This window comes from Jaculus jaculus, chromosome 8 (assembly GCF_020740685.1).
Source record: "Jaculus jaculus isolate mJacJac1 chromosome 8, mJacJac1.mat.Y.cur, whole genome shotgun sequence".
Lineage (NCBI taxonomy): Eukaryota > Metazoa > Chordata > Mammalia > Rodentia > Dipodidae > Jaculus > Jaculus jaculus.
The window spans coordinates 59,521,996-59,594,084 of NC_059109.1; the positions used below are offsets into that span (position 1 = coordinate 59,521,996).

At 40.4% G+C, this 72,089-nt stretch overlaps 1 protein-coding gene, 1 non-coding gene and 3 pseudogenes across 2 annotated transcripts; 3 read left to right on the forward strand and 2 right to left on the reverse strand.

The window, feature by feature from the left end:
* Nucleotides 1-17,298: 17,298 nt before the first annotated feature.
* Nucleotides 17,299-37,126, reverse strand: LOC101615044 (annotated as a pseudogene).
* LOC123463162 lies at nucleotides 31,639-31,742 on the forward strand. The gene has a single exon (XR_006638766.1). It is a non-coding gene; the product is annotated as a U6 spliceosomal RNA (small nuclear RNA).
* Nucleotides 37,127-46,024: 8,898 nt separating the features above from the next.
* LOC101613606 (olfactory receptor 4F3/4F16/4F29-like) lies at nucleotides 46,025-46,963 on the reverse strand. The gene has a single exon (XM_004672539.2). The coding sequence runs from the start codon at nucleotides 46,958-46,960 to the stop codon at nucleotides 46,025-46,027; it is 936 nt and encodes a 311-aa protein (XP_004672596.2). The 5' UTR covers nucleotides 46,961-46,963.
* Nucleotides 46,964-54,131: 7,168 nt separating this feature from the next.
* LOC101612449 lies at nucleotides 54,132-56,708 on the forward strand (annotated as a pseudogene).
* Nucleotides 56,709-69,475: 12,767 nt separating this feature from the next.
* Nucleotides 69,476-72,089, forward strand: part of LOC101614755 — a 7,844-nt pseudogene continuing 5,230 nt past the window's right edge.

Here is a 72,089-nt window from a genome sequence, read left to right on the forward strand (position 1 = left end):
TGTAGGTTCCCTAACAATCCCTCAGCCCTAAATCACATCAGCCAGCTTAACTCCCCACTTTCTTCCCCTATATAACCATTGTGTAAAAAATAAAAATCTGAAGACCTTGATCAGAACATAGACTTGGTCTCCTTCTTTGTGTCTCTTGTCTCTCATCCAGGTTAATTTCCACTCGTGTCCTTGTTTGACTTCCTGCTGGCCAGAGCAGTCTGGTGTTTGGTATGAGCAATGAGAAGGTAATTGCTAACCCCTCCTACCTCAGTTTCCTTTTAAGATTAGTAAACATGTCTCTCATAGAAAATTTTAATGTTTCTCGTTTTACTGTTTATGTAAATTGTAATACAAAATCTTCTTTTCCTTATTTATAATTTCATTCTTGTATATTATTTTATAATATTCACCCCAATTTACTATCTTTATCTCCTCCTTCTCCCCTAAGCTCCTTCATCTTCCTAACTAGTTTCCCACCTACTTCCATGTTTTCTTTTGTGACCCACAGAGTTTAATTAGGATTCCTTGCATGGGCATGGCTGGGAGTTATTTAACAGAGCATGGACAACTTACCAGTGGCTACACCACTGAAGAAAATATCTCCCCTTCTTCCAGCAACTAGCAACTGCCAAGATCTCCTCAGAGAGGAATGAAGCTAAATAACAATCCATCCATCCATGATGGAATGATAATGGGCAAAATCTAGTACAGTTTCTGTGCAGGTAACCACAGCTGTTGTGTTTTCATTAGAGTGCAACAGTCACTTCATTTCACAGCACTCCTCCCAGTCACGCATTACATTATTTATATCTCCTTTTCTGGAATGCTACCTGAACTTTAGAGGGATCATATAGATGTCTCGCTTAGAGCTAAGAACTCAACAGTTGCTTTTATATCAGTGACAACCCTACAATAAGAATCTTCTCTTTCCAAGACTGAGAGGAACACTAGTCTATGGGTACAAATACCTATAAGGCAAATTGGCAACATGGCCATTTAGTGAAACAACAATGGTAGATTCCTCTATACAACCTGTGATGTGCTGAGCCAAAGACTTTTGACAAAATTTACATTATCAGGCATGAATTACTTCCTATGGAATAGGCCTCAAACCCAGTAAGAAAGCAGTTGATTAGACCCACTTGTTTTCTTGATGGTGGCCATTCTGACTGGGTGAGATAGAATCCCAAAGTAGTTTTAAATTTACATTTCCCTGATGGCTAAGATTGTGGAACACTTTTTAAAACATTTACTTGCCATTATATGTCTTTTTTGTTTGTATGTTTGTTTTCAATAGGGTCTGACTCTAGGCCAGCCTGATCTCGAATTTTGCTATGTAGTCTCAGAGTGGACTCAAACTCACAGCAATCCTCCTACCTCTGCCTCCCAAGTGCTAGGATTTAAGGCATGCACCACGATACAAAACTTATATGTTTTCTTTTCCAGTAATTTGAGAGAGAGGAAGAGAAAGATAGAGATAATGGGTGCTCCAGGGCCTCAAGCCACTGTGAACAAACTCCAGACACATGCACCACATTGTGCATCCAGCTTTATGGATGTACTGGTGAATCAGACCTGGGTCTTTTGGCTTTGCCACTGAGTACGTTAGCCACTAAGCCATCTCTCCAGCCCATATTTCTTCTTTTGAGAACTCTATACAGCAGCATGGCACAGTAGAGAGAATACGGACATTGATTCAAACTGCCAATATTAATACCATGGTTCAACCTACTTATCAGTCAGTGATACTTAAACCCCTGAACTTCAACTTACTGTTTATTTTTAAAAATTTAAAATATTGATTTTTCTATTGACTCTTAATGATAGAACAATTAAAGAATTAGTATGCATGTATTATTCCATGTGTGGATATTCCATAAGTAGAGATATTATCCTTTCTTTTATTTGCCCTTAGTAGTACTCAACACATGGGGAAAATGAATGAATGAAAGTAAGAAAGGAAAGATCATCAAAAGAATATATGAAAAATGAAAGAGAGGGATCAGTGGATGAAATGCTTGTTATGTAATTATGAAAGCCTGAACTCAGACACCCAGCTCCCACTGATATATGGCCTCTATTATTTTAAGGTAAGTCCCACCTATTCCGACTTTCCCCAGGACTTTTATCAAGGCATGCTGAACTTTGTCAAATGCCTCTTCTGATCAATTGAAATGATCAAGTCATTTTTGTAAAGGGCAAAAATGCCCTTTACAAAGTGGCAGGGGGTATCCATGTGACAAACTGAACTCTGTTAATATTTATAATATGGCCAGGACCAGCCAACAGCTGTGGTAACATGCACCCACTTTGCCCCCAGAACCCACCAATGACATTCTGCATCATGGGCACAGGCCTGTCTTTAATTTCTGATTGAACCTTTTTCAAAGGTGCAGTTTCACATGGCAGCTTGTATGCTGACCCCAAACAGCATCCAACAGGTATTGCATTAACCATGGGAGAAATTCAGATTTTTTAGTGCCAGCAACCACCTCCACATGAATCACTTTCCAAAGAAATAAAAAGGATAAGACAGTTATCCTTTAAAAAAAAAAAAAAAAAAAAGAGACTTCCAGCCAAGATGGCGACAGCCTAGCTATGCTGCAAATCCCAGGGAAAGAAAGGCAAGACATTAAGGGTTTACTGGGTCTTTTTGTCAGTGGGAGGGCACAGATGGGGGGGGAACAGGGAATCACAGATCCCCTCCCAAGCGGGTAGCCCACCCCTTCCACCAAATAGCCGCTGCGCCTGGTGCCACTGCTACCGCTGCTGCCACGCCCACCACACTTGCATCGCGTGCCCAGTGGCACCTATCATCCCTGCGTACGAAAGCTTACACTGCTCTGCACACTCGCCCACATTACTGTTCCTGCCTCTGCACGTTCAGCAAGCCCAGTCCCACAGCAACTGCCACACAAGCCGAGACTGTGTCTCTCACTTGCGCAAGCTCAGGTGCCATCCCCTACTTGTCTGCCACACTGGCCATCCACCATTGTCATGTGGAGAGGGAGCACAGACTGTTTCTGGGTTCCAGTGTTCCCAGCCAGAGTTCAGGCTGCTTCAGTGCTTGGTACCTCAGTCCCCCTAAAGCTCAAATGAAGGCAGATTTGGTGCATTACTGCTGGAGAATTCAGGCAACTTTGATGCCCCTGCCAGGCAGTAGATTGGCAGCTTTGGCAGGTGGGAGCCAAAGCCCAGTCTGCTTGGCAACTGTCCCAGGCTACCTCAGATTCCCATTGCGCTAGAGCCCAGGCTGATCCACCCACCTACATATCCATACACTATCATGGGCAGACCACAGCGCAAAATAAATAACATGAAAAATCAAATGCAAGAAAATCCAGTTAGATCACACACTCCCACAATGAATACATCTAACCAATACAGAAGGGTCATTAGGATCAGAACATCAAATTGAAGCTATAAGCAATGCAACACTGACCAACCTACTGGTAGAACTTGCAGGAAAGCAACAAAGGACCAATAATCCTGTGGATGCTGCCATCACTAAGCTAGAATAAATAGATAAGAAATTGGAAGGAGTTCAAAGACAGTTAATAGATGTGAGGGAGAGTGAAAAAAAAAAAAAGAAGACCTTAAAAATCAGCTGGCCATGCTAAATGAAGACATAAAGAAATGCAAGGATGAATTCCAAGAATCATCAAGAAAATCAGAAAATGATGTGAAAAGGGAGCTGGATAGAGAGATGGAAATTATACATAGAAAAGCAGTAGAAAATGCAAACTTAACTGAACAAGTCCAAAACTCTCTAAAGGCTCTCAAGAATAAAGTCAGCAAAGTGGAGGATAGAAACTCTGATTTGGAAGACAAGATGGAAGAAACATATCAAGAGTTCAAAAATTTCAGTAAGTTCAAAAGTTCCTGTGAAGAGAACATGAGATAATTGTGGGATACACTTAAACGTCCTAATATCAGAATCATTGGAATACCAGAAAGAGAAGAAATTCAGACCAAAGGCATGGAGAACTTATTTAACAAAATAATTGAAGAAAACTTCCCTAGTCTCTTAAAAGAAAGGTCCATCAAGATACAAGAAACCAACAGAACTCCAAACACACTGGACCAAAGAAAAAACTCTCCAAGAGAAATTATCATTAAGACTCTAAACATTGACACCAAAGAGAAACTCCTAAAAGCAGCTAGGGAAAAACAGCACACCACTTTCAATGGTAACCCCATCAGAATTACTTCAGACTTCTCAATGGAAACCCTGAAAGATAGAAGGGCCTGGAAAGAAACACTCCAAAGTCTAAGAACCTATGGCTTCCAACCCAAACTACTCTACCTGGCAAAAGTATCCCTCATAATAGATGGTGAAAAAAAAACTTTCCACAACAAAACTCAACTTTACAATTATATGAACAAAAAACCAAACCTACAGAGAATATTTCAGGAAATCCTCCACAGAGAAGAAACAAATAATTAAACTCAAATGCTTACAAGAAACAGATCACAATAACCAAACTCAGAGTAGTCACAAAAAACTTCATATCCCATGAAAATACCAACACACATCTACCTTCACAATATGGCAGGGATCAAATCAAATCTCACAGTCATGCCCCTAAATATTAATGGCCTTATTCACCCATCAAGAGACACAAGCTAACAGGATAGATAAAAAAATTAGACCCCTCAAACTGTTGCCTTCAAGAAACCCACTTCACCACTACAGAAAGACACGTCCTCAGGGTGAAAGGGTGGAAAACAATATTCCAAGCAAATGGGAATAAGAAACAAGCAGGTGTAGCTATATTAGTATTGGATAAAATAGACTTCAAACCAAAAATAATCAAAAAAGACAAAGAAGGCTACTTCCTGCTTATCAAGGGAAGGATCCATCAAGAGGATATTACAATCATAAATCTGTATGCACCAAACACAGGGGCACCACAGTTCATAAAACAAAACCTACATGACAATAAAACAGAAATAACCACCAACACCATCATAGCTGGGGACTTCAATATACCATTATCAGTAATAGACAGATCATCCAAACAGAAAATCAACAGGGAAGTAAGAGAGCTCAATAAAACCATAGATCACTTAGACCTAATGGACATCTACAGAACTTGCCATCCCAAATCCATAGACTACACATTCTTCTCAGCAGCCCATGGATCATTCTCTAAAATAGACCATATACTGGGTCACAAAGACTGCCTCCACATATTTAGGAAAATTGACATAATCCCCTGCATGATATCAGATCACAATGCTATATTGCTAGAAATCAACCACAAAAGACCCACCAAGAATCCCAACGGCACCTGGAAACTGGAGAGCACACTTTTAAACAATAAATGGATAGTGGATGAAATAAAAAAGGAAATTACAAAATTCCTGGAATTGAATGACAATGAGAACACATCATACCAAAACTTATGGACACAATGAAGGCGGTCCTCAGGGGAAAATTCATAGCATTCAATGCCTTCATTAAAAAAGTCAGAAAGGGCTGGAGAGATGGCTTAGCTGTTAAGCGCTTGCCTGTGAAGCCTAAGGACCCCGGTTCGAGGCTCGGTTCCCCAGGTCCCACGTTAGCCAGATGCACAAGGGGGCGCACGCGTCTGGAGTTCGTTTGCAGAGGCTGGAAGCCCTGGCGCGCCCATTCTCTCTCTCCCTCTATCTGTCTTTCTCTCTGTGTCTGTCACTCTCAAATAAATAAATAAATAAATAATTAAAAAAAAAAAAGAAAAAAATCAGAAAGATCCCAACTCAATAACCTAACCATCCACCTAAAGGCACTGGAAAAACAAGAAAACTCCAACCCATAGAGCTCCAGAAGGAAAAAAAAAATTAAAATTAGAGCAGAAATTAATGAATTGGAAACGAAGGAAACAATTAAGATAATTAACAAAACAAAAAGCTGGTTAATTGAAAAAATAAACAAGATTGACAAACCTCTCCAATTTGATTAAGAAAAAAAAAAGGAGAAGCTTCAAATTAACAAAATTCAAAATGAAAAAGGAGAGATCACAACAGACATCAGTGAAACTGGGAGAATCATCAGGACTTATTTCAAAAAACTCTACTCCACAAAACTGGATAATGTGGAGGAGATGAATAAATTCCTGAATGCATTGCATCTATCAAAGCTAAACTCAGAGCAGATTAATCACCTCAATGAACCCATCACACACATGGAGAATGAAAAAGTAAAAACAAAAACCTCCCCAAAAAGAAGAGTCTAAGACCAGGTGGCTAATCAGCTGAATTCTATCAAACCTTCATGGAAGAACTCAAACCAAACTTCCTAAAACTGCCACACAATTGAAGAACAGGGAAAGCTACCCAACTTCTTTTATGAAGCTAGTATCACCCTTATTCCAAAATCAGGTAGAGATGCCACAAGGGAAGAAAACTACTGCTCTATTTCCCTGATGAACTTAGATGCAAAGATCTTGAAAAAAATCCTTACAAACCAAATCTAACAACACATCAAAAGCATTATCCACCTTGACCAAGTGGGATTCATCCCAGGAACACAGGGGTGGTTCAACATATGGAAATCTGTCAATGTAATACACCACATAAACAAGGTTAAACATAAAAACCACATGATCATTTCTATAGATGCAGAAAAGGCCTTTGACAAGATACAACATCACTTAATGATCAAAACATTGGAGAGAATCGGCATGGTTGGTTCATATCTTAACATAATTAAAGCAATATACAAAGCTCCTAAGGCCAAATAAAACTTAATGGAGAGAGACTGGAGGAAATCCCATTAAGATCAGGAACAAGACAGAGTTGTCCTCTATAGCCTCTGCTTTTCAATATAGACTGGAAGTCCTCGCTCAAGCAATAATATAGGAGAAGGAAATAAAACAGATACAATTTGGAAAGGAAGAAGTTAAGTTAGCTCTATTCGCTGATGGCATGATTGTATAAGTAAGAGACCCAGGAGACTCTATCCCCAAACTTCTGAAGGTGATTAACTCCTCTAGCAAAGTAGCAGGATACAAAATCAATTCACAAAAATCAGTAGCATTTCTATATGCAAATGACAAAGATACAGAGAAAGAAATAAGGGACATAGTCCCATTTTCAATGGCAACAACAACAAAAAAAAATACTTTGGAATAACATTAAGGAAGGAAGTGAAAGATCTATACAACAAAAACATAAAAACACTCAAAAAAGAAATTGAGGAGGACTTGAAGAATTGGAAAAAGCTCCCATGCTCCTGGATATGCAGAATTAACATTGTGAAGATGACAATCCTACCAAAGGCAATATACAGATTTAATGCAATTCCAATTAAAATCCCTACAGTGTTCTTCACAGAGATAGAAAAAATGATCTCAAATTTCATATGGAAAGGCAGAAGGCCTCGCATATCCAATCATATCCTCAGCAAAAGAAATACCTCTGGTGGCATCATCATACCTGATCTAAAGCTATATTACAAAGCCATAGTAATAAAAACAGCATGAAGCCGGGCATGGTGGCACATGCCTTTAATCCCAGCACTTGGAAGGCAGAGGTAGGAGAATCGCCGTGAGTTCAAGGCCACCCTGAGACTACAGAGTTAATTCCAGGTCAGCCTGGACCAGAGTGAGACCCTACCTCGAAAAACCAAAAAAAAAAAAAAAAACAACAGCATGATACTGGCATAAAAACAAGAGTATAGACCAATGGAATAGACTTGTGAACCTAGACTTTGGGTCAAGTAACTATAGCTACTTGATATTCGACCAAGGCCCGAACAATATAGCTGGAATAAAGACAACATCTTCAACAAATGGTGCTGGACAAACTGGATAACCACATGCAGGAAACTGAAACTTGATCCACATATTTTACCATGCACTTCACTCATATCCAAATGGATGAAAGACCTCAATATAAGACCAGAAACTCAAATAGTACTGGAAGAAAATTTAGGAAGTACTTTCCATGATATAGGAATGGAAAAAGACTTCCTGATCAAAACCCCAGTAGCTCACGAACTTAAAAAGTCACTCAACCAATGGGAACACATGAAGCTGAAAAGTTTCTTTACAAACAAGCATACATTAAGCAAAGCCAATAGATTACCCACAGAATGGGAGTAAATATTTGTGGGTTATCCAACTGATAGAGGCCTAATCTCTAGGATCTACAAAGAACGCAAAAATCTAAAACATAAGTAGTCATACACCCCACTCACAAAATGGGGCAAAGAGCTGAACAGGCAGTTCACAGAGGAATAAATACAAATGGCAAACACACACTTAAGAAAATATTCATCATCTCTAATCAACAAAGAAATGCAAATTAAAACAATTATGAGATTCCATCTTACCCCAATAAGGATAGCAAACATCAAAAAAGCAAAAGAAAATAAATGTTGGCGAGATTGTGTAGAAGTAGGAACACTCATCCACTGTTGGTCGGAATGTGAGATTGTACAACCACTTTGGAAAGCAATATGGAGACTCAAATAAAAGATTACTATAGAGATACCAACAGACCCAGTTATTCCCTTACTAGGCATCTACCCTAAAACCTTCAAACCACAGGCCAGAGAGATTTGCTCAACCATGTTTGTAGTGGCTCAATTTGTAATAGCTATGAGCTGGAATCAATCCAGATGTCCATCACTAGAAGAATGGATAACTAAGATGTGGTATATCTACACAATGGAATTCTACATAGCAGTAAGGAAAAACGACACAAAGAAATTTGCAGAAAAATGGATGAACCTGGAATAGATCATTCTCAGTGAGCTTACCCAATCACAGAAAAAAAAAATTGCCACATAGTCTCCCTCATCTACAGGACCTAACCTGAATCTACCCAAGGTACCTTACATACCCAGCAAGCATCTCATGGACTAGATACTAGGATGGATGGGGAGGGAGGGGAGAGGGTCGAAGGGGTGGGAAACACTAATCTAATCCCAAATGGCAATGGTACCATAAAATTCTACTAACTAAAAGGCAGACCAAATGCCTGAACCTTCACCAGGCCCTTACAGGAAACAACTGAACCACAAGACACTGGAGAGTGTAGGATCAAGTCTAACCTAAATCTTCTACATCTTCCCTCTCTCTCACTCCCCCTCTCCCTCTCTGTCTCATCTCTCTAACTCTTGTATATTAGTTATCTTTTCCCTCATTTTCTTAGAGGGCACTAACCTTTAACTCCTAGTATCAGCATGGGGCTATCATCCACAATTAGCTTTTGATCACAGAGACCTACAAGGTTTCCTAAAAGAATGACAGTTTTCTGTCAGAGTACTTGATGACCCACCAAAGATTAGTGGTAAGTCCCTAATGCTGAAGACACCATATGCAGCTGACATGTAAAGTAGAATGGCATGGCTGGATGCTAGCAGAGAGTCAATTCCCAGACAGTCAGCGCGTCTAGTGCCAGAAGGTGCTACATGGGCGACTGGGGGAAACGACCAATATCTGTCCAAGCAACTCATGGTTTAACCTACTTAGCAACAAATAACCGGTTGTGATGCCCACACAAGTGCAATAGTGGCACACAGGCATGGTGGGGAACCAACTGCTCTTGATTTGGCTAACTTATCCCCTCTGTGGTACGGGACCCATAGCTGGAACTGGGAAACCAGTCAGAACCACATCCAAATATCAGCCCACTCTCCAATATCAAGCTTCCATCAATCATGGGCTACAAGAGGGCCTACACCTATTAAACTCTCTATTCAAAAAGTAAGAGTTATCTCATTTGGCCTGGTGCTAACTTACTCTCCGTTGGAGAATCTGCTTCTCTTTTTCAGATAGATGTAGATTCTAAAGACAGAGCCACCCCATCATACCTCAAAAGGACCCTGGCTGAAACTAAGGAAAATTGGTGAAACAAGCAAGGGTGCTGTTTTACTGATGAACCAAATACCAGCACAAGGGGGAAGGAGACCAACACAGAGAAAAATCAACTCCTAGCAAATCAGATGGCCAGAGCCTCAAAGGCCCCCAACACCTCATCACTGAAGAAGGCCAAAAATGAACCAACATGGCTCAGGGAAATTTTGCAGAAGAGGGGGAAGAAAGAATGTGAGAGCCACATGTTGGGTCTTGATATGCAGAGACATTTATTGTACCAATAACTGTGGGCTAACTCCACAATGCAGGACCCATAAACCTCAACAAGGAGGGGCTAGTGGGGAGGGGGTAAGTCACGGATGAGCCTAAGAATGGTACCAAACTGCCTGTACTTGCTGAATACAAAACTAATAAAAAAATTAAAAAATTAAAAATAAAAAGCAAAAAAAAAAAAAAATTCCCAACTGACTGCCACTTGGAAACTAAAAGTGCTGAATCTCTTCCATAAAACATCAAAGCATTACTCCCAAACCTACACCTTCTTAGGTAATTCCAACAGCCTCTTAAACATGGTATCACAAGACAGAAGGAAAAGCTAGAGCTACCTTATCAAAAAGGCAGTTAAAAATGAACCTCCGGGGCAGGAGAGATGGTATGGCAGTTAAGGCATTTGCTTCAAAGCCAAAGGACCTCAGTACCCACTACAGCGGCATGTGTATCTGGAGTTCGTTTGCAGTGGCTAGGAGGCTCTGGCATGCCCATTCTCTCTCCTGCCTCTCAAATAAATAAATAAAATAATTTTTAAATAAATGAACCTTTCCAAGTATGGTCAGACAGTGCCTCCAGAGGTGAAACTTTCTATTTTTTTTTTTTTTCTGTGCATGTAAACTATGAACCACCAAGCTAGCTGACCAAGACAAACTACCAAACCTAACACCCAGTTCACACCACAGATGTCTTTCTAGTTATGTTTATGTATTCAGGCCTGCACATTGGCCTCCCAAAGAACCACTGGGACCTACAGCCTGCAGAAACCAGGTCCTTCACTTGGGACAAAGATCAGGCCTCTATGCTAAATCACTATGTAGGGGTCCCAAGTCCAGGGTGCAGGTGTGGTGAAGTCTCATGGAAACAAATCAGCACTGAACTCTGGCTCATTAGCAAGGCTAATGAGCAGGTAACTCAATATCCATTATTTGTTATCCTTGTTGCCCAAAGCAGTTAAGTCAACCTCTAAGAGACATGGCCAAATTTAAAATACCTTGGCCAGCTCTAAAAATTAGCTGCTATTCAGCTAAGTTCTTTCTCGGTGATTTTTAAAAGGCTCCTTGTATTGTGCGGCTTTCCGCTAGGTCTTGACCCACTGCAACCCCTCAAAGTAAAGAACAGAAGATACTTATTTGTCTGCCCATCACGAGTGGCCCCCAAGGTGAACCTGCAGTAGCAGGCACCAGGTGGCCATTAAACACACAGGCTACATTCTCTGTCAAGTCATGAATGGCACTAGCTCAGCGCACCAACGTGGGGCTTCCTGAGGCTTCTGGAGGCTGGGACAATTAAGGAGAGACTGAAAGAGATAAACAGTATTTCCACAATGTTTGCACACGAGTGCAAGTCCTGGATGCCCAGGAATTAGCCACGTCAAAGGTTAAGGAACCCAGGCTCAAGGGTCCTGTAAGCACTCTGTAACGGACTTTCCCAGAGCCACTATAAGGCACTTGCGTTCTTTGCAGCACAGGTGGAGGAGGGAGAGCAGGCTGGATACAAGGGCAGAATCCTGTCTCTCCTCCAGGCTGTGGTCATTTTGATGCCAGATCCCATACCATAGGGACTCTCCAGACTGTCACCACATATGGAGGAAGTCTGAATGGATCCAGACTTATTTAGGTCCAACTCGTTTCTGTTGACGGTGAGCACAATGCATTAATCTCTCCACGTGTCCTTGGATCACCATGCTCCTTGGTCACCTCCCACTCCAGGACACTCAGCCGGCTGGTGGGACAGGAGCCTGAGACACTCCCTCCCCATCTCTGACCGCTCTGAGTCAGTCCTTGCCTCCCCCATTCTGTGGCCCAATCACAATTTCCTTGAGTCCCGTGATGTCACAACCCAGCCTCCTCCCGATTGGCCAGTGTGCTGATTCATTTGTGTCTGAGCTGGAGCCTGCAGCCATGGAGACCGGGGCATTTGCAGGACATTAGCAGAGGCCACGGGATCACACTCACCACTGCTGCCCAGCCGCCTGCCCCAGGCCTCCCTCACCTTCCAGCAGGATCCGTGACCCTGTCTCTGTGATGGAGACAACCTCAGCTTCTGCAACCTCCATGGTTCTGACTCTCACCTTTCCCCGGCAGTGTGACAGCGCTCATGGACGAGGACAAGGTGCTTGCGGGAGTTCCCAGAGGCAGGAAAATGAGCTCAGATAGGCGCCTCTCCGAATGAGTGCCCACTACTGCACAGGATCAAATGCTGGAAGACAGAGCTCTGTCAGGACCAGTAGGCTCTGCAGATGCCAGGACGCCTGTCCATTTAGATGTCGTTCCCATCGGTACTGAGATCTGTACTGATTGTGTTTTCTGAATCTCACAATCTTTCTTTCATCTACACCCCCACTCCCCTCCCTCTGCCATGGCACTTGTATTAATTCAGCCCATTGGAGTGCTCTTGCTCTCACTCTATTCTACTCTATAGTGTGTGTGTGTGTGTGTGTGTGTGTGTGTGTGTCTTTCCCTGTTTGCAACTGAAACTACACTGATTCACATTCTACCTTTCTCTTCCTCAATCCCTGTCCTCTGCTGCCGTGTTCTGCATGCTCCCCTCTTCCTGCTGACTCCCCTCTTCCTGCTGAGAAAGTCCTTCTCTGTCTTCCACTGTCCAAATAACTGTCTATTTAAAAATAAGATTCTAAGGCCAGAGAGATGGTTTAATGGTTAAGGAGACTTGCTTGCAAAGCCTGAGTTTCTAATCTGCCCATCTTTTCAGTGGCTTTTTTAAAAAATTATTTATTTATTTATTTGAGAGCGACAGACACAGAGAGAAAGACAGATAGAGGGAGAGAGAGAGAGAATGGGCGCGCCAGGGCTTCCAGCCTCTGCAAACGAACTCCAGACGCGTGCGCCCCCTTGTGCATCTGGCTAATGTGGGACCTGGGGAACAGAGCCTCGAACCGGGGTCCTTAGGCTTCACAGGCAAGCGCTTAACCGTCAAGCCATCTCTCCAGCCCTTTTCAGTGGCTTTTAAGTGTACAACTTAATCTATTTCTATTCAAAGCAATTATTAATAATAAAATCTACTCACTGCCATTTGTAACTTCTTTCCTAGACCTTTCTTCTCTCTCTCCCTCCATCCCTCTGTGTTTCTTTGCTTCCCTGCTTTTTCTTTACTGTCTCCCAATCTTCCTTTGTGATTAACCGATTTACTCTTAGTGTGTTTTAACGCTTTGCTTCTGGTTTTTGGATTATCTATTGTAGAGTTGTGCTTTGTGGTTACTGCATGGCTTGTAAAAATATTTTTTGATTTTATGAGCTATTTTGAAATCACAGCAAATTAAAATGATCCTACAGATAGGGAAATATAGAGAGGAAAAATATACCATGAACAAACTATACTTTCATTTTATTACTGCTCACATTTAAATTTTTTGTTTTTCCATTTCATATCTTTCTGTTACCCATACGTTGTTAATGTACTAATGTAGTACTTATTATCTTGGTTTTGTTTCTTCATCTTCATGCTAAAGGTATGGATGGTTGACACATCATGTTTATATTATGGCTTTCTGAATTTGTATAATAAATTTTACCAGTGAGTGATTAAGATATCACATGTGTTTATTCTTCCACTTCCTTTTATTTTATCCCTTTTAGTTTGAAAACTCCAACTGGCATTTCTTGTAGGATAAGAATGCATATATATTCTTTCAGCTTTTGTCTGGGAATGTACTTATCCACTTCTATATGAAATGTATAATGGACTACCTAGCCATCCTAGCTATGATTATTTTGATTGCAGTTTAAATTCATACTACTTTCTTTTATTCAAGAATTTTGGAATATGTTTTTATAGTAGCATCTCATATTTCATACTTGCATAATATATAGCCTTGATAAAATGAAATTGAAAGTTTCCCTTCTACTCCTTTTTCTTAGCTGTTTAGAAAAGTTTGAAAAGAATTGGTATTACTTCATTATAATGTGTTTGGTAAGCTTCACCCTATGGGCCTTCTCATCCTGGGGCTTTGTTTGGTGTTAGATTTTGTTTACTAAGAACTTTAATGTATGCACATATTGAAAATTGGTCAATTTCCCATTGGGTTATACTTTTATGTTCCCTCTGCCCTACCCATTCCATTAAGAGCCCTCCTCAGTTGGGTTATCAGCAATTACTGCTGGGTCATGAATATACCACTCAGTTTAGGGGGGATCAGTGGAACAATGTCTCAACGCCTTCCCACCCTGTGGCTATTACATTCTTTCTGCCCCCTTTCCCACAGTGTTCCCTGAGCCTTTGAGGACATGTCAGTGTTTAGCTTTTGCCAGCCTCAGATTTTCTGCTTTGATGATCCCTGAGTCTCCTCTGTGTCTACTTCCATATCCTTGGAGGAAGTTCCTAAGTTAGCAGTGAAAGAAGGAACCATCTTTAATCTGATTCTTCCTCTGTAATGTTTTCTGTGCCCTGGAAGATGTGATGGAAATATTTTATGTGAGGCAGTCGGCTGTCTTTTCTTGTCTTTCTGAAGGATCTTTCGTCTCCCTGATATTTGCTGTCATCTCTAACAAGCAAATTCTCTACCCAAGAGTGAGAGCAGCATGGATCAAAGGGGACAAATATACACAGCTGGAAGATTTATTGACTGTCATTAACTTCTTCTTTTAGGCCCCCCAAAAAGATATATATATGGCAGTGTAAGCTTCCCTCACTCTAGGGTCTATGACCTTCTAAGCAACCAGCTTCTGACTCATTTCTCAGTATCAGACATGAATTTCCTCCCGCAGAGTAAGCCTCAAATCCAATTAGAGAACAGTTGATTACCTAACAACCTATGTGCCACTTCTCTTGGGTGGGAACATCATGGCTGGCTGGTGGGTTTTGTAGCATGAAGGATCCACTGCTTGTTCATGCTGTTGACTTTTATGTCCCAGCAGCTTACACAGAGCTTTCCAGCACTATGAGATGTACCATCAGGGAGCTTATTTCCATCTCAGTTCCAGCATTATTTTTTAAAATATTTTTACTTATTTGAGAGAAAGAAGCAGGTAGAGAGAAAATGGGCATGCCAGGGCTTCTTGCCACTGCAAACTCACTCCAGATGCATGGACCACCTTGTGCATCTGTCTTATATGGGTACGGGGAAATTGAACCTGGATCCTTAGGCTTCATGGACAAGCATCTTAACAGCTAAACCATCTCTCCGGCTCTCCAGAATGATTATTTTAATGTCCTGTACCCATAGCCTGTGCTATCTTCAACAATAAGGTCTTACTGTTTGGTTATGTTGAGAAAAGTGTCTAGATTCATTAACTGCATTAATAATCTCAATTGTTTTGGGAACCTCCCCGGTCTGACACTGGGATTTATCAGCAACAGAGTATAGGTTTAGGGTAAAGTTTCTCCACTCCTGCTGGATGGTTTTGGCCAAACTATCAGTCTTCTCTCTAGCTCTCTCTTTGAAAGAGAATTACATCAGTTAACAGAAAGGAAGGCTTATATAGTACTGATACATGTTGTTATTAGTTTTGTGTATGCTCCCTTACTTTACTCCCTTAGCCTTGTTCTTCCAGACACTTCTACCCACTGTATTCTGTCCTTCTGCTTACCTGTCTACTAAACCTCCTCTGATCCCTTTTTGATTTTCCTCTCTCTAGCCTCATTCTAGCTTCCTTACCAGTACTACTGATGCTTATTACAACTTACAAATAAAACAAACTCTTTCATGTTAGAATTCAGCCCAGGTAATCTCAGTACATATAATTTTTCAAGATCCATCCACTTTCCTGGAGTCTTTAAGGTGCATGTCCAAAAGTGGTAAATGCAGATCTGTTTTTAGGTTTTGAGGAACCTTAATCCTGATTTCCGTAATGACTGAACTAGGCTGCACCCCCACCATCACTGGGTGAACATTCCTCTTTCCCACACAATTCCAAGCATTTGTTGCATTTATTTTTTATGATAGCCATTCTGACTACAATGTGATAGAATCTCAAAATAGTTTTAATTTGCATTTTGTTGGTGGCTAATGATGTTGAATATCTTTTCAGATGAATATTGGCCGTTTATGTATCTTTCTTTATGAATTCTTTGCTTAGTTCCCTGCTCCATTTTATAAGTGCAATGATATTTTTATTACTCAGTTTATTGATTTCTTTGTATATTCATGATATTTAGCCTCGATCAGATATATAGCTTGTGAAGATTTTCTCCCAGTCTCTATGTCCATTGTTTCTGTTAATGATTTACTTAGCTATACAATAGATTTTTAGCTTGAGACACATGAAGTTCCAATAGTTGAGCATTTGTCTTATCCCTGAGTTTCTGGGGTCTTACTCAGAAAGTCTTTTCCTATACCTATATCTTGAAGTATTCTACTTTTTCCTCTGGCTGCTTCACAGTTTCATGTCTTATATTAAGGTCTTTGATCCCTTTAGAGTTGATTTTTGTGTGTGGTGAGAGAAAAGTGTCTAGATTCATTCTTCCATATGTGATTATCCAGTTTCTCCAGCACCATTTCTTTAAAAAGCTGCCTTTTCTTCAAGTGTGAATTTTGGCCTCTTTGTCAGATATCAGGTAATTGTAGTGACTAGAACTTATATCTGGATCTGCTATTCTATTCCATTAGTCAATGTGTCTGTTCAAAGCCAGTACTATGTATTTTTTATTATTATGGCTTTGTAGTATACCTAAAAATTAGGTGTGGTCATACCACCAGAATTATTCCATTTGCTCATGATATTTTTGTCTATCTGAGATTTTTTTGTGTTTCCATATAAGTTTTGAAACTAATTCTTGTATTTCTGTGAAGAATGGTGTCAGTATTCTTTTTCTTTATAACTGCAAAACTTTTATTGTTTTTAGCAACAATAATGTGTGTTCACTTTAGGAATATGGGAAATACAAACAGAAGAAAAATCATTCATAATCCAGTCACCGAGATTGTACTTTCATCTTTCACAAATTTTATGTGCATATATTTAGTATACAAAAGCACTTTTGCCTTTTAAAAATATGATACTCTCATACAACTTGATAACCTTTTTCATTTTTTATACTATCTGACCCTTACATTTTTGCCAGTCAGTAAAGCTCTCTTGTTTAAGTTTTAGTCTTATAGATAGGTACAAAAAAAAACACTGCAAGTAAGAAGCAGATAAGGAAGGATGCATTTAAAACCCACTAACAATAACAGGTAAAAATATGAAAATGGCCAAAGATATATCAGGAAAATGCTAATGAAAGAAAGCTGTATAGTAGTGCTAATATCAGATAAAACAGAAATCAAAGCAAGCTACATTAAATAGGGATAAGGATGGTTTTGATTGGCCTTCCAATGCAGCACTGTAAGTTTGTTCCTCACTTTCCTTATCTCATCTACTTCATCTACTTCTCTAAATGAATCTTCATTGCTTAAATGCCTGTTGTGTATATCTTCTTTAAACTCCTGGAGAGATTGAATAGCCTTTCTCTAAAGTTTCTTCTGATGTTTCCTCCTCTTCTTGTCCTTCTTCCTCCTTTGGCTTTTCCTCAGGCTTTGGTTCAGGCTCATTTTCTGGTTGTCCTTCAATTTTGTGGCAGGGTTTCAATTTACATCTGTTTCTCTTTCTCCTTTCTGCCTGTTCCCCTGGTGCTGATCCATTCACTTTCTCTTTCCTACTTTTTTTTTTAACTTTGTACAGGACGAAGACCAGACCTGCAAAATTCAAGCAAGCTGTCTCCTCCTTCTGCTAGCCTCCCACACAATCGCCAGCACAGTTGAAGGAAGCTAATACCCAGATGGAAACAAGGACCAGACTCTGGAGTCAGTAATATGATGGGCATTGCATTGAATTTATATATTGTTTTTCTTAGGATGTCCATATTCCTGATATTATTAATTCTTCTAGTCCATGAACATGGGAAATTTTTCATTTTCCCATGACTTCCTCATTTTTTTCTTCAGTTTTTCAATTTTTATTGTGAAGGTCTTTCACGTCCTTGGTTAGAAATATTCCAAATATTTAATTTATGGCTATTATAAATGAGATTGCTTTCCTGACTTCATGTCTCCATGTTTGTCATAGACATATATGTGCAAAAGCTACTGATTTTGTATTGATTTTATATCCTGCCACATAGCTGAAAGAGTTTATCAGATTTTTTTTGGTGGAAAATTTTGAGACTCAAGTATAGAATCATTTAATTTGCAAATAATACTAGTTTGACCTCATCCTTTCCAATTTGCCTCTTTTTTGCTTCTTGTTCTTATTTCTTTTTTTATTTATTAGTTTTGTACTCTGAATACAATCAAGGTGGTACCATTGTTAGCCTCCTCCTTTTCCTCCCCCCTAAGCAGGGACCTTCCTCATTGGGGAATATGAGTCATGCATTGTGGAGTTAGCCATCAGTTATGGGTAGGAAGCAATGTCTCTGTGTATCATGACCCAATGTGTGGCTCTGGCATTCTTTCTGCCCCTCCTTTCACAAACTTCCCTGAACCATGTTGGGCTCATTTTAGGTCTGCTTCAGTTATGAGGTCTTGAGAGCCTTTGTGTCTCTGGATATCTGGTTTCATAGAAGTTGATAGTTCTCTGTGTTTATCTCCTTCCCACTTGTGCTGCTACCAGGTTCACCAAGAAAACAGCACTCTTGCTTATTACCCCAATTATTCTTAATTTCAGCTGGGGCCCTTTTGAGGTGTGACGGGGTGGTTGTCTTCTTAAGATCTGCATGTATCTGAAAAACAGAAGCAAATTCTCCAACAGAAAGTAAATGGGACAACCATATTTTTCAGAGAAAATTTAATAGGTGTAGGCCCTCTTGTAGCCCACAATTGGTGGGAGCTTGATAATGGAGAGCAGGCTCATTTTTGGATATAATTCTGACTTGTTTCCCAGTTACAGCTATGAATTCCATTCCACAGAACAGATCAGCTAGCCAAATCAAGAGCAGTTGGTTTCCTACCATGGCTGTGCGCCACTATTGCACTTACGTGAGCATCACATCAGGTTGTTTGCTGATGAGTAGCTTAGGCCATGAGTTGCTTGGACAGATATTGGTAATTTTACCCCCATGACTCATGTAGCACCTTCTGGAACTAGACGTGCTGTCTGGGGACTGGCTCTCTTCCAGCTTCCAGCCATGTCACTCCATGTTACATTCCAACAGCCTATGGTGCCTTTGGTAATAGGGTTTTACCACTAACCTTTAGTGGGTCATCAAATACTCTGACAGGAATCTGTCTTCTTTTGGGAGACATTATAGGTCTCTCTGATCGGGAGCTCATTGTGGATGATAACCACATGCTGGTACTGTGAGTTACAGGTCAGCACCCAAGAAGAGAAGGAAGAAAAAGATAAGTAATATAAAAGGGATAGAGAGAAGAGGGAGAGAGAGTATGTGTATGAGAGAGAGAATCAGAAACAGGAGATTAAGGTCAGTCTTCATTTACACTCTCCAGGGCCTTGTGACTGTGATTCGGGTGTTCCCTCTAAAGGCCTGGTGAAGGTTCAACTATTTGGTCTGTTTTTTAGGATGTAGAATTTTATGGTACCATTGCTATTTAGGTCCAGTTTTGTGTATCCCCCCATCCTTAACCTCCCACACACACCCTATTTTGCAGTCTTTGAGATGCTTGCTAAATATGTCAGCATCTCGGTTAGATTCATGTTAGGAGCTGTAGATGAGTGAAACTATGTGGTGATTATCTTTCTGTGACTGGGTGAGTTCACTGAGAATGATGTCTTCCAGGTTCAACCATTTTTCTTCAAAATTCATTGTATTGTTTTCCTTAATGCTGTATAGAATTCCATTATGTAGATATACCACACCTTAGTTATCCATTCATCCAATGATGGACATCTTTGTTGATTCCAGCTCTTAGCTATTATAAATTGAACATTTATAAACATGGTTAGGCCAATCTCCCTGAACTGGAGCATGGAGCTTTTAGGGTACATGCCCAATAAGAGAATAACTGGGTCTGTTGGTAACTCTACAGTCAATTTTTTTTTTGTAGTCAGTGAATACAGTCAAGTTGGTACCATTGTTAGCCTCCTACCTGTCCTTTCCCCTCCACACAGACCCTCCTTGTTGGGGAATATGGGTCGTGCAATTGTGGTGTTAGCCTTTACTTTTGGGTAGGAGGTAATGTCTCTGCATGACCCAATGTGTGGCTCTGACATCCTTTCTGCCCCCTCTTCCACAAATTTCCCTGTGCCATGTTGGGTTCATATTAGGTCTGCTTTGGTGTTGAGATCTTGGGCACCTCTATGTCTCTGGGTATCTGGATTGGTAGGAGTTGATTGTTCTATGTGTCACTGTCCTTCACCATTGTGCTGGTTCCCAGTTCACCAAGAAAACAGCATTCTTACATGTTTCCCCAATTATTCCTAGTTTCAGCTGGGGCCCTTTTGAGTTATGATGGGGTGGTTCTCTCCTTAGGATCTGCATCTATCTGAAAAAGAGAAGCAGATTCCCCAACAGAGAAAGTAAAGTTAGCACCAAGTAAATGTGACAATCATTGTTTTTAAGAGAGAGTTTAATGGAGAGTGGGTTCATTTTTGGATATGGTTCTGATTTGTTTCCCAGCTCCTGCTATGGGTTCCATTCCACTGAGCAGATCAGCTAGCCAAATAGGGAGCAGTTGGTTTCCCACCATGGCTATGTGCCACTATTATACTTGTATGAGCATCATGTCAGGTTGTTTGCTGCTAAGTAGGTTAGATCATGGGTTGCTTGAGCAGATATTGGTCATTATCCCCCAATTGCTCATATAGCACTTTCCAGCACTAGATGCACTAACTCTCTGGGGACTGACTCTCTTCCAGCTTCCAGCCATGATACGTGCCAACGGTGTATGGTGTCTTCAACAGTAGGGTCTTACCAATAACCTATGGTGGGTCATCAAGCACTCTGACATAAATCTGTCTTCTTTTGGGAGACCTTGTAGGTCTCTGTGATCAAAAGCTCATTGTGGATGATAACTGCCTGCTGGTACTGGGAGTTACAGGTCAGTGCCCAAGAAGTGAAGGAAGAACAGGGTAAGTAATATAAAAGAGATAGAGAGATGAGAGAGAAGGGAGGAGAGAGAGAGATAAACAGGAAGAAATAATGAACAGTTTTCATTGTACCCACTTCAGGGCCGAACCCAGTGTTCCTTCTAAGGGCCTGGTGAAGGTTCAATCATTTGGTCTGTCTTTTAGGATGTAGAGTTTTATGGTACCATTGCCTTTTGGGTCCAGTTTTGTGACCCCCCCCCCTTTCTTCCTTACATTCCCCTCCTTCCCCACCATCCCTACTGTTTGGTCCTTGAGATGCTGTGTAGGTATGATGGCAACTTCGTTAGATTCAGGTTAGGAGCTGTAGACGTGTGAAACTATGTAGCAATTGCCTTTCTGTGATTGGGTGAGTTCACTGAGAATAAGCTGTTCCAGGTTTGACTATTTTTCTTCAAATTTCATTGTGCCATTTTTCTTTATTGCTGTGCAGAATTACATTGTGTAGATATACCACACCTTAGTTATCCATTCGTCTAATGATGGACATCTGGGTTGATTCCAGCTCTTGACTATTATGAATTGAGCAGCTAAAAGGATGGTTGAGCAAATCTCTCTGAACTGAACTGAAGTGTGGAGCTATTATGGTACATGCCCAGTAAGGGAATAACTGGGTCTGTTGGTAACTCTATAGTCAGTTTTGTTAGGAGTCTCCATATTGCTTTCCAAAGTGGTTGTTCCATCTTAGCATTCCCACCAACAGTGGATAAGGGTTCCTATTTCTCCACATCCTCACCAGCATTTATTTTCATTTGCTTTTTTTTTTTTTTTTTTTTTGAGGTTTCCTGTTCTTACTAGGATAAGGTAGAATCTCTTAGTAGTTTTAATTTGCATTCCCTCATAATTAGTGATGATAAACATTTCCTTATGTGTGTATATTTCTTCTTCTGTGAACTGCCTGTCCAGTTCCTTGCCCCATTTTGTGAGTGTTTGACTTTTTATTGTTTAGGTGTTTGTGTTCTTTGTAGATTCCAGAAATTAGGACCCTGTCAGTTGAGTAGCCAGTGAATATTTTCTCCCATTGTGTGGTAATCTATTGGCTTTGCTTGTTGTATGTTTGTCTGTGAAGAAACTTTACAGCTTCATGTGATCCCACTGGTTGAGTGATTTTTTTCAAGGTTCTGTGCTATTGAGGTTTTGTTCAGGAAGTCTTTTCCCTTCCTAAATCATGGAATGTTCCTCCTAACTTTTCTTCCAGTAGCAGCTGAGTTTCTGGTGTTAGATTGAGGTCTTTGATCCATTTGGACTTCATTGTTGTGCATGGCGAGATGTGTGGATCAAGTTTCAATTTCCTGCATATGGTTATCCAGTTTGTCCAGCACCATTTGTTGAAGATGCTGTCCTTTTTCCAGCCTATATGTTAGGGCCTTTGTCAAATATCAAGTAGCTGTAGTTACTTGACCAAAAGTCTGGGTCCTCAAGTCTATGCCATTGGTTCATACTCCTGTTTTTATGCCAGTACCATGCTCTTTTTATTACTATGGTTTTCTAATATAGCTTTAGATCAGGTATAGTGATGCCTCCAGAGGTGTTTCTTTGGCTGAGGATATGCTTGGATATTCAAGGCCTTCTGCTTTTCCAGATGAATTTTGAGATAAATTTTTCTATCTCCATGAAGAATGATGTTGGAATTTTGATGAGAATTGCATTAAATGTGTAGATTGTCTTTGGTAGGATTGCCATTTTCACAATGTTAATTCTGCCTATCCAGGAGCATAGGAGGTCTTTCTATTTTCTTAAGAACTCCTCAATTTCTTTTTCTTAGTGTTTGCTTGTTTTCAACGTGTAGATCTTTCACACCTGTGGTTAATGTTATTCCAAGGTATTTTGTTATTGTTGTTGTTGCTGCTGTTGCTATTGAAAATGGGATAACGTCACTTATTTCCTTCCCTGTATCTTTGTCATTTGCATGTAGAAGGCTACTGATTTTTGTGCATTGATTTTGTATCCTGCTACTTTGCTGAAGGAGTTTATCACCTTTAAGAGTTTTGGGCCTTTTGAGATTTCCAGTTAAGATGGCAGCGTAGGTACAATGCCAAAGCAGCCTAAGGGGGGAAAAGACCAAAAAAGCTCAGCAAAATACACACTTTTACTTAAAAGTGAGGTGTATAGGAAATCGAAATGGCAGCAGAAAAGTAGGAGAGATCCAGAGCCTGCACAGGCCAGCAAAAGTAGCCCTGGCAGGTCTGCCAACCATGGTGGCATACCAGAAAGCCACCAAGCTCGGCTTGAGCCATAGAAAAATCCAGGTGAGGGGAGCTTCCACTCACACTGGAGTTCTCTGCAACTCAAGAAACGTGAAGGGAGAGCAGCAGTGAACAATGTAAGAGAAGACCACGAGGTAGAAGAACACGTGGAACAGCCAGAGAACTAGAGCAGCTGCGGCTCCTTCCCCTCCCCCACCACCTATGCCCAGCTACAGTGAACAGAGCAGCGGTCCCAGGACCTGGCCATGCCAACTTGTGCCGACAGCAGGACCCAAGCAGGAGCAGGGTCTGGCAGAAACATCAGCAGTTCCGGCACCAACAATAGCAGCCCCAGCAGCCACAGATCCAGCAGCAGCAGCTTCAGTGGCAGCAGTGGCAGATCAAGCAGCAGCAGCTTCAGAGGCAGCAGCAGCAGATCCAGCAGCAGCAGCTTCAGAGGAAACAGTGGTGGAACCAAAAATGGTAGCTACAGCAGCAGCACCTTCAGCAGCAGTGGCAACAGACCCAGCAGCAGCAGCTTTAGCAACAGCAGCGAAAGATCCAGTAGCAGCAGCTTCAGCAGCAGCAGTAGTGGTTCCAGCAGCGGGGGTGCTGACCTGCAGGGCCACAGTTGCCAGCCTTGGTTTGCCCTGCCAGAAAAGCCAGTGACAGCTCCAGAAATCAGGACAGCAGCCCAACAACCGAGCCAGCAACTTGACTGAGACCATAATCATCCAAAAAGGTAACTGTGATTGATTGCACCAGGGAAAGGTTTCACTTGGTCACAAGCTGACTTGGATCCCTCAACAGACCAGATATCTTAACCTCTTCCTTGATAGAGGAACTGGTCATTATAATAACTACTCTTGCATAAATATTCAGTGCTGATTTTGATTGAATGTGTACAGTGCTTAGTTCAATTTTAGAATCTACCTGTATTTTATTCAACTCAGCCTATTTGAATACTCCCATAGCAGGTAAACTCAACCCCTAGGAACACCTTTGTAGATACTCTGAGAGCCTTAAGAGCCACACCTTAAGCTCCTATCCTGAAGATATATATATCATCAAATCAATTGATACAGCTAAGAATACCTAGCTAGTTAGAAAATCCAAACATTAACTTAATAGAGGATGCAAAAATATATACATTATAACACAAGAAACACTAAAACTCAAGACAATATAAATCCATTAAAAACTAGTAATGTATCAGAAATGACCGCCAGTGAGAATGAGTTAGAGGAAATGCCTGAAAAAGATTTCAAAAGAATGATTGTAAAAATGTTCAAGGAGGGCTGGAGAGATGGCTTAGCTGTTAAGCGCTTGCCTGTGAAGCCTAAGGACCCCAGTTCGAGGCTCGGTTCCCCAGGTCCCACGTAAGCCAGATGCACAAAGGGGGCACACGTGTCTGGAGTTTGTTTGCAGAGGCTGGAAGCCCTGGCAGGCCCATTCTCTCTCTCTCCCTCTATCTGTCTTTCTGTGTCTGTCACTCTCAAATAAATAAATAAAAAATTTAAAAAAAAATGTTCAAGGATATCAGAGAACAAATCAAAGGAGTCAGAAAGGAATTTAAAGAGGAAATCAAAGGAATCAAAGAAGACACAGGACACCAATTTCATGAAATAAAGAAGGCAATACAAGACATAAATAAGGAAATACAAATAATAAAGAAAAACCAGTCAGAATTACTAGCAATGAAGAACACAGTTAATGAAATTAAAAACTCTGTGGAAAATCTCAACAGTGGAATGGATGAAGGAGAGGACAGAAAATCTAAGCTAGAAGACCAGGTGGCAGATCTAATACAGTCCAACAAAGAGAAAGACAAACTTATAGAAAAGTATGAGTGGGAATTTCAAGATATTCGGGACACTATGAAAAGATCAAATATAAGAATTCAGGGCATAGTAGAAGGAGAAGAATTTTACTCCAAAGGCATAGTAGGCGTCTTCAACACAATCATAGAAGAAAACTTCCCCCAAATTGGGAAAGAGGTGCCAATGCAGATACAGGAAGCCATTAGAACCCCAGCCAGACAAAACATGGAAAGAACCTCTCCTTGCCATATTATTATCAAACTACCAAACACACAAACCAAAGAAAAAATATTGAAAGCAGTTAGAGAGAAAACAAGTTACCTACAAAAGCAAGCCCATCAGGATTACAGCAGATTATTCAACACAAACTTTTCAAGCCAGAAGGGATTGGAGTAATATATTCCAATTCTGAAAGATAACAACTGTCAACCAAGGTTACTTTATCCTACAAAGCTATCCATTCCAATAGATGGAGAAATAAGGACATTCCATGACAAAAGCAGGTTAAATGAGTACTTGAACACAAAACCAGCTCTACAGAAAATATTCGATAGAATCCTCCATGCTGAAGAAAAGGGAAAGCACACATATAAGGAACCTAGAAAAAACAAGAAATATTCAAATACTAGTTAACACAAGAGAGCAAAGGTAGAACTGGAACCACAAAAAAAAAATGGCAAACATAAAACACACCTTTCAATAACATCTCTTAATATCAATGGCATTAATGCCCCAACCAAAAGACATAGGTTTGAAGACTGGGTTAAAAAGCAGGATCCTACAATTTGTTGTCTCCAAGAAACTCACCTTTCTACAAAGGATGGACACTATCTTAGGGTGAAAGGTTGGAAAAGGTGTTTCAAGAAAATGGGCCTAGCAAACAAACAGGGATTGCTATCCTAATATCTGACAAGGTAGACTTCAGTCCAACGTTAGTCAAAAAAGATAAGGAAGGTCACTTTATATTGATTAAGGGCACACTCCAACAGAAAGACATTACATACCTAAACATATATGTACCTAACATGGGGGCTCCCAAATTCATCAAACAAACACAAGTTTAACTAAGGTCACAGATAACACCAAAGACAGTAGTAGTGGGTGACTTTAACACCCCACTCTCATCAATTTACAGGTCATCCCAGGAAAAAATAAACAGAGAGGCATCTGGACTAAATGAGGTCATAGAAGGAATGGACCTAACAGATATATACAGGACATTTCATCCAAATGCTGCATAATATACATTCTTTTCAGCAGCACATGGAACATTCTCTAAAATAGACCATATATTAGGACACAAAGCAAATCTTAACAAATTCAGGAAAATTGAAATAATTCCTTGCATTCTATCTGACCACAATGGAATTAAACTACAAATCAGCAGCAAGAAAGGCTTTAGAGCATACACAAAATCATGGAAACTAAACAATACACTACTAAATGATGAATGGGTCAATGAAGAAATCAAGAAGGAAATCAAAAAATTTATAGAGTCAAATGATAATGAGAACACAACATACCAAGATCTCTGGGACATAATGAAGGCAGTTCTAATAGGTAAATTTATAGCCTTAAGTGCCTATATTAAGAAACTAGAAAGATCGCAAGAAAAAAACCCAATGCTTCATCTTAAAGCTTGGGAAAAAGAAGAACAAGGCAAACCAAAAATCAGTAGACGGGAAGAAATAATAAAGATTAGGGCAGAAATTAATGAAATAGAAACAAAAAAAATTCCAAAGAATTGGGCTGGAGAGATGGCTTAGCGGTTAAGCACTTGCCTGTGAAGCCTAAGGACCCTGGTTCAAGGCTCGATTCCCCAGGACCGACGTTAGCCAGATGCACAAGGGGTGCACGCATCTGGAATTTGTCTGCAGTGGCTGGAAGTCCTGGCACACCCATTCTCTCTCTCTCTCTCTCTCTCTCTCTCTCTCTCTCTCTCTCTCTCTCTCTGCCTCTTTCTCTGTCTGTCGCTCTCAAATAAATAAATAAAAATAAGCACCCCCAAAAAATCCAAAGAATTAATGAAACAAAGAGTTGGTTCCATGAAAGGATAAGCAAGATTGATAAAGCCTTAGTAAACCTGACCAAAAGAAAGAGAGAAGAGACAAAAATTAATAAAATCAGAGATGATAAAGATAACATCACAACAGATGCCAGAGAAATTCAAAATATCATAGGGACTTACTATAAAAGCATATACTCCACAAAGTATGAAAATCTGAAAGAAATGGATGATTTCCTTGATTTATATGACCTACCTAAATTAAATCAAGATGAGATTAATCACTTAAATAGACCCATAACAAATATGGAGATCTGAACAGTTATCAATAATCTCCCAACTCAAAAAAGTCCAGGCCCAGATGGATTCACTGCTGAAATTTACCAAACCTTCAAGGAAGAGCTAACACCATTGTTTCTTAAGCTTTTCCAGGAAATAGAAAAGGAAGGAATTCTACCAAATTCCTTCAGTGAAGCCATCATCACCCAGATACCAAAACCAGGCAAAGATAGAACAAAAAAAGAAAATTACAGACCAATCTCCCTCATGAACATAGATGCAAAAATTCTCAACAAAATATTGGCAAACAGAATACAAGAATATATCAGAAAGATCATTCACCCTGACCAAGTAGGCTTTAGCAATAAGGCAAGAGATGCACATAAAAGGGATACAAATTGGAAAGGAAGAGATCAAGTTATCATTATTTTCAGATGACATGATTCTATGTATAAAGGACCCTAAAGACTCTACTAGCAAACTGTTAGAGCTGATAAAAACCTATAGCCATGTAGCAGGATACAAAATAAATACACAGAAATCAGTAGACTTCATATATGCTAACAACAAACAAAGAGGATGAAATCAGAGAATCACTCCCATTCACAATTGCATCAAAAAAATAATAAAGTACCTTGGAATAAACCTGACCAAGGAAGTAAAGAATCTCTAAAATGAGAACTTCAAAACACCCAAGCGAGAAATTGCAGAAGACACTAGAAAGTGGAGAAACATCCCTTGTTCCTGGATTGGAAGAATCAATATTATGAAAATGGCAATCTTAACAAAAGCAATTTACACATTTAATGCAATTCCTATCAAAATTCCAAAGGCATTCTTCATGGAAATAGAAAAAACAATCCAAAAATTCATTTGGAATCACAAAACACCTCAAATATCTAGAATAATACTGAGCAACAAAAGTAAGGCTGGTGATAGCACCATACCTGATTTTAACCTGCACTACAGAGCCATAGTAACAAAAACAGCATGGTACTGGCACAAAGACAGACATATAGATCAGTGAAACAGAATAGAGGACCCAGACGTAAGTCCAGGTAGCTATAGCCACCTGATATTCAATAAAAGTGCCAAAAATACTCATTGGAGAAAAGACAGCCTCTTCAGCAAATGGTGTTGGGAAAACTGGATATATATCTGTATAAGGATGAAAATAGATTCTTCTCTCTCACCATGCACAAGAATTAAGTCCAAATGCATTAAACACCTTAACATCAAACCTGAAACTCTGAAACTGCTAGAGGAAAAAGTAGGGGAAACCCTTCAACATATTGGTCTTGGCAAAGACTTTCTGAATACAACCCCAATTGCTCAGGCAGTAAAACCACAGATTAATCACTGGGACCTCATGAAATTACAAAGATTTTGCACTGCAAGCTATATATCTGATAGAAAATTAATATCTAGGATATACAAAGAACTCAAAAAGTTAAATAATAAGGAATCAAACAAGCCAATCAAAAAATGGACTATGGAGCTGAATAGAGCATTCTCAAAGGAAGAATACGAATGGCATATAAGCATCTAAAAAGATGTTCTACGTCACTAGTCATCATGGAAGTGCAGATTAAAACTACATTGAGATTCTATCTCACTCCTGTCAGATTGGCCACCATCATGAAAACAAATGATCACAAATGCTGGTGGGGATGTGGAAAAAGAGGAACACTTCTACACTGCTGGTGGGAATGCAATCTGGTCCACCCATTGTGGAAATCAGTGTGGAGGTTCCTAAAACAGCTAAAGATTGATCTTCCATATGACCCAGCTATAGCACTCCTAGGCATATATCCTAAGGGCTCATCTCATTTCCTTAGAAGTATGTGCTCAACCATGTTTATTGCTGCTCAATTTATAATAGCTGGGAAATGGAACCAGCCTTGATGTCCCTCAACTGATAAGTGAATATTGAAGATGTGGCACATTTATACAATGGAGTTCTTCTTTGGGGGGAGGCTTTTGTTTTTTTTAATCACCTTTTCAATTTCAATGGGTGTGATAGGTTTTGTGTTAGGTTTAGTTTAATCTGCTCTGGGTTTAGCTTTGGTGGATGGTATGTATCCAGGAATTTATCCATTTCCTCCATATTATCCAGTTTTGTGGAGTAGAGGTTTTTGAAATAAGTCCTGATGATTCTCCCAATTTCACTGATGTCTTTTGTGATCTCTCCTTTTTCATTTCTAATTTTTTTTTTTATTTGAAGCACCTCTTTTTTTCACATGATCAAATTGGCCAGGGGTTTGTCAATCTTCTTTATTTTTTCAAAGAAACAACTTTTTGTTTCATCAAGTTTCTTAATTGTATTCTTAGTTTCCAATTCATTATTTTCTTCTCTGTTCTTAATTATTTCTTTCTGTCTGGAGCTTTCTGGGTTGGATTTTTCTTGCTTTTCCAGTGTGTTTAGGTGGAAGGTTAGGTTATTGATTTGGGATTTCCCTGTCTTTCTTATGAAGGCATTTAGTGGTATGAATTTTCTCCTGAGGACTGCTTTCATTGTGTCCCATAACTATTGGTACAATGTGTTCTGATTGTCATTTGTTTCTAGAAATTTCTCTATTTCATTTTTTATTTCACCCACTACCTACTGTTTAAAAGTGTGCTGTTCAGTTTCCAGGAGCCAATGGGATTTTTGGTGGGTGTTTTGTTAATTTCTAGCAATACAGCATTGTGATCTGACATCATGCAGGGGATTATGTCACTCTTCCTAAATATATGGATGCGGGCTTTGGGAACCAGCATATGATCTATTTTCACGAAGGTTCCATGTGCTGCTGAGAAGAATGTGTAGTCTGTGGATTTGGGATGTCTGTTAGGTTTAAATGTTCCATAGTTTTATTGAGTTCTCTCACTTCCCTGTTTAATTTCTGTTTGGATGATCTATCTATTACTGATAATGGTGTATTGAAATCCCCAATTATGATGGTATTGGTGGTTATTTCTGTCTTATTGTCGAGTAGGTTTTTTATGAATTATTGTGCAACTGTGTTTGGTGCATAAACACTGATGATTGTAATATCCTCTTGCTGGATTGTTCCTTTGATCAGTAGAAAGTGCCCTTCTTTGTCTGTTTTGATTATTTTTGGTTTGAAGTCTATTTTATCCAATATTAGTTTGGCTGCACCTGCTTGTTTCTTATTCCCATTTGCTTAGAATATCTTTTTCCAGCCTTTCGCCAAGAGGAGGTGTCTATCTTTAGTAGTGAGGTGGTTTTCTTGAAGGCAACAGATTGATGTGTCTAATTTTCTGATCCACTCTATTAGCTTGTGTCCCTTGATGGGTGAATTAAGGCCATTGACATTTAGGGTAATAACTGTGAGGCTTGATTTGATCCCTGCCATATTATGTTGGTTTATATGGTTTGGTGTTTTCATGGATTTTGAAGTTTTTTGTGCCTTCTCTGAGATAGATTATTGTGATATGCTTCTTGTAGGTACTTGAGGTTGATTATTTGATTCTTAGGTGTAGAGAAAGAGGTTGAGAGAGAGAATGAGAATGGGTGCACCAGGGCCTCCATCCATTGCAAACAAACTCCAGACACATGCACCACCTTGTGCATCTGGCTAACGTGGGTCCTGTGGAATTGAACCTGGTCCTTTGGCTTTACAGGCAAATGCCTTAACTGCTAAGCCATTTCCCCAGCCCTTCTTTATCTCTTTTAATTATCCTTGGTTTAAAGCCTGTTTTGTCAGATTTTACCATGCCTACACCTGTTTGTTTCTCATTTCCATTTGCTTACAATATTTTCTCATCATTCTGCCCTAAAATGGTGCCTTGTAGCTTCTCAGGTATTTTTATTCTTATCTTCAGTGCAAAATATTCCATCCAATATTCTCTATAGAGATGGTTTACTCCTCATATATTCATAAAGTCAGTTTTTAGTGTGGAGAGTTTTTCTTTCATCTTTTATTATGAGGGATAATTTAGCTGGGTACAGTTTAGGTTGTCCATCGTGGTCTTTCAAAAACTGAAATGCTTCATTCCAAGCCCTTCTGGCTTTTGAAGTTTCCATTGAAAAATCTGATGTAAGTTATGAGCTGTTTTCCCTTATAGCTTTTAATACTGTCTCTTTGTTTACTGTGCTTAGTGTTTTAACTCTAATGGGATGTAGGTAATTTCTTATCCAGTCCTGACTACTTAGTGTTCTGTGTATATCTTACAAATGGATGGGCCTTTCTTTCATAAGACTTGGGATATTTTCCCCTATGATTTTATTAAAAATATTTTATATGTCCTTACTTGTAGCTCTTTCCCTTCTGTATTACCATGATTTGAATATTTGGTCTTGTTATTTTGGAAGCACATATACTAAAATTGTAATGATATAAAGAAGAAGAGCACAGCCCCTGTGCAAGGGTGATGCACATGTTTGGTTTTTTTAAAGCATCTTGCATTTCTCTCATGTTCTGTTTGTATGTTGTTGTTTTGTTTTGTTTTGTTTTGTTTTGTTTTTGAACTTGTCATTAATTTTGGCCTCTCAATTTATTTCCGCTATCTTGTCCCCATCCCTGCTAGTATGTCCTCCACATGATCTATTCTGTTGATGAGGCTTTTTGAGAGTCTTTTAATTGAGTTATTTTGTTTTCTGTTTCCATTATGTTGTTATTCAGTGCTTTGTGTTTTTATTGAATTTTATTTTCAATTTTTGATCTGACTTTCTCCTTGTCTCTAGAAATTTATTACTACATTTGATCATGTTCTCTTCGAGTTCATTCCACTCTCTGTTCTTTTGTTTAAATTTTATTTATTTGAGAGAGAAAGAGAGAGAGGAAAAGAGTCAGACAAAGAGAGAAAGGGGAGTGAATGGGCATGCCGGGGCTTTCAGCCACTGTACACAAACTCCAGATACATGTGCCATCTTGTGTATCTGGCTTATGTGGAACCTGGGGAATCAAACCTGGGTCCTTTGGCTTTATAAATGCCTGAACTGCTAAGCCATCACTCTAGCCCCTACTGTCTGTTCTTTTTGATTCTCTACTATTTTATTCAGCTATCTATTGATTTATTTTTGTTGATTCTCTTCCATTTCATGCAGCCATTTCTTCATGGCCTCAGTAAGTTTGTTGAATATGCTTATTATCATTGCATTCTAGAAATGTTTATCTTGGGTTTCTTCTAAGTAGTTTTCATTGGAGGCTTCCAGTATGAGACTAGACATTCTTGGTGAGTGTATTGTCTGTTAGTTTTGCATTGATGTTTGCCCATCTGGAGATAATCCTACTGTCTTGTCAAGAGTGCGACAGCAGCCCCACTGGTGCCTGGGTGGACTGCCCTGGTCTACCTTTCTCAGGGAGGGCATGGGCAAGTGGACTCTCTCCTGGTCTGAGGAGAGCATCAAAGTAAGCCTATGGCATACCACTTGCTTCAGACGGGAGGGAAAACCTGGCTTGCTCAGAGCCAGTATGGTCAGACAGTCCTAGTCACACAGGGGTGCAGAATTCTGGAAAATGCTTAGTTGGTTACATTTATTAGCATTTATTTTCATTATCTAAGACTTTGCTGACTTGTTGTGCGTGGCATAATTGATCCTTCCTCATTTCTTCAGCCACTACAAAACATCTTAAGGGGCAAGTGCCACCTTGTGCATCTGGTTTACATGGCTCCTGGGAAATCAAGCCTGGGTCCTTCATAGGCAAGCACCTTAACTACTAAGCCATCTCTCCAGCCCTTGATGAGATTTAGAATCACTATGGAAACACATTTATTGGTAAGTCTGTTGGGGATTTTATAGATAAGATTAATTGACGTGGGAAGACCCAACCTAACTATGGCCAGTGCCATTCTACAGGCTGGGAATCTTAAAACAGTATAAAGAGAAGAAAGCTAGCTGAGCTGTAGCATTCACCTCCCTCTACTTCCTCCATGCTATGATGAGGTGATACCAGTTTCCTGTTGCTGCATGATTGGACTTCTGCTTGAAACCACAATCCAAAAATAAACTCTGTTCTTTTTTCTCTTTCTCTGATGTGGGATTTTGTCCAAGCAACCGGAAAGTAAATTGTACAGAAAAATGGTACTGTGAACAGGGGTTGTTATTGCAGCAGATATAACAATGTGCTTCTCAATCTTTTGGAACTGCTTTGCTGCAGGATATGGGATGATTTGGAATTCTGGAGTAGAGAAGCCTTCAATTCTATAATCAATTCTTTTGACAGTTTGAGAGACCAGGAAAAAAAAAAAACCTCAGACAGGATTGACTTATGAGGTTTTAGAGAAGCATATAGACTACCAGGAAGTGGGCCTAAGGCCAGTAATGTGATATTATGGCAATTTGTTGGCAGTGGCTGGAGACCCTGGCATACCCATTCCCCCCCCCCCCTGTAATAAATAAATAAAAATAAAATACTTCAAAAAAAAATAAACACAGGCATTTTGTCCTTGTCCTTGGCATTTGAATAAAGTAGAATTTAAAAGTAATGTACTAATGTGTGTGGTAGATGAAAACTGTTTCTCTTTTTTTGTGATGGAGGAAAGTTCAAGGCAAACAAACATGACACTGTGGCATGGTTTCCCTTTGCAGCCCTAATTCAGATCTACAATGGAGTCAGTAGAGGCCAGGAAGCAAAACAAAACAAGCCAGGAGAGAGGATAAGGGGGAGAGTTTAACTGGAGAGGATAGTAGGGATATAAATAGAGGAACATAATACTATGGGTTTAAAGGTTTAAGTGAGGTTATGAGAGGCATTGGAGGAAAGGAGTAATGGAAGCAGCACTAACTAAAACTAAAGACTTATGGAAACAAAAAAAAAAGCCATATGGAAACTAACTTCTTTGTTAGGTAAATGAAAAATATAATTTGTAAGAAAGAGAGAATTCAGACAGAGTGCAATGCAGGGGTGGATAATGCTGCTCTCCGAAGTCATCCATTGTTATAGGAAAACCCCAGAGCCAAGGACAGGATAGCTCCCATTGGGTTCTTGGTCCTAGAAGCCTCTAAGGCTCCGTAAACAACACAGGCTATTCCCACGGCTATTTTGTGCCTACCAGAACTATATAGTAAATTCCTATCCCTGAAGATACCATGTACTTCAGTTGTGTAATGCTAAGAAATCAAGCTTTAACTAACTGAAAGGCTCCTCCCTGCAAAATAATGTAGTACTACAAAGTGATCTGCAAGCTACTGGGGAGAAAAATCAACAGTCTTGCCCACTGGCAGATTTACCCTGTGTGCTGCACATCCAACCAGCCAGGAAAGATGTAGCATGACTTATGAGGATAACAAGATTCTCCCTGATTGATTTGAGGCCCCCTCCATGGGAGGAAATAACTGCCTGTCACCAAAACTTTGTCAATAGCCCATGACTGAGAAGGTCATGGACTGTAGGGGGAGGAAGCTATTACTGTTGCTTGGGTAAATGGATATGATGTGCTCATCAAGCTGCCCTATAAGCACTTATGTCCATAATTTTAGAGTTATACTATAATATAATTATATTATTTTTATAGTTTACATTCATAAATTAGTGCTGTTCTTATTGTTATTCAGAGAAGCTTCTTTCTGAAGATGGCAGTGACTACTGAGGAAACTCAAAAATTGAGGTGTTGAGTTCTCTATAACATTTCTGTATGCCCTGCAAGAGTACAGGTAATGTTCAGGAGTGGAATGGAAAGTATGTAAAAGCCAGCGAATGGGGAGGAGTGCTTTGAAAAGCTTTTCAAATCTTTTACACACTGAGTAGCTGTTGCATTCATGACCTCACAGTGATGACCATTACTTGCACAATATTGCACCTCATTGGAGTCAGGTTCACATTGCTGGCAGAAATCACCCAACCAAGAGCATATTTTAGGGGGGAAACAGTTTATTTTGGCTTATAGACTTGAGGGGAAGCTCCATAATGGCAGGGGGAAATGATGGCATGAACAGAGGGTGGATGTCACCGCCTGGCCAACATAAGGTGGACAACAGCAACAGGAGACTGTGCCAAATGCTGGCAAGGGGAAACTGCCTATAACACCCATAAGCCAGCCCCTGACAATACACTGCCTACCAAAGACGTTAATTCCCAAATCTTCATCAGCTGGGAACCTAGCATTCAGAACATCTAAGTTTGTGGGGGAGACCTGAATCAAACCGCCACAGACCTATTAGCACTTTGACATGAAAATTCTCAATTAATACTAACTATAACCTAGTGATATTTGAATTTATGAGGAATTATTATTTAAATATTTTATTTTTATTTATTTATTTATTTATTTGAAAAGAGAGAAAGAAATACACAGAGAGAGGCAGAGGAAATGGGTACACCAGGGCCTCCAGCTACTGCAAACAAACTCCAGTTATGTGTGCCCCCTTGTGCATCTGGCTTATGTGGGTCCTGGAGAATTGAACTTGAGTCCTTTGGCTTTACAGCAAGTGCCTTAATTGCTATGCCATCTCACCGGCCTGAGAAATTATTATTTGCCTACAGTTTTCATGAGATATAAAGTGTAATATTGTGTATTATACATGATTATTATTGTATCTGCTTTGGCAAAAACTCCAGTATAAAGGTATCAGGATAACTTAATAGCAGTAATGGTTATTGACTAATATCCTTAATTTTTAAATAAATTCTAATTATACATAAGGTCTATTAACCCATTCTTATTTGAAAAATAAAAATATCACAAATAAAGGCAAAGATTTTTTTCTTATAGCCCTTAATCCACAGATTAAAAACTGAGTAGTTTAACTTCTGCCTTCCAAGTATCAGATAAACAATTCTTGTGGCAAACTCTAAAATGGAAACATACTGAGAAAAAAGAGAATCTGAGAAAATGTGAAGTAGAGGACAAAATTTGAATTAGTTTGAATATCATACTGTTAATTGGACAGAAAGGCTGGCATTTACTTAGTTCCTCATGGGTCGTCACAGAACAGCTCCCACAGCCTCTCCTACCAGGCACACATCTCCCAGGAGTGGTGGCACATGCCTTTAATCTCAGCACTCAGGAGGCTGAGGTAGGAGGCTCACTGTGAGTTCCAGGTCAGCTTGGGCTAGAGAGAGACCCTACCCCAAAAATAAAGAAAAAGAAGAAGAAAGAGAGAGAGAGAGAGAGAGAGAGAGAGAGAGAATGAAAGGCATGTGCAGGGAGTGGCTACAGACGCCATTACAAGATGGCGCTGACTTCCTGCTGAGAGTGGTGACGAACAACCCCCTACTTGGTCATATCCTGGCGACAGTCTTGCTTGATGCTGCGCATGCACATGATGTAATGCATCCTGGGCCTATCCCGTGGCCCTGGGTGATGGGGGAGCAGGTAACGGCCAATCCGTAGGTGTCTAGTAGTATTACACCCTATAAAAGCAGCTACACTCCTGCACCCCGGCCCCTTGCCATCAACCTTTTTGTTAACCAAGAGGCTCTCCAATAAAGTGTGATCGAGAAGGATCCTTGTTTGCTGGTCGTGCTTTTCCTGCGGGTCAGGGGGCTCGCAGCAAGTGGTGCCAAGGAACCCAGGACACCGGGTGCCAGAAGGGCATCGGGCGAGGGGCCGAAGAGGATCCAGAACTTGACACACGGAGAGTTACCCCAGTCATGCTAGATCTATTGACGGACCCGTATTTCATTCTTGCCATTTGGCTTCTTGTGTGGTTTCTCCTTCTTGTTTTGTGTTGCTGTTGCTGTGAACCTGAGGACAGTGTCACTGCTTAGGTGAGGACTAACCTCGCAGCTCGGAATCGAAAATAAAAGACCTTGGTAGATAACAAGGTTTTTCGATCTGTCACTCACTGTATTGCTTCTTTTGTTAGGCAGATAAATCGCTGGTAGATAACAGCGTGCGCCATGGGCAATTCTCAGAGTACAAACTTTGCACCCGATAATTTTGTCCAACCCATAAAAGAATTGCTTAAGCAGAGGGACATTAAGATCTCATCCGCGACCATTAAGAAAATAGTCAGAAACCTAGATGAGATCGCGCCATGGTTCGCGGTGTCGGGTGATCTTTCCCTCCTTACGTGGGAGAAGCTAGGTCGCGATTTAGAACGGGCAAAGGAGGAGGATAAAATAGGAAAAGGCACGATGCCGTTCTGGCGCCTTATCCATTCTTGTTTAAGTAAAGGAAACCACATAGAAATTATTAAAAGGGGACGAGAAGCTCTAGCAAGACATCAGGATAGTCTTTCTGAGTCTGATTCAGGGGAGTCAAAAGTTAGGCCTAAGAAAAAAGGAGATATAAAGAAGGAGAAACATATACAAGATAAAGATAAAAGCCTGCAGGAGGAGCTTGAAGAGATGGGGGAAATAAGTCATCACTTGCCTGAGAAAGGGACTAAAGGGGCCTTTACCAGGCTGTATCCCCCTATTGAAGAGCTTGTACGTTTAAATGTTTTTGAGACAGATGAGGAAATCACCTCCAACTCAGACCTAGAGGAGGAGGAGGAGGAAGAACCATTAAAAAAGGGGGGGGAAGGAATCAAGGAAGTCACAAAAAGGCACTATTCATCTCTGCCTAGGCGCCCCCTACTAACAAAAGGAAAACAGGCCCAGGGAGATGGTCCTTTGCATTTGAAAGAGCCGTCTGTACCTCCGGCCCAGGGAGATGGTTTTCTGCATTTGAAAGAGCCGTCTGCACCTCCCCCCTATAACTCTGCTAGAGACACATGCCGCTTCATAAAACCAAAAACATGGTCGCGGCTAGTCTCAGTTTTCCCTGTATTTATGGATCCAGTGACCCATCAGAGGAGGTATGATCCAATTCCTTACAGACAATTAAAAGACTTAGTTCAAGCAGCAAAAGACTTTGGCCCAGCTGCGGATTATACTGTTGCACTATTGCGCAGGATTGTTACAGATCCTTTAACGCCCACTGATTGGATAGAATTGGGTAAAGCTTGCCTTACAAAAGGCCAATTTTTAGAGTGGAAAGCCATAGTTATAGACAATGCTCAGGAACAGGCTAGGCAAAATATTGAGAATGGACATCCAGAATGGACAGTGGATATGCTTTTGGGGCTTGGCCCTTACATGGCTAACCAAGTTAATTTCCCAATTGAAGTTTACCAACAAATTAATAATGTTCACTATTGGGCCTGGAAGGAAGTCTCTAATAAAGGGGAAGTAGCCGGTAACCTGACTAAAATTATACAGGGTCCCACAGAACCTTTTGCAGATTTCGCCGCCAGACTGGTGGCTGCCGCAGAAAAAACCATTGGAGCTGCAGATCATACTGTGCCTTTTGTATTGCAATTAATCTATGAACAAAGTACAAAAGAATGTCAGCGAGCTATAAACCCAGTTCGGAAACAGGGACTGGAAGCCTGGGTTAAAGCCTGTCGAGAAATTGGGGGGCCACTCTCTAATGCTGGCCTGGCTGCCGCAGTCCTCGCAGCCACTAAGTCCCAACAGGCTCAGAAAAATAAAGGGTGCTTTAAATGTGGGCAGCTAGGACACTTTAGACGCCAATGCCCCAGAGCTGAACAATCCGCCCCGCCGGTAAAGGAGGGGTGGAAGCAGAGACCACCGGGTACCTGTCCGAGATGTAAGAAGGGCAAACATTGGGCAAATGAGTGCAGGTCAGTAAGAGATATTAATGGTCTACCTGTACCCCCCCTTCAATCTACTCAGGACCAAAAAAACGGGATGAAGGGCCCCCGTCCCCAGGGCCCACAAATTTATGGGGCATTGCAGACCCCGGCCCCGGCGCTGGGCCCGCCTCCGTCCTCTCATGCAGGAGAGCCACGTCAGGCTCCGCAGGGCTGGACCTCTGTGCCGCCTCCGGATTGGTCCTAACCCCTGAGATGGGGATCCAAGCCCTGGAGACCGACGTTTGCGGCCCTTTACATAAAGATACTGTGGGGCTTCTTCTGGGGCGGTCGTCATCAACCTTGAAGGGGTTAATTGTCTTTCCTGGAGTCATTGACCCTGACTTTACAGGCGTCATTAAAGTCCTCTGCCACTCCCCTTATGGGACGATCTCCATTGCACCGGGGGATCGTATTGCTCAGCTGTTGGCTTTGCCCTCCACTCATTCACAATTCCCTGCTGAACAGAGGGAAAGGGGGACAGGATGTCTTGGGTCCACAGGGGTGGACCTGGCCTGCTTGTCATGGGAATTAGATCAGAGACCTCTCTTACAGTTAATCATTGAAGGCAAGATGTTCTCGGGCTTAGTCGATACAGGTGCAGACAGGAGTATTATAAAACTAGACTCCTGGCCAAAGTCTTGGCCCCTTCAAAGATCCTCTCAGACCCTTCAAGGTTTGGGGTATGCAGAGACACCCCAGATGAGTGCAAAAGAACTAACATGGTATACTGATGAGGGGCAAAAGGGAAAAATACAGCCTTTTGTATTAGCGGTCCCTATCAATTTGTGGGGAAGGGATGTTCAATCCCAGTTGCGCCTCCGCTTGACTAATGACTATTCGGAGGCTAGTAAAAATATGATGAAAATACAAGGCTTTGTCCCAGAACAGGGACTAGGAAAGTTCCTTCAGGGGCGCCCCGATCCAATTATTCCCAAAGAAAAATTAGACCATAATGGATTGGGTTTTTCTTAGGGGGCATTGAAAATGCTGCTTCCAAAAGAATTCAGGTGCCCATCCCTTGGTTAACTAACAAGGCGGTTTGGGTCCCTCAATGGCCCCTATCACAAGAAAAATTGGAAGCCGCAAAACAGTTAGTACAGGAACAGGTAGATCTGGGCCATGTGGAACCCTCTGTTTCTCCTTGGAATACTCCAATATTTGTAATTAAAAAACAGTCAGGTAAATGGAGGCTGCTCCATGACCTGAGAGCAGTCAATGCCCAAATGCAGGTTTTAGGACCTGTTCAGAGAGGCCTGCCGGCACTTTCTGCCTTGCCCAAGGGCTGGCCAGTGATGGTCTTAGATATTAAGGATTGTTTCTTTTCCATACCGCTTTGTCCACAAGACAGGGAACGTTTTGCTTTCACTCTTCCCTCAGTCAATCATGAGAGGCCGGATGCTCGTTTCCAATGGTGTGTGTTGCCTCAGGGAATGGCTAATAGCCCTACTATGTGCCAATTATTTGTAGACACAGCCTTGGCCTCTGTCCGTCAAGAGTTCCCTTCTCTCCGTATGATTCATTATATGGATGATATTTTGTTGACAGCCCCTGAGTTAACAGTTTTACATGCCTCTTTTCAAAGAGTTGTTCAAGCATTAGAGAATCATGGCTTGCTGATAGCCCCTGAGAAGGTTCAACAGACAGATTCTGTTACTTTTCTGGGGACCATCATTGGCCCTCATTCTGTGGGGCCACAGAAGATGTGTATACGGACCTCTCATTTACATACACTCAATGATTTTCAAAAGCTGCTGGGAGACATTAATTGGCTGAGAGGTTTCCTTCATGTGCCTCGCTCGGAATTACTGCCTCTTTTTTCTATTCTTGAAGGCAACCCTGATGTCTCCTCTCCTCGTACGCTTACGCAGCCTGCCCGTGAGGCCCTTACTAAGATTGAAGAGGCGCTTAGTAAAGCACAACTTGATAGATTTGATCCATCTAAACCATTACTTTTATGTGTCCTTAAGACTAAGGATGTCCCTACAGGGGTACTTTGGCAGGAGGGACCGCTGTTGTGGCTTCATGGACACTCTTTAGGGGCTCGCACTCTTCAGTATTTCCCACAGTTGGTAGCTCAGCAGGCCTGTTTGGGGCTTAAGTATTGCTTAGTACATTTTGCAAAGCTGCCTGATAAACTTATCATTCCCTATACTAAGGAACAAGTAAAAGTTTTGTCTGGCACAGTGGATGATTGGAGCATTCTTACGTGTGCCTTTCCAAATGTCATAGATAATCATTACCCAAAGAGCCCTATTTTGTCTTTTGTTGAAAACAATTTGGTTTACTTTCCTAAAATCACTGTTTAGGAGCCTATTACATCAGCCCCTGCCATCTTTACTGATGGCTCAAAGTCTGGTCGTGGGGCCTACCTGGTACAGGGATCGGAGCCTATAGTAAGAATGTTCAGGCCTGACTCTCCTCAGATTGTTGAATGCTTAATAGTCTTGGAGGTATTTCAGACATTCCCCACTTCCTTTAATTTGTTTACAGATTCCTTGTATGTGGCCAATGCAGTGGCTAATTTAGAGATCGCAGCTTCAGTTCGCTCCTCTAGTTCAGTGTCCAATATTCTATTACAACTTCAATCTTTAATTCAGCAGAGAACTTGCCCATTTTATGTTTCTCATATCCGAGCCCATTCATTACTGCCTGGACCCCTGTCACAGGCTAATGACCTGGTAGATCGGGCTAACCAGGCTGGCCATGGTTTCCTTAGGAGATCCTAAGGCTTCAGCTATAGAATTTCATAGATTATATCATGTACCTGCAAATACTTTAAGACTCAAATTTCTCATTTCTAGAAACGAGGCTCGAAACATTGTAAAGTCTTGTCAATCTTGTGTTACCTTTTTGCCTTCCCCACATGTGGGCGTCAACCCTCGGGGCCTGCACCCTGGAGACCTTTGGCAAATGGATGTAACACATCTTCCAGAGTTTGGAAGATTAAAATACCTACATGTTTCAGTGGACACATGCTCCGGTATTATTTTCGCCTCACCATTGGCAGGCAAAAAGGCCTCTCATGTAAAGACTCACTGCCTAGAGGCCTGGGCTGCTTGGGGAAAGCCACGCCATTTAAAAACTGATAATGGCCCAGCATACACATCTGCTGGTTTTCGAGCCTTTTGTGCTCAAATGCAGGTAACCCACACCACTGGCCTTCCTTATAACCCAAAGGGCCAAGGAATAGTAGAAAGAGCTAATAAGACCTTGAAAGCTCTTTTATTTAAACAAAAAAGAGGGATAGCCAAAGACGCTACTCCCAAGGAAAGAATATCTTTAGCTCTTTTTACACTCAATTTTTTAATTTTGGATTTCCATGGTGACAGCGCAGCTGATAGACATGGAAAATCTCTAACTTCTGTGCCGAAAGAAATGGTGATGTGGAAAGACGTCTTGGATAATAAATGGAAAGGACCGGATCTTGTGATATTAAGATCCAGGGGAGCTGTTTGTGTTTTTCCACAGGACCAAGATTCTCCGCATTGGGTTCCGGCTCGCTTGGTGAAAACAATTACCCGACCCCAACAGGAGGCTCCTGGAGACGGAGATGCCTACCAGGATGGAGAGAAGGATGGAGAAAAAGAGAGCCTTATTGATGATCCTCATCCTGTGCCTGGAATGTAGGGGAGAACAGCGTTGGGGCATTATGTCTACATTTCCCAAACCCATGCCAGTATGCCACTCTGCTGTGGTTTTTCCCCGTTTCTTTACAACAGAGAAGGAACTGGGTCTTCCCATGGTGAGGAAAGACACCTCTTCCATTTCTATCGGAGAACAGCGGAGTTTCCAGGCATCGGGGACATTGTGCTTTACGCTTGATCCGACTTATGAGGACTGTATGGTCTTAAAGAAACAAGCCTTTGCTTGGTTCCACAGGGACATGATTTGGGAAAGAAATGACCAACAGAGACGTAATGATTGGTATGGTCCAGAGAATAAGACTTCCCAATATAAATTTGGTAACTATACCTATACTGAATTGGCAATCTGGCTTAATGGAACATTTCTGGTTGGTGTAAACATATCAGACAAAGCATACCAACCACGACTTGCTCCTCATTGTTGGGGAAGTGATGAAGGGGAAACCTGGCCGTGGTCTGACTGTCAGTCTACCGGTGTTGGCTGGACGAGTAAGGAAAAACTCTTTAATTTCTCCCCGGACATGAGGGGTCCCCATCCCTATCCGGCCTTATGGACTGGGGGATTTTTCAGACAAGATAGAAGGTATAATCCATTTTCAAAGTGGATTTTGTGTGGAACAAATGGAAGCTGTACTGATTTCACACCTTTTGTGTTATTACAGGGAGGACAAGTTGCTTGTAATAATGTGACTGCAGTCTTTAGTGAGAAGGAGCAGGTGGTGGAGGAAGCTGATGAGAACTGGGATGCCTTATACAAAACTATCAACACCACAGGGGGAATTATGAGCATTGGACATGGGTGCCAAACTAACGCAAGAAATGCTACTTTCTCCCCGGCACCAGTTTGCGTTCACCCACCGTTTATGTTTGTACTCAGTAATTCCTCCTTCAGTAGCTGCTCCAATACCTCCTGCCTCTTGTCCCAATGCTGGGTCCAAAGTTTAAAAATGCTATGGTCCTTAGGGTCCCTCGTTGGGTCCCTGTGCCTGTGGAAGCTCCCAGCACGCTGACTTTATTTAGAAAAAAAAGGGATTTTGGCATCACAGCAGCAGTTATAGCAGCCGTGGCTGTGATAGCTGCTGCCGCTACTGCGGCGGGTGTGGCCATAGCTTCCTCAGTACAGACGGCTGAAACTTTGAATAACTTGGCTACTTCTACCTCAGAGGCCTTAGACACTGAGACAGCTTTAAATTCTCACTTAAAGGGTGGTATCCAAATTTTAAACCAAAGAATAGATTTAGTCCAAGAACAGGTTGATGTCCTTTGGCAGCTAGCTCAGCTGGGATGTGAATGGAAGTATAATGCATTGTGTGTTACTAGTGTCCCTTATGAAAACTTCACCAGAGCTGCTAATCTGTCTCGTAGTTTGTCGCTAGCCCTCTCGCAAAATTGGTCTAAGGAATTTGATAGGGAATTGGAGGAATTAAGACAAGCTATAGTACATATTAATTCCACACGAGTGGATCTTAGCTTGGCAGAAGGCTTTACTTCTTGGATATCATCTGCATTCTCCTATTTCAAGGAATGGGTAGGAACTGGAATGTTCCTGGTGTGCTGCTTAGGAGGGTGTGTGCTTTGCCTATGGTTGGTCTGTCGCCTGCGAACCCAAACTAGGAGAGATAAAATGGTCATTTCACAAGCGCTCGCTGCCTTAGAATGTGGCTCCTCTCCCCAAATCTGGCTGGCAGCTTTAAAAGACAAATAGCTTCCCTGGCCCTTGCACCCTCAGGGTCTCAGAGTACCCATTGCACGAGGATGGGCAGGAATATGGTAGCTTTCGTTTGACCGCCGCCTTTGCACTCTCAGGGGACCTGTCCCATTGCACTGAGGAAGGGGAGGTTGGACTTCTTCCCTTGATCGGTCAACACATCATGAGGTGCGGACCTGATCGGGAAGGCATGTTTTCTATTTACGCTTGGCCATTTTATTAAACAAAAAAGGAGGAGCTGCAGGGAGCGGCTACAGACGCCATTACAAGATGGCGCTGACTTCCTGCTGAGAGTGGTGACGAACAACCCCCTACTTGGTCATATCCTGGCGACAGTCTTGCTTGATGCTGCGCGTGCACATGATGTAATGCATCCTGGGCCTATCCCGTGGCCCTGGGTGATGGGGGAGCAGGTGGCGGCCAATCTGTAGGTGTCTAGTAGTATTACACCCTATAAAAGCAGCTACACTCCTGCGCCCCGGCCCCTCGCCATCAACCTTTTTGTTAACCAAGAGGCTCTCCAATAAAGTGTGATCGAGAAGGATCCTTGTTTGCTGGTCGTGCTTTTCCTGCGGGTCAGGGGGCTCGCAGCAGGCATGTAACCATAGACCCGTGAATGTGTGTTAAGATTCTGAATTATGGGCTGGAGAGACGGTTTATCGGTTAAGCGCTTGCCTGTGAAGCCTAAGGACCCCGGTTCGAGGCTTGGTTCCCCAGGTCCCACGTTAGCCAGATGCACAAGGGGGCGCACGTGTCTGGAGTTCGTTTGCAGAGGCTGGAAGCCCTGGCGCGCCCATTCTCTCTCTCTCCCTCTATCTGTCTTTCTCTCTATGTCTGTCGCTCTCAAATAAATAAATAAATAATGAACAAAAAAAAATTTTAAAAAAAAAAAAGATTCTGAATTATTTCCTAGTCAGGCAGGCAACCAAAAGAGGAAATTGGATATATGGGAGGTAGAGAACAAATTTAAAATTGTCCCAGTTCTACCATGATTTATAACTACTACATGCACTAATGCCAGAAATTTCCACCCACAAAAAAGAGACAAGCTGGGGCTGAAGAGATGGCTTAGTGGTTAAGTGCTTGCCTGTGAAGACTGAGGATCCAGGTTCGAGGCTTGATTCCCCAGGTCCCACATTAGCCAGATGTAAAAGGGGGCACACACATCTGGAGTTCCTTTGAAGTGGCTGGAGGCCCCCTGGCACACCCATTCTCACTCTCTCTATCTCTCCCCCTCTCTCTGGCTCAAATAAATAATAAAATAGATAAATAAGGGATGGAGAGATTGCTTAGTGGTTAAGCTCTTGCCTGTGAAGCCTAAGGACCCCCTTTAGAGGCTGGATTCCCCAGGACCCACGTTAGCCAGATGCACAAGGGGGCACAGGCCTCTGGAGTTCTTTTGCAGTGGCTACAGGCCCTGGAGTGCCCATTCTCTCTATCTCCCTCTTTCTTTTTGTCTGTCACTCTCAAATAAATAAAGATAAACAAAAAAAAAATTTTAAAAGAGAGAGAACGTTTCCCACTAAGAGCCTTAAAATGCATTCCATCTTCTGTGTGTCTGAGAGCTTACTTCTTATAAGTATTATTATGTAGGAATTAAGGCTCTGGATTATAGTAGTCTTTGACAAATTCATATAAAATTTCTTTTTTGTTTTTAAAAGGAATTTTCAGTCTCTTCAAAATAAAAATCAAAGTAGCACAAGTATCAGTGTAGATACACAAATCCAAGAAGAGGAAAATAGATTTTTCACTGAGTTTATCTAGAATTAATTTATGTCCAATGAATACTGTTCATGATGCAACCACTTAAGATATAGTCTTGTATCTCAGTAGCTGTCTGCACACTCTCCTCATTGCCACTTTCATCTCTTGGTTCCTGAAGGTGTAGATCACAGGATTCAGAAAAGGAGTGAGGACTGCATCAAATAGGGCCAGAAATTTATCCAGGTGTATGGAGGGAGATGGCCAAGTATAGACAAATATCAAAGGACCAAAAAACAGGACTACCACAGTAATATGAGCTGACAGTGTAGACAGAGCTTTGGAGGAACCACTTGAGTGTTTCTGAACAGTGACTACTATGACAACATAGGAGATGATCAGGATGACGAAGGAGCCCACAGAGATGAATCCACTGTTGGCTGAGACCATTAATTGCAGTTGGTTGGTATCTATGCAGGCAAGTTTGATAAACCTTGGTAGGTCACAGTAAAAGCTGTCTAACACATTTGGGCCACAGAAAGGTAAATTTACCACAAAGGCCAGTTGAACTCCAGAATGCATAAGGCCAACCACCCAGGCAACCACTAAAAAGAAGATGCACATTCTTGGGCTCATGATGGTCAGGTAATGGAGAGGCTTACAGATGGCCACATACCTGTCATAGGCCATGGCTATGAGCAGCACTACCTCCACACCACCAATGACATGGATGAAGAAGATTTGAGTGACACAGCCCCTAAAGGAGATGACTTTGCACTTCCTGAACATGTCATAAATCATCTTTGGACAAGTGACAGAAGAAACACCTAAGTCAATGAAGGAGAGGTTGGCCAACAGAAAGTACATGGGAGAGTGCAGGTGAGGGTCAGAAGCCACCGTGAACACGATGAGGGAGTTTCCTGCCATGCTTGCCACATAAAACATGGAGGAGAAGACAAAGAGGAGCAGTTGGATATTCCAGGAGTTGGTGGCTCCCAGGAACACAAACTCTGTCACCACAGAGTGATTCCCTCCTTCCATTGGCTTTGTTGACAGTGCTACCTGAAGGAGAGCAGGAGCAGCTGTAAATTGCAATTATGTTAATAGAAGGATGGAACTCAGTGTTAGGAAATTCTGTTTGTACTTTAGCTTAAAGAATACAGACCAAAAAGCATATGAACAAGTGCTATGCATTATTACTCAACAGGTAAATAAAATGTGAATACCACATATCATTTCACATTTTTAAAAAGCCTTTACCAAAGGGTTAAAAGATAATATGTATGAAATAGTTCTGAAATAAGAAAACCTTGTACACTATTGTTGACCATACAAATTAGAACATACATTAAGGATGAAAAATAGAAAAATGGGGGTGGGGTGGAGGGATGGCTTAGCAGTTAAGGCATTTGCTTGCAAAGCCAAAGGACTTCACTTCAATTTCTCAAGACCCATGTAAGCCAGATGCACAAGGTGGTGCATGCATCTGGAGCTCGTTTGCAGTGGCTGGATGCCCTGGGGCACCCATTCTCTCTTCTCTCTCTCCCCCCCCTCTCTCTCTCATAAATAAATAAAAATAAAAATATTTTAAAAATAGAAAAATAGCCCTACATGTATAGCTCAGCTATATATTTGTTGACTAATGTAATAGGGCCCTAGAATTTTCTAAGCAGTACAACATAAAAGAGAGACAGAAAAAAAACATTCACCAATACCACTTTTGAGGGGATATAGGCAAAGGAATAATACCACTAAGTCCAAACATCTTCCCATTTTCATTGTAGTATCACTTACAGTAAGTAATATGTAAAAACATATTCTTCAGCCTTTAAAAATAAAGGAAATCCTATGTTTTGTAATAAGATGAATAAGCTGCAGGTCATTTTACTAAATGAAATTGAAGTAACAAAGATGACTGGAGAACTCATTTATGTGATGAATCTGAAGAAGTCATGCTGATAGAAGCTAAGAATATTATGGTGCACCAAGAAAAAATGAAGTGCGATGGAAAAGCAGTGTAAGAAAATGTTGGTCAAAAGACTCAAATATTCTATCAGACTGGATAGATGTGCATCAAGGTGATTATAGTAAAAATAATAGTATGTTGTATGCTTAAAATTTGCCGAGGGGCTGGAGCGATGGCTTAGTGGATAAGGCACTTGCCTGTGAAGACTAAGGACTCATGTTTGACTCTCCAGGTTCCACATAAACCAGACACACAAGGGGATGCAAGCACACAAGGTTCCACATGTGCACAAGATGGTGCACACAACTGGAGTTCTGTTGTAATGGCTGGAGGCCATGGCATGGCCATTCTCCAATTTCTTCTCTCTCTCTCTCTTTCTCACTCTTATTTTTAAAAATGCAGTCTGGGCTGGAGAGATGGCTTAGTGGTTAAGGTGCTTGCCTCTGAAGCCTAAGGTCCTATGTTCTACTCTCCAGATCCCACCTTAGCCAAAAGCACAAATGTGAAGCAAGTGCAAGGTCGCACATGCCCACTAGGTGGCACAAGCATTGGGAGTTCAATTGTAGTGGCTGAGGCTCTGGTGCAATCTCTCTTTTCTCTCTAAAATTTAAAAAAAAAAAAAAAAAAATATTGCCTGTTGGGCTTGCCTCAAAAAAAATTCTAATAGGATAGATTTCAATGTTCTCAAAGAAAATAAGTACATAGTGAATATACTCACCAGTTTCATTTAGTCATTTCACCATGTATAGATAAATCAAACATCACGTTGTACACCACAAATATATGCCAGTTTTATTTTTAATTATAGTTAGCATAGCTGAAGATGTAGAAACACCTACTATAATCAGATGTTTTTAAATGACCACACAAGGCAGCCAGTGGCAGTCTTGTAATCTTGTTCTGTTCTATATAAGGTCTCTTATTTAATATCCCTCTGCTTTCCCCAAAGTGGGTACAGTGATGATCATCATGAGAGAAAATAAAGGTCAATATGGAAAATAGCATTTCAACCCCAAATTCTTTTGATTTTTGTTTCAATATATATATATTACATTCTATACTAGTGTATAATATTAGTTTAATTGTTTATAATTATACATATTATATATTCATTTATACATCTCCTGGCTCATCTCACAAACAACCCAGCTTTAAACTTCAGCTTTCATTGTCACAAATAAGCTCTTTTATTCCACTTTCCACCTCTGGAAAATATCTACCTTCACGATTCATTAAATGTTTTTAATTTTAGGTCCTTATATTATTATTATTTATTTTATGACTATGATTTAGCAAACTAGTTGCAAGATTAACTTACCAAATATCAGGGTGGTGCTGAGGTACTATGACTTACTCATATTTGCAGTCTCTGAAACAAGAAAGAATTGGTCCACACAGAGGTATAGGTAGATGAACTTGTCAGTTACCAGTCTTTATCATGCTCAGTAGAGAAATTATGTTTAGAAACATCTCTATTTGAATCTTTATTATTATGATTTTGAATTAACAGCAAAACTTTGCATATCAGCAAAGCATTGATTCATGAAGCACTATAGGTATGCAAGAATCACTTCTCTAAAGTCCTCATTTACAGTCAGAAAACTTAAACCTCTGACAGGAATCAGGATGTAGGAAAAATCATTTTTCTCAATCCTTACATTTTATATATTATATATATCCTCATATTGAATTGTAGTTTTACATTAAGTACAGAAGGAATATAGCACAGTAGGCAGAATACGGGCTTTGGATTCAGATAAAATTAATAGATGGATTAGCCACTAAGAAGTTACCCTAGAACCCCATTTCCTTTATCTATTGAATGAATTAAAAATATTGACCTTAGCTGAGCATGGTGGCACATACCTTTAATCCCAACACTTGGGAGGCAGAGGTAGGAGGTCAAAGCCAGTCTGAGACTACACAGTGAATTCTAGTCAGCCTGGGCTACAGTGAGGCCCTACCACACACACACACACACACACACACACACACACACAAAATGATCTTTTTACAGCAATTTATTGGCAGACTTCATACATGTACATAATATATTTGATCATAATCCTCTCCCATCATTTTCTCTTTCTCCTCCCCATGCCTCTTCCACTGAACTCCCTCTTCTTTCCAACTATTTTGATGTCTTTTTTTGCCTTCCTCTGTAATTCATGACAAAATGTTGATGGGACCAATATTGTGCACATAACACAGCCACTGTGAGTTCATGAATATAACGACTAAAAAATATTGGCTTTTTGTGTTACACTTTAGGGATAATTAAAGAAAATAATTATGTATCAGTATGTAGATATTCCATATATGTAATCAATAAATATTAAATTTATTTTCTCTCAATTGCCCATGATACTGATGAAAATATTAGTTGAATGAATAAATAAAAGATGGTATCCTCAAGCAGAGAACACAAAAACTCAGTACCTAAAAGATATTTTTAAATATGTCAACTACTTCTTAATAAAAGATACTACAAAATATATTATCACTTATCCAATAATAGAGTAAAATACTCAGGTTAGTGATCAAAATATAACTTTCAAATATAATTTAAATGTATTTGCTCTCAAAGAACACTGCCTGTCTCCTCAGTATTTATAATGAATGTAACTAATTGTTTTTCTTCTCAACTAGACTACAATGCCCATAAAGTTAAGGCTATCTGTTTTCTACATAATGTACCCCCAAACTCAGAATCATAACTATGTCAAACAGACAAATACTTGCTAAAACACGGGAATAAAAGGTGATTTCAAGCCCACATAAAATATATACAATTATAAAACAAAGAAGAAAATAGACTTGCGAAGTTCTAAACTGACAGAGAAATTAGACAATAAAAGAAAACAAAAGTGAAGCAAAATTGGAGAAAAATAAAGAAATGAGGTTAAAGCTAACACCTAAAAATGACTATGAAATTGAAAAAGTATTTGCATGATTATGAGCAAAAGTTTACTTAAATTCTTAGAAACTACAAAATTATAACAAATTATAGAACTATACTTATAGGTATGTTTTTAAGTTCTAATACTGCTGGTGAAAACATTCCCAATTAGCCTGTGTCTACTATGAATTTACTTATCTTTTGGATCACTAATAAAACCCCAAAATCTGGATAAGAACCAGAACTCAGACTGTAGCCTCAGACCGGCTTTGAATTCACTGGGACCCTCCTATCTAAGCCTCCAGAGCCTTGGGATTAAAGGTTTGCTGCACCATGTTCAGCTGTCATTTATTTTAACTGTCATCAAATTTTCCTTATCTATCAAGTGGTTAGATGATGAAATCATTCAGATAGTCAATCATCACTGAAAAAAATAAAAACAGCAACCTATCCTAAATTCCAAGTATTACAAAATTTTTGATGTTTTCTGGTGTCTTGTACATTCCGCTAGGTATAATGTGGTTCTGGTCAAATTCAGTTAACCTTTTTAAATATGTCAATGAACATTTCTATAATTATTCTTTTATGTTGTTCAGTTCCCATTCCTTGATACTTATCTATTTTGCTTTAAGCTTGCTCAAGCAGTTTAGAGTATAACACATGTTTATATCAATCTCAACAATAGAATCATATGTAAAAAATAAAGCCACTCTTCTCATTATTCAATTTAAATCCATCCACCCATTTTACCTATGTAAAAAGAATTGTACCTTTGCAGACTGAGATCCCTGTTTTCTCTAACATGAAGTGCCAATAATAACCTATCATAAGAAGATATGAATCTAATTTTACATACCTCAAGAGACCAGTGAGTAAGAGATGCTGAAAACACATGATAGTTGGAAGTGTTTATGGTTCAGGGACTTTTTCCCTAGAGGACCATTTGATCTGTCCAGTGCAACTAAAGGATGTTTTATCTCATTATAAAAGAGAAAAAGAGGGAAACAAAAGTAGTAAATTTTTCTATTGTTTTACCATTTTGTTTTAAATATTGATAATTGATTGCAATTAATCCCTAAACTACATAAATAGCAATTCAAAATTAAGTGTAAAAAATGACTTAACTGCCTCCCCACCCAAAAAAAACAATACCCTATTTAATCCTAGCACTCTGGAGGCAGAGGTAGGAGGATCAATGTGAGTTCTAGGCCAGCCCAGGACTACAGAATGATTACTAGATCAGCCTGGGATACAGTGAGACCCTACCTCACACACACACACACACACACACACACACACACACAGACACACACACAAAAAAAAACAGTGTCCTAAATCTTTAGTATATTTTAAGAAGTAAAAGAATATTTATCAAGGGCTGGAGAGATGGCTTAGTGGTTAAGCGCTTGCCTGTGAAGCCTAAGGACCCTGGTTCGAGGCTCGGTTCCCCAGGTCCTACGTTAGCCAGATGTACACGGGGGCACACGAGTCTGGAGTTCGTTTGCAGAGGCTGGAAGCCCTGGTGCACCCATTCTCTCTCTCTCCCTCTATCTGTCTTTCTCTCTCTCCCTCTGCTTCTTTCTCCATATCAAATAAATAAATTTTAAAAAAAGAATATCAAGTATTCATTTTATAAGAAATACTATACAATTATGGATGTGTACATATATTTAGTTGTGCAGTTCACGCTGGTAATTAAGGCTTAGAAGTAAACAAATGAACTAAAACATGAATCACTTGATAGGAAGTTATAGAAATTGTGCTCTATTCATAATGTCAAAACCGGGCTGGAGAGATGGCTTAGCGGTTAAGCGCTTGCCTGTGAAACCTAAGGACCCCGGTTCGAGGCTTGGTTCCCCAGGTCCCACGTTAGCCAGATGCACAAGGGGGCGCACACGTCTGGAGTTTGTTTGCAGAGGCTGGAAGCCCTGGCGCGCCCATTCTCTCTCTCCCTCTATCTGTCTTTCTCTCTGTGTCTGTCACTCTCAAATAAATAAATAAATAAATAAAATTTAAAAAAAAAAACCATAATGTCAAAACCCTTAGAGACATTGAAAAGAAAGTTCAGATGCTGAATAAAACCAACCATAACACTCATATAAAAATGATAGAAAGTAGCAGATAGAATGTTGTTACACATGTAAATGCAAATGGCCTGGACATACATACGTGTCATCAATGAGAAGTTAGCACAATAAAATTTTAGGAAAAACAGAATCATACCGACTTTTCATTTTGTACATTAATGTAGCCAAGACTCTGCAGGCACAAAAATGGTTCACCCTAATTAAGAAATCAGAGATTATAATAAAGGCACAAAGAGGAGTTGAGAAGCATTTGAGTGAAATTGGACAGACAAAAAAAAATTATCCGTGTACTCTCTTCCTGCACTATTTTCTTTTATTCAAGTAATCTAGGGGAAAGATAAAGGGTGAGGGCGTAGTTATGAAACACAACTGCTAATATGCCTGCCAGTGTAGTTGGTCAGGAGGCTTTTAAAACGTTTTATCCAAAATTTCCCTACATGCATATGATGTATTTTTGTCAAAATCCTCTCCCATCACCTTCTTTTGCCTACCCTCTCCTGCCCCCTTCCGCTGAAACCCTTCTTCTTTCCAATTAGTCCCTCTCCTATCTTGTTGTCTTTTTCCCCTCCCTCATCATCTGTGGTGGAATGTTAATGAGTCCAATGTTATGCAGGTCTTGTAAGGAGGGGATTTTTGTTGTTGTTGTTGTTGTTTGTTGTTGTTGTTGTTTTATACCACAATTTCCCTAAGATCATCTTGTCTTCCATCAGCTAGGCAAAAAGTGTTGAAATACATGCGCCTATGAGGGAAATAGCCCATTCAAATCACAACAGTCTTTCAGTGTTAGCTGGAGCAGTGAATGAATTAGTGGATGGGCAGGTAAGGGGGATAATGAATGGACAGATACATGAACAAATGGAAGGGAAGCCAAAATGCAACTCATCATAAAAGAGGCCTCAAAATAATCATTAACTAGTTATTATTAGGAAGACAGGGGGCCTATAATGACCACATGTCACAAAAATGGAAAGTTTTGGGCTGGAGAGATGGCTTAACTGTGAAGGTGCATGCCTGTGAAGCCCAAGGACCCAGGTTCGATTCTCCAGGTCCCACATAAGCCAGATGCACATGGTGGTGCATGCGTCTGGAGTTCGTTTGCAGTGGCTGAAAGCCCTGGTGTGCCCATTCTCCTTCTCCATCTCTCTCTCATAAATACATGAAAATAAAATCTTTTTTAAAATATGTAACTTGGACCTCGTTGAGCGAGTCTTGTGCTTAAGTTGGCGTGTTGTTTTCTGCCTTTAAGTCTGCTGGGCAGCTATGTCGGCGGTGAAGACCCTAAATCCTAAGGCCAAGGTGGCCCCAGCGCACGCGGCACTGGCAGTGAACATCAGCGCAGCTCGGGGCCACAGGACGTGCTGAGGACCAACTTAGGGCCTAAGGGCACCATGAAGATGCTTGTTTCTGGTGGAGATATCAAGCTTACTAAAGATGGCAATGTGCTGCTTCATGAAATGCAAATTCAACACCCAACTGCCTCCTTAATAGCAAAAGTAGCCACAGCTCAGGATGACATAAATAGTGATGGTACTACTTCCAATGTTCTCATCATTGGAGAGCTACTGAAGCAGACAGATCTCTACATTTCTGAGGGTCTTCATCCCAGAATAATCACTGACGGTTTTGAAGCTGCAAAGGAAAAGGCCCTTCAAATTTTGGAACAAATTAAAGTGAGCAAAGAGATGGATAGGGAAACACTTGTAAATGTGGCCAGAACATCTCTACAAACTAAAGTTCATGCTGAACTTGCAGATGTATTAACAGAGGCTGTCCTGGACTCCATTTTGGCCATTGTATTAGTCAGGGTTCTCTAGAAGAACAGAATTACTAGAATGAATTATTTTATAAAGGGAATTTATTGGATTAGCTTACAGTAGTCCAATAGCAGTTGCAGGCCTGAGAATCACCGAACCTGGTAGCTGCTCAGTCCACGTGGCCGGATGCCTCAGCAGTCCCGACCCGGCACTGCAGATGGTGCCAGAAAGCCTGGAGGCTTCCTGAGGAGCTGCTGGGTTTCGATCCACGTGGGTCTTCAGTTGATGTTGGTCTTTAGTCCGCACTGGTCTTCAATCCACGCTAGAAGGTAGGGAGCAGCTCCGGCAGCCAAGTGGAAGGAAGGAAGGAAAAGGGAACTCTTCTACCCAGAGCTTCCTTATATCAAGTCCCTCTGTGAGCGGGGCCACCCACTCTGGGGGAAGGGCTCACCCTGGGAGAAAGACCTCCTCCTTTAGTTGATCCTTCCTAGAAGCAGCCTGTGGATTACTAAACAGATCAAGTTGACAACACCTTAACTATCACAGCCATTAAAAAAAAAGATGAACATATTGACTTCTTCACAGTTGAAATCATGGAGATGAAACATAAATCTGAAACTGATACAAGCTTAATTATAGGACTCGTATTGGATCATGGAGCACAGCATCCTGATATGAAGAAAAGAGTAGAGAACGCATACATCCTCACATGCAATGTGTCATTAGAGTATGAGAAAACAGAAGTGAATTCAGGCTTTTTTTTACAACAGTGCAGAGGACAGAGAAAAGCTAGTAAGAGCTGAAAGAAAATTCATTGAAGATAGAGTTAAAAAAATAATAGATTTCATATATGGGAGGAAATATGTGATACTTGCTTTTCTAAGTCTGTCTTACTTTTAGATAACACGATGATTTCCAGTACTATCCATGATCATGTGTTGATTAGGCATTTATACCTCATATATGTATCTCTGGTCAAATTATTTGTTAAATAAACCATTACTTAACTTTTCAGTTCTTTACATGCATTTCAGATATTAATCTTTAGTTGGATGAATAGCCAGGGAAGGTGTGTTCTCAGTCTGTGGGAATGCTATAATGTTTACAATACCTGAACTGAGTATGTCTACTTCCATGATTTATATTTTAACATAATCTGTTCAATTTATTCTTTGTCATTACATCCTATGTGATCTCCAAAAGTGATAAGATATAATAAAAAATTCATAAGGGAAAATGTAGACTATAAACTTTTCAAATGTATCTGAACATAAGTAAATGAGTACCAAGTCTCCAGGTTAAAAAAAAAATAGAAATGAAAAAGAAAGTCTGTGGTGATTCAGATAAAGGACTTGTTGTTATTAATCAAAAGGGAATTGACCCACTTTCCTTAGATGCTCTTGCAAAAGAAGGCATATTTGCTTTGCACAGAGCGAAAAGGAGGAATATGGAGAGACTGACTCTTGCATGTGGTGGGGTAGCTCTAAATTCATTGGATGACCTAAATCCTGACTGTTTGGGATATGCAGGACATGTGTATGAGTACACATAGGGAGAAGAGAAATTCACCTTTATTGAGAAATGTAACAATCCCCGTTCTGTCACATTATTGATCAAAGGACCAAATATGCACACACTCAATCAGATCAAGGATGTAATAAGAGATGGTTTGAGGGCTGTCAAAATTGCCATTGATGATGGCTGTGTGGTTCCAGGTGCTGGTGCTGTAGAAGTGGTGATAGCAGAAGCCCTGATTAAATATAAGCCCAGTGTGAAGGGCAGGGCCCAGCTTGGAGTCCAGGCATTTGCGGATGCACTACTCATTATTCCCAAGGTTCTTGCACAGAACTCTGGTTTTGACCTTCAGGAAACATTAGTTAAAATGAAAGCTGAGCATACAGAAACTGGTGAGCTTGTAGGCGTGGACTTAAACACAGGTGAACCGATGGTGGCAGCAGACGTAGGTGAGTGGGATAACTATTGTGTGAAGAAACAGCTGCTTCATTCCTGCGCTGTGATTGCTACCAACATTCCCCTGGTTGATGAGATCATGCGAGCTGGAATGTCATCTCTGAAAGGCTGAATTGGAATCTTGTATTGTAGAAATGGTCATTTTTGTGCAAGCTTCAAGTGACTTTCAAAGGAATTTTCTTCCCTTATGAAAAAAAAAAAAGAATACTTGGAATCTGTTTAAATTATACTGTAAAATCATAACTATGGTATTTTTTTATTGCACTGAGTGTACACACAAAGTCCTTTTTACCCAGTGAAAAGTTTTGTTGTAGCTGCAATGATGACAAAAGTACATGTTAGATTGGTATTATATCTACCTTGTTTCTTACCTGTTCCTTGAAGAATTGTAGTGTTAATTTTTTGAAACCAGTGGTGATGGTACACACCTGTAATCCCAGCACTTTGGAAATAGACACAGAAGTTTTAAGCCAGTTTGGGCTACAATGATATCTTGAGAAAAGAAAAATTTTATTCTTAGGGGTGTATTTTAAATTTTAGTCAACTGCCCTGTTAATATCTGAATGTAATGCTAACATGAGACATAACTGATAACAAAGTTTTGAAAACATCTATAATAAATTTTTGAGTGAAAAAAAATATGTAAACTTTCCCCTGGAAAAAGTCATATATTTAAACAAAAATACTTGGAATACAGCTAATGTATTCTCTAATTTTTTAGATTAAAACAAATTTCTGTTTTTAATTTTTTTATTTTTATTTATATATTTGAGAGCGACAGGCAGAGAGAGAAAGAGGCAGAGAGAGAAGAGTGGGCGTGCCAGGGCTTCTAGTCACTGCAAATGAACTCCAGATGTATGCACCCCCTTGTGCGCCTGGCTAACATGGGTCCTGGGGAATTGAGCCTTGAACCAGTGTCCTTAGGCTTCACAGACAAGTGCTTAACCACTAAGCCATCTCTCCAGCCCCTAAAATAAATTTCTTTTTTTTTTTTTTTGAGGTAGGGTCTCACTCTAGCCCAGGCTGACCTGGAATTCACTATGTAGTCTCAGGGTGGCCTCAAACTCACAGCGATCCTCCTACCTCTGCCTTCCAAGTGCTGGGATTAAAGGCATGCACCACCACGCCCGGCTCACAAATTTCTTATACATGTAAATAATATCATAATAACTCCAATGATTCAGACATAAGAAAATATGTCTTTATATATACAGCTTTCTCCGACCACTTTCTGGATGCAGTATTTGGAGCTCTAGAATTTTGATACTAGGTTAAGACAACCTACATGTCTTATGTGACTAAAGAAGACAAAGAGGCTTCAGAACTCTGAAGTTTTGTTTCTATTTGCTTGAATTTTTGATACTCACCAAATCTTGTCTCACAGAGCCTTGATTTTTTGGAACTCTACTCTGACTGCAGGTTGGGGACCCTAGGGGCAGCTGCTGAGAGACATCCCTTAGCCCCAAGGACATTCTCCAGGCCCTGCTAGGAAAGTGGTAGTAGGGAAATATCAATACTGCTACAGAGTCATCTAGTCTGGAAAGCCCCCAGAAGTAAGGGGGACTCAGTGGAAGGCTGGATGTAGCACTGCTTCCCTAATCCCGGGGGGGGGGGGGGGAGGCTGAGATGCCCCCCTACCTCTGGTCTGTTGCAGTTCATGTAGCCGTATGTCTGTCTTTCTGTTTAGTGTTTATTTTGTCCTTTTGTGCTTAACATTTTGGATCTTCCTAGGAAACCAGCTGCAGAATCTGAAAACTCCACCATGGGACAGAGCACACCTAGTCCATTTGTAATGTGTCCTTACTAACTTCTCATTCTTTCAACAGTGGGTGTCTGACTTAGGCACCACATGTGAGGCCTTCTCCGTGAGGAAGTTCTGTGAGTTAGATTGATTGTCCTTTGTTGTTAGATGCCGCCAGAGGGAACCTTCAACCTCTCAACTTCAAGTCAAGTCAGGGCTTGTCCTTGGGTGACCTGGACACCCTGACCACCCCCGGTTAAATTGGAAATTAGAAGATAAAAATTGGAATTGAGAGAAGTCATTTTTGTTTGGAAAATCCTAAATATGAAATCTGAAATTATATACAAAGTAATTTTGAGGTTTGGTTTTCATGTCCAGAATTATAAATAGAATAGGAATTTTAAATGGGAATGCATAGCTTCTGAACAAATGAATGGATGTGTGGATGGATGGATAGATGTATGAGGGGAAGATATATCTGTAGTCTATATGAAAACTGTACTCCACTCTTGAGAGTCAGTCCTGGCAGCTCGTGTTTTTCCTGAATAAAAGCTTCCATCTTTGCCTCAGAGTGGTCTCCGTGGTCTTGGTCACTCCTGAACCTACTTATTTGGAAAATCCTAAATATGAAATCTGAAATTATACCCAAAGTAATTTTGGGATTTGGTTTTCATCTCCAGAGTTATAAATAGAATAGGAATTTAAAATGGAAATGCATAACTTCTGAGCAAATGAATGGATGGATGGATGGATGGTTTGAATCTGCTTTCATATTTAAAAAAATATGTTTCAGGATATTCTGGGAAATAGTATAAGTCAAGCCTAGTCTGCTGTTCTATAAAGAGCTAGTTAAAAAGCCTTTTGAGCTGGTCGTGGTGGTAAACAAAACAAAAAATAAAATAAAATAAAATAAAATAAAATAAAAACTTAAATGGTCATATTAAAAGTAAGGACAATGAAAGATTTTGTTGGATATGATGAGATGAACTAACTAAGGAAGGTAAACTGGAGAGAAAACTTTGAATGTTGGTTATTAAATGTTTGATGAAAAGGATTGTTACAGAATGGTTGCATAGATCATAAAGTATATAGATAAAGGAATCAGTAAAGCATGTGATGAAGGTATGAGTAAGCTTAAACAGAAGGTTAAAGACAAAGTTGATTAACTAAATCTTAAAGTACTTGATCAAATTACAGACTTCTTGAAATATAAAATGACTATTAGCCTAGGGCTTACATCAGACTAACAAAGGATGGCCCTTGTTTGTGGCAGGTTACCAGGTTGTAAACTTAACACTTTAACTTATTGATGTTAATCTAGTCATGATAATGGTTATGAAAGACTGAATTTAGAGTACCCAACCAAGTTTGCTAGGTTCCTCTATTTGTCAACCTTTTAATTAAATCTTAAGGTTAAAATGGGCTCATTAATGTTTAGTTCTCTCCTAAGTTTATTATATCTAAAACCCTCCCTCAAAAAAATATCAGAGGAATTATCTACTTTCTTTCCCTATTTGGTAAGGCAAATAGACCATATTTAGAGAACCAAACAGCAGTTATCTGTCATATACTTGGAAACTATTTACTTCATGGTGAACAGTATAAGAAAATTCTAAATAAAGTTATGTTGTGATTTAAGATGTAATTCCTTAATTCCTCCATCACAACCATAATTATTTTAGATTTAACTTACAAAATTAATGATAAGCTTACCAGAGTGCCACAGGCAAAATTATAGAGTTGACTAAGGTTTGAATAGTTATAGATTATGTCATGAAACTTTGTATATGTTTGGACTCACTATAGTTCTATAGAATTGGAGATATTAAAAATATTTCTTTCTGGCTCAGCAGTTAAAGGTGCATGTTTGAAAAGCCAGATGACCTGGGTTAGACTCCCCCACACCCATGTAAAGCCAGATGCACATAATGAAGCATGTATTTGGAGATTGTTTGCAGGGGCAAGTGGCCCTGGCATGCCCATTTCCTCTCCTTTCCATGAGACTTGTCTCCTTTTTCATTAGATCATGACACTTTAGTCCAGTTCCTCTATTCTTTGGGTATGTTAGGTATATCTGAATTAATTTCAGAAACTGACTTACAGATTGACTAGACATCTTACTTAGTTTTTAAAAGTGTTAAATCTCCTTATAATGAAAAATATGAAAATATTATACAAAGGTATGTTGATTCTGATGAGCTTTAAAAATTTAAAGTTTTTCATATTTAAACCCAAAACTGTCACTACATAATATACATTTCTTGCTTACTTAAAGTTCTGCTAGCAGATCTTTTGTTCATAGTTTACTCTGTGTAGCCACACGTGCCTTAAATATGTGAAGTCTATTTTTTGTCAATATCAGCCTTTTCAGGTATTAGAATATTGTAATTTGGTTTATGCAAAGAACATAATGTTTGATTATCAATAAGCAAAACTATTCAGCTGAACCACTCGGTAGTAATAGAAAATGTTTTTTTAAAAACGGAAGCTTTTAGAACTTGTGTTTCACCTGCTTAATGTTACTTTTGGACAATAAGATCATTGAAAAACCTTAAAAATCACCGAAAGTTTTTCTTAGTATGCTTTTTCCTTGAAAAAAAATTAAAGGCTAGGGTAATTTTTTTTTATTTATTTATTTTTGATTTATTTATTTGAGTGAGTGAGGGGGAAGATACAGACACAGAGAGAGAGAGAGAGAGAGAGAGAGAGAGAGAGAGAGAATGAGCACACCAGGGACTCAAGAAACTACAAACAAATTCCAGACACAAGTGCCACCTTGTGCATCAGGCTTACATGGGTCCTGGGGAATCAAACCAAGGCCTTTGGCTTTGCAGACAAAAGCCTTAACCACTAAGCCATTTGAGAAAGATTGGTTTCAGTTCTTCCATGAAGGTTTGAGAGAATTCAGCTGAGAAGCCATCTGGTCCTGGACTCTTCTTTGAGGGGAGGTTTTTTTTTTAATTACTTTTCAATCTCAATGAGTGTGATAAGTTTGTTTAGGAGATTAATCTGCACTGAGCTTATCTTTGGTAGATGGTATGTGTCCAGAAATTGATCCACTTCCTCCATATTATGAAGTTTTGTGGTTTTTGAAATAAGTCCTGTTGATTATCCCAATTTCACTTATGTCTGTGTAATCTCTTCTTTTTCATTTCAAATTTTGTTAATTTGAAGTGTCTTTTTTTTTTTTTCTTTCTTTCTTTCTTGACCAAATTGGCCAGGGGTTTGTCAATCTTGGTTATTTTTTTCTCAGAGAACCAGCTCTTTTTTTTGTCAATTTTCTTAATTGTTTTCTTAGTTTACAATTCATTAATTTCTGCTCTAATCTTAATTATTTCTTTCCATCTGGAGCTCTTGGGGTTGGATTCTTCCTGCTTTTCCAGTGCCTTTAATTGGATGGCTAGGTTATTGATTTGCAATCTCTCTTTGTTATGAAGGCATTTAGTGCTATGAATTTTCCCCTGAGGACCACCTTCATTGTGTCCCATAAGTTTTGGTATGATGTGTTCTCATCATCACTCATTTCTATAAATTCTGCAATTTCTTTATTTTGTCCACTATCCATTTCTTGTTTAAAAGTGTGCTGCTCAGTTTCCAGGAGCCGATGGGATTCTTGGTGGGTCTTTTGTTGTTAATTTCTAGCAATGTAGCATTGTGATCTGATACCATGCATGGAATTATGTCAGTCTTCCTAAATATGATTGAGATGGGGAGGTAATATGATGGAGAATGGAATGTCAAAGGGGAAAGTGTGGGGCGGGAGGGTATTACCATGGGATTTTTTTATAATCATGGAAAATGTTATAAAAAAATTAATTAATTAATTAAATCAAGATGAGATACACCATTTAAATACACCTATAGCAAGTATAGAAATCCAGGCAGTTATGATGGATTCACTGGTAAATTTTACCAGACCTTCTTGGAAGGACTAACACCACTGCTTCTCAAACTTTTCCAGAAAATAGAAAAGGAAGGAATTCTACCAAACTCCTTCTATAAACAAGCATCACCTTTATAACAAAACCAGTCAAAGACTGAACAAAAAAAGAAATTTACAGACCAATCTCGCTTATAAACATACATGCAAAAATTCTCAACAAGATACTGGCAAACAGAATATAAGAACATATATATAAAAGATCATTCACCCTCACCAAATAGGCTTCATCCCAGAGATATGGGAATGGTTCAAAATATGCAAATTGATAAATGTAATATACCACATAAATGGGCTGAAGGACAAAAATCATATGATCATCTCAATAGATGCAGAAAAGGTGTTTGACAAAATCCAACATCCCTTCATGGTAAAAGTCATACAGAAACTTGGGGTAGAAAGAACCTATCTCAACATAATAAAGGCTAGTCATGACAAATCTACATCCAACATAATATTAAATGGGGGAAAACTTGAAGCTTTTCCACTAAAATAAGGAACAATACAAGAGTGTCCGCTGCCCCCACTCTTATTTAATATAGTACTGGAAGCATTAGCTATAGCAATAAGACAAGAGACACTCATAAAGGGGATACAAATGGGAAAGGAAGAGATCAAATTATCATTATTTGCAGATGCTATTATTCTATACATAAATAACCATAAAGGTTCTACCAACAAACTGTTAGGGCTGATAAACACTTTTAGCAACATAGCAGGATAAAAAATAAACACACAGAAATCAGAAGCTTTCCCATAAACTAACAAAAAACATGTGGAGGATGAAATCAGGGAATCACTCCCATTCACAATTGCCTCAAAACAAAAATAGCTTGGAATAAATTTAACCAAAGAATTAAAGGATCTCTACAATGAAAACTTTAAAACGCCTAGGCAAGAAACTGTAGAAGACACTAGGAAATGCAAAGACACCCCATATTCTTGGATTGGAAAAATCAATATTGTGAAAATGTCAATCTTACCGAAAACAATCTGCATATTTAATGCTATCCCCATTAAAATTCCAATGGCAGTCCTCACAAGAATAGATAAAACAATCCTAAAACTCAGCTAGAAGCACAAAAACCTTGAATAGCCAAAACAATTTTGAGCAGCAAAAATAGGGTACCACCATATCCAATTTTAAGCTATATTACAAAGCCATAGTAACAAAAAAAAAAAACATGGTACTGGCACAAAGACAGACACATAGATTAATGGAGCAGAATAGATGATCCAGATGTTAATCCAGGCAGTTACAACCATCTGATTTTTGACAAAAGTGTCAAAAAAAATTCACTGTAGAAAAGACAGCCTCTTTATCAAGTGGGAAAACTGGATCTCTATATGTAGAAGGATGAAATTTTATCCTTGTCTCTCTCCATGCACAATAATCAAGTCCAAATAGATCAGGAACCTTAATATTAGACCTGAAACTCTGAAACTGCTAGAGGAAAAAGTATGAGAAGCCTTTTAACATATTGGCATAGGCAATGATTTTCTGAATATATTCCTCGTTGCTGGGATCTCATAAAATTACAATGCTTTTATACAGCAAATGACACTGTGAATAGAGCAAAGAGACAACCTACAGAATGGGAGAAAATCTTTGCCAGCTAGACATCTGACAGAGGTTTAATATCCATAATATACAAAGAACTCAAAAAACTTAACAAAAAGAAATCGAACATCCCAATTAAAAAATGAGCTATGAAACTAAATAGAGAGTTCTCATTGGAAGAAATACAGATGGCATATAAACACTTAAAAAAAGTCTTCTAAATCCTTAACCATCAGGGAAATGTAAATTAACACTACTTTGAGATTCCATCGCACTCCTGCCAGAATGGATAGCATCAAGAAAACAAATCACAATAAATGTTGGTGAGGATGCAGAAAAAGGGGAAACCTTCTACACTATTGATGGGAATGTAATCTGGTACAGCCATAGTGGAAATCAGTGTGGAGGTTCCTGAGACAGCTAAAAATAGATTTACTATATGATCCAGCTCTAGCATTCCTAGGCATATATCCTAATAACTCTTCTCATTGCCTTAGAGATACTTGCACAACCATGTTTATTGCTGCTCTATCCACAATAGCTAGGAAATGGAACCAGCCTAGATGTCCCTCCACAGATGAATGGATTATAAAGAAGTGGCACATTTATACAATGAAGTTCCATTCAGCATTAAAGAAAAATGAAATTATGAAATTTGCAGGGAAATGGATGGGTCTGGAAAGGATTATACTAAGTGGGGTAACAGAGGCCCAGAAAGAAAACCATCACATGTTTTCTCTCATATGTGGATACTAGTTATAAATGTTCAGACTTGTGTGTGAGTTGGAGTAAAAAGCAGTGGCAGAGGCCAAGAAGCTAGAAAAGGGCTATAAGGGAGGGAGGAGAGGTGTGGACCTAAGGTTATTGTACTGTATATGTGTAAGTAGATGGACAGATTACCAAGGATGGAATGTCCTAAGCAAGGTCAGGGGAATAGATTGAGTAAAAGGAATATAGGGGGAATGGTAATCAAAATTCAGTATACTGTAAATAAGCCACATGTTAACCTACTGTTTTGGAAAATGGTATACCCAGAAGCCATAGACAGTTACTAGAAAAATTTTAGGACCAGGGATGGGATATCTTCCAGTGAGTTGTTGGCCCAGTAGATCCCTGATACTCCAAAAACATTATAGGCTATTGCCAAGGCTCTTTGTTTCCCAGCAGGAATAGATGATAAGACCCTACTACCATGCCTGGGTGGCAAGGCCAAGGAGAAATCAAACTGGGGGTGAGCTGACAACCTTCTCCTAGAAGACCAGCTAACAGAAAGCTGTGAAAACCTGCATTGCATGCAGCCTTGTGGGAAACAGAAGCCATTAGTGGTGAAAATGGTGGACACTGCAAGCCTCAAGTTTGGCCAGCCAGGCCAAATGAGCTAGCAGGTGCAACAGTGGCGTATCTGTTATGGGGAAAACCAACTCATCTCTAACTGGACTAGAGAACCCCCTCTATGGGGGGGGGGGGGAGATACATGCCTGGTACTGAAAACCTAATCAAAAGCCTATGGTGGGAGAGGTCAGAGTAGTAGCATTTTAATGTGTTTTAATATCTATTAGAGATTTCTTGTTTCTCCGTCTCCCTAGTGGTTTCTCTTAACAAGGTTGTTTACTGCTTCTTACTTGTTCTCTCAAATGAAATTTGCTCCTGGGGGAATGGGGAGCAGGCTATGTAGAAATCAACCTCAGGCTGGACATGGAGGTGCACAGTTTTAATCCTAGCACTTGGGAGGCAGAGGTAGGAGAAGCACAAGTTCAAGGCTACCCTGAGACTACATAGTGAATTCCAGGTCAGCCTTGGCTACAGCAAGACCCTACCTAAAAATAAATAAATAAATAAATAAACTTCAGAAAAAATCATTTCTATATTTTTCTTTTAAGTTTTACTTTTTATTTGCCTTTTAATGAAAGCATTTGCCATTTTAAAAACTTAATTTACTCTCATGTATGTCTCTGGAGTTTCTTCTCATATAAAACTATCTAATGATTTAGAATAAAACCTAAATGCAAAGGAAAATCTTGTTTATTTGTTTTAGTTTTAAATATTTTTTATTTATTTGTAAGCAGAGAGAGAGGGAGAGAATGGTGGATACTTGGATCTCTTGCCACCACAAATAAGTTCCACATGAATGCACCACTTTGTGCATCTGGATTTACTTGAATAGTTATCAGTTGAACCCAGGGCATGAGGCTTTGCAAGCAAGCATTTTTAACCACTGAGCCATATGTCCAGCCCTATTTTAGTTTTTTGAAACAGGGTGTCGTATAACCCAGGACAGCCTTGAACTACTGATCCTCTTCCCTTCACCTCCCATGTTTTACGATTACAGATATGCACCACTGTACCCAGATACATAGGAATATTTACAAAATATGTTCCTTGGAATGATTCTTCTTTTTTTTTCTTTTTTTTTTTTTAATTTAATTTATTAGTTTTCTTTTCAGCAAATACAGGCAGTTTGGTACCATTGGTTAGGTTCATCCATGATCTACCCCCTCCCAATGGACCCTCCTTCTTATTTTTAAAATAAAAATTGCTGGAAAAAAGTAGGTAAGATGGTGGTGTAGTAGCCATACCAAAACAGCCTGGGGGCAGGGAATAAGTAGGAAAACAATAAAATACACTCTTCTACCAAAAAGTAGAAGTGTATAAGGAATAATCAACCTCAGCAGAGAAACAGAAGAGACTCAGAGTTTCTACCAACACAGAAGCAGGCAGAATTGGCTCCCATAGCAGCGCTGGTCCATGTGCCAGAGCCACAGGAGAAGCCAAGTGAAGGGATTGTCCACTCACACCAGCCTCCTCACAAAGTCAAGAAGCCTGAAGGAGAAGACATCAGAGACCAACTGAACAACTCCTAATGAAGAGGATTATGGGGATCAGTTAGGCAGCTCTGACACCCTCTATAACCTACCCTCCCCCAACCACCAGTGCCAGCAACAACTGGAGACCCAGAAAAGGGAGATAAGCCACACAACACTCAGAACAGGCAATCAGAGCAGCCGACTCACCTACCCAGCCAGTCTAGCTGAGCCCACAGCAAAGTAAAGTTGGACCCAAGCAGGCATACTGCATAGCTGAGACCAAAGCCTTCCCAAAAAGTAACAGGGCCTATTTAGATCCAGTCAGTACTTTCCACAAAACCTGGTATATGTGCCTGCATTGGAAGCACTAATTGCACCTTCCATGTCAGGGCAGGTTTTATGTTAGATTTGATTGATAATCAGCTTTGTTATTCCTAAGTGAACTCTATTTTTGCATTGTCCTTTGTTGTTTCCTGACTTATTTTTTTTTCTTCTTTCTTCTTCTTCTTCTCCTCCTTCTCCTTTTTCTTCTGTCATTCCTGGGAGCAGGGTATCACATGGCCCCAGCCTGACCTGGAACACTTTTCAGACCAGAAATGTCAGCCTCCCAGTTGACAGGATTACATGTGTGGGGCAACACACACCCTTAGGGGCTTTGACTTTGTAAGCTTATCTTTGTCTTTTAATAATAATCCCTCTTACATGAATACCCCATGCTGGTTTTGATTGAATGTGTATATTGCTCAGTTGAATTATGACATTTTCCTGCATTTTTGCTCCACCCAGCCTCCTACAATACTTAGATAGCAGGCAAAACCAACATGCAACAGAGAACATGCTGTTACCCTGGAAGTCATATAAGATCCATACGTGGTGCTTTAAGCTTGTACCCTGAAGATATTTAACATGAGATTTACATGTCTAAGAATACTGCAGATAATTAAATAATTAGAAAACTCAAGCATCAAATTATCTCAAAATGAAAAATCTCTACACTAGAATACAAGAAACAAAAAAGTAAGACAATATAATTCCACTGTGGTGGTTTGATTCAGGTGTCCCCCATAAACTTAGGTGTTCTGAATGCTAGGTTCCCAGCTGATGGAGATTTGGGAATTAAAGTCTACTGGTGGCAGTGTATTGTTGGGGGCAGGCTTATGGGTGTTATAGCCAGTGTCCCCTTGCCAGTGTTTGGCACACTGTCCTGTTGCTATTGTCCACCTGATGTTGGCTAAAAGGTGATGTCCACCCTCTACTAATGCTATCATTTTCCATGCCATCATGGAGCTTCCCCTCGAGCTTGTAAGCCAAAATAAAGCTCTTTTTCTCTACAATCTGTTCTTGGTTGGGTGATTTCTACCAGCAATGGTGAACCTGACATTAGGCCTTAGTAGAAACTGAACATTTGACAATGGGCCATCAAGTTACTATGTCACCTAAGCTGCCCATTATGAACTGGGTTTTATCTAACCCACCAGGCCATAAAGTTGGACATGCACAGAAGCAGTCCATCATTAAGTAAGAGTGGTATATATGTGATTGGGCTCAAGCAGGCCCTGAAAGCACAAGTAAGTTACATGAGTAAGTTGCACAAATGCCTATGGTTATTACTCCTGTTACAATGCCTTCTGTTCCCAAGCATGCACCTATGGCATCATGGGGTGTGCCCTATAGTCAATTGACTGATAAAGAGAGGACTAGGGCATGGTTCACAGATGGTTCAGCATGTTATGCAGGCACCTCCCAGAAGTGGACAGCTGCACCATTACAGCCCCTTTCTGGGACAACTCTGAAGGACTGTGGAGAAGGAAAGTCTTCACAATGGGCAGAACTTAGGGCAGTGCACATGGTTGTGCATTTTGCTTGGAAAGAAAAATGGCTAGAGGTGCAGTTATACATTGATTCATGGGCTGTGGTCAATGGTTTGGCTGCATATTCTGGGACTTGGAAGGAGCACAATTGGAAAATGGGTGAGAAGGACATTTGGGGAAGGAGTATGTGGACAGAACTCTCTGAATGGGCAAAGGATATAAAGATACTTGTATCCCATGTTAATGCTCATCAGAAGGTGACCTCATCAGAGGATGACTTCAATAATCAAGTAGATAAGCTGGCTCATTCTGTGAATAGTGGTCAACCTCTTTCCTCAGCTACCTTGTCATTGCCCAATGGGCCCATGAACAAAGTGGCCATGGTGGCAGAGATGCAGGCTAGGCATGGGCCCAACAACATGGACTTTCACTAACTAAGGCTGACTTGGCTATAGCTAGCGCTGAGTGCCAAATATGCCAGCAGCAGAGACAAACTCAGACCCCAATATGGTAGTATTCCTTGGGTGACCAGCCAGTAACTTCGTAGCAGGTTGACTACATTTGACATCTTCCATCATGGAAAGGGCAGCATTTTGTCCTTACTGGAATAGACACTTATTTCAGGTATGCATTTGTCTTTCCTTCACAGAGTGCTGCTATCATCCATGGGCTTACAGAATGCCATATACACCATCATGGTATTCCTCACAGCATTGCTTCTGACCAAGGAACTCACTTCACAGCCAAGGAAGTATGGCAGTGGGCTTATGATAATGGAATTCACTGGTCTTACTATGTGCCCCACCCCCTGAAGCAGCTGGCTTGATAGAGCAGTGGAATGACCAATTAAAGAAACATACTGGATGCACAGGAGGACCTGAGTGTGCACGCATGCGCATGAAGAGCACGCGCTGCCCCAGTGGCCAAGTGGCTGCTGGCGTTCCAGGCAGATGGCAGGGCATAAGAGGCTCTGGGTGTTGTATATGATTGTTCATGTTGTGGCTGCCGAGACCTCCAGTTCCCGGTCATGAAAGGAGAATCTGAAGGACATGCAAGCCACTTGTAACCAGCTGCACAGTTCTCCAGGAAATACAAGTGGTGAAGATGCCTCTGCCACCCAGTGTCCTCTCCCATCAAGACTGGATGGAGATAGTTCTTGGCTTTACTCTGGAGAGGTTCATATTCAGATAACTCCATGCCTAAAGAATACCCAGGAAGTCCAGGCTCTAGAAATAAAAGGTCAGGTGCCCATAGCTGTACCCATGGGTGTGCACAGAATGGTTCCGGAGTCACTCCCCTGGTGAAGAAAGGCAACCTGATGATCGGACCCAAATCTGGGCAACATGCAAGTGGCTCCTTCTCAGAATTTTGCCATCGCTTCAAGTGGCTGCAGAAAAGTCTTCCTTACATTTTGATTCTGGGTGTCAAACTTGTCATGCAGCATATAACAGGAATTTCTCTTGGAACTAGACTGCTAACACCTTCTATGTATGCAAACAAAAGCATTCTAAATCAGGTTTTTCTAAGAGAAAGGTCCTCAAAGATTCAGTGTGCCTGGCTACTAGTATTCTAAGCAGGGTCTTCCATTCTTTTATATTACACTTTTCATTCTCAATCACTTTATTACAGCTTAATTTCCTTAAACCCCACATTAGGTACTTTGAGCTTCTGGGAAGTACTTTGGATTATTGGAATTACAGACTTCATCCTGAAATTCCTCTTCATGGGTTTTAAATGCCTTATTTTATTGGTGCCTTCTTGCATCACGCCTATTAAATCAAAGGGTTACTAGTACATGCTTTTAGAAGAATTATGTCAGTATTACCAAACTTTTGTTCCTATACCAGTTTTGTTTCAATACCTTATAAGCTATGGAGAGTTTGGTCAGGTAACTAGATGAAGTCTTGAGATATTGTTGGCTTTATTCAACCTCATACTAAAACTTTTGGACTTTTATGGACATTTGAGAACTTTCTAACATGTTTTGTGATTATTTTTTACCTGACCAAGTTATGGTGTGGCTGTCAGTAAAAGAAAGTGTTCAGGGTCTTCCAGTTAAGATGGTAGCATAGGTACCACACCAAAGCAGCCTGGGGGGGGGGGGGTGGAAGACCAAAAAACGTCAGCAAAATACACACTTTTACTAAAAAATGAGATGTATAGGAAACTGAAGTGGCAGCGGAGAAGTAGGAGAGATCCAGAGCATCCAGAGCCCGCACACGCTGCCAAAAGCGGCCCCGGGCAGCTCCGCCAACTGCCGTGGTAGCGGTGCACCAGAAAGCCGCCAGACTTGGCTCGAGCTACAGGAAAGCCAGGTGCGGGAGCTTCCCCTCACACCGCGCTCTCTGCAACTCAGGACACATGAAGGGAGAGCGGCAGTGAGCAGCGGAGGAGCAGACCGCGAGGTAGAAGAACACGTGGAGCAGTGAGAGAACCAGAGCAGCTGCGCCTCCCTCCCCTCCCCCACTGCCTGAGCCCAGCTCCAGTGAACAGAGCAGCATCCCAGGACCCAGCCACGCCAACTTGAGCTGACAGCGGGACCCAAGCAGGAGCAGAGTTAGGCAGCAAAATCAGCAGTTCCGGAACCGGTACCAGCGGTGCCAGCAGCAGCAGACCCAGGAGCGTCAGCAGCGGCAGACCCAGAAGCAGCAGCAGTTCCAGCAGCAGAGGTGCTGACCTGCAGGGCCACACTTGCCAGGCTTGGTTTGCCCCACAGGAAAAGCCAGTGCCCAGCTCCAGAAATCAGAACAGCAGCCCGAAGACCCAGGCAGCAACTTGACTGAGACCAAAATCATCCAAGGTAACTGGGTTTGCACCAGGGAAGGATCTCACGTGGTCACAAGCTGACTGGGATCCCTCAACAGACCAAAATCTTAACCTCTATGTTGATAGAGGATCTGGTTGTTATAATAACTACTCTGGCATACATACTTGGGGCTGTTTTTGACTGAATGGGTACAGTGTTTAGTTAACATTTGTAAATCTACCTGTGTTTTATTCCACTCAGCCTACTTGAATACTCCCATAACAGGGAAACTCAACCCCTAGGATCACCTTTGTAGATACTCTCAGAGTCTTAAGAGCCACATCTAACCCATTAAACTCCTACCCTGAAAATATATAACATAAAATCAATTGATACAGCTAAGAATACCCAACTAGCTAGAAGATCCAAGCATTAACTTAATCGAAGATGCAAAAATATACACATTATAACACAAGAAACACTAAAAAGCAAGATGATATAAATCCACCTAAAAATATCAATGCATCAGAAATGACCTCCAGTGAGAACGAGTTAGAGGAAATGCCTGAAAAAGATTTCAAAAGAATGATTGCAAATATGTTCAAAGAAGTCAGAGAACAAATCAAAGGAGTAAAAGAGGAACATAAAGAGGAAATCAAAGGAATCAAAGAAGATGCAGGACACCAATTTCATGAAATAAAGAAGGCAATACAAGACATAAATAAGGAAATAGAAATAATAAAGAAAAACCAGTCAGAATTACTAGCAATGAAGAACACAGTTAATGAAATAAAAAACTCTGTAGAAAATCTCACCAGTAGGATGGATGACGGAGAGGACAGAATATCTAAGCGAGAAAACCAGGTGGCAGATCTAATACAGGCCAACAA

Coding starts and splice junctions, on each gene's coding strand:
- LOC101613606 (XM_004672539.2), bottom strand. CDS start 46,960: ATGGAAGGAGGGAATCACTCTGTGGTGACAGAGTTTGTGTTCCTGGGA.